General features: G+C 47.3%; 1 protein-coding gene across 1 annotated transcript; it reads left to right on the top strand.

Moving 5' to 3' along the window:
• The first annotated feature begins 31,531 nt into the window (after positions 1–31,531).
• Positions 31,532–54,726, top strand: LOC122419775 (translation initiation factor IF-2-like). The gene is made up of 7 exons (XM_043434587.1): positions 31,532–31,665; positions 31,795–32,345; positions 32,756–33,095; positions 42,975–43,052; positions 47,669–47,824; positions 48,156–48,381; positions 54,499–54,726. Exons 1-7 carry the CDS (start codon positions 31,532–31,534, stop codon positions 54,580–54,582), a joined length of 1,569 nt encoding a protein of 522 aa, XP_043290522.1. The 3' UTR covers positions 54,583–54,726.
• Positions 54,727–71,779: the final 17,053 nt, after the last annotated feature.

The following is a 71,779-nucleotide window of genomic DNA, read 5'->3' as shown; positions in this document are numbered from 1 at the left end:
ATCTTCAAGTGTATAGTCAAGTGGTGTTAAGTACATTCACATCATTGTACAACCATCACCACCATCCATTTCTAGAACTCTTTGATCTTTCCCAGCTGAAACTCTGTCCCCATTAAACAACCCCCCACCCCCCAACTTGCTTCCCCCTGGCTCCCACCCTAAATTCCTGTCTCTGTGAATTTGACTGCTCTGAGTACCTCATACATGAGGAATCAAATGCTCTTTGTCCTTTTTGTATAACTTATTTCACTTAATGTTCTCGGTGTTTGGCCAGGTGATAGTATAAGTCAGATTTTCCTTTTTTTTTTTTAAATTATTTCTTCAATTATTTGGCTGCCTTGGGTCTTAGTTGCAGCTTGTGAGCTTAGCAGTTCGGGTGTTCGGGTTTAGTTGCTCTGTGGCATGTGGGCTACTACTTCCCCAACCAGGGATTGAACCTGAGCAAACCTGCATCCCCTGTTTTGCAAGGTGGATCCTCAACCACTGGACCAGTGGGGACGTCCTTTCTTCCCTTCTTAATGCTGGAAAATGTTCCAAGAGGGCTTCCCAGGTGGCCCTAGTGGTAAAGAACCTCCTGCCAATGCAGGAAACATAAGAGATTTGGGTCTGATTCTGGGGTCAAGAAGATTCCCCTGGAGGCGGGCATGGCAACCCACTCCAGTATTTTTGTCTGGCGATATTCCAAGAGGCCTTTGGTTTTATTCTGTGGTGTGATGGTGGTGGGGGATACAAAGAGAGAAAGAGGGGTTGGCCCAGATCCAGTAGCCAGAAGGGAGGTGGGCGTGGGCTCTTCTGGGGGTGGGATGAAGTTGCTGAGGTTGACTCTCTGTGGGAGGATTAGGGGAGATTTCATCATTTCAGTAGCTTAAACGGAATATCTTAGGGCCAGATCGCAGGTGAGGCACTGGGACTGCATACAAAATTTCAGGAAGCATCCTCAGTGCCAGTGACCCAGATAAATCAAATTTTTACTGCAGTATTTAACAAAATCGAAGTAATCAAAAAAATCTGTGATGAACAAAATACCAAAATTTAAAGTGAAGACAGGATTACTCTGGTTCTGTCTCACTCAGGCTCTCATAAAGATTGGCCGAGCACAGATCCTGTCTTTATTTTAAATTTTGGTATTTTGTTCATCGTGGATTTTTTCCCATTATTTTTTGTCTAAATTACGGTTAGATTTACATAACACAAAACTCATCATTTGCAGCCATATTTAGGTGTACAATTCAATGGTCTTAAATATATTCAACTATGTACGTTCTCAGTTGCTAGGTCCTGTTCGAGTCTTTCTGACCCCATGGACTGTAGCCCACTAGGCTCCTCTGTCCGTGGAATTTTCCAGGCAAGAATACTGGAGTGGGTAGTCATTTCCTGCTCCAGGGAATCTTCCTGACTCAGGGATCGAACCTGCACCTCCTATGTCTCCTGCATTGGCAGGCAAATTCTTTATCCTTGAGCCACTTGGGAAGCCCGTTAAATACATTGACATTGTTGTGTAACCATCACCACCATCCATCCTCAGAAATTTCTTATCTTCCCTAACTGAAGCTCTGTCCCCATTAAACACAAACTCCCCTTTCTCCCTTGCCCAGCTTATTGGAAGCTACCCTTCTACTATCTGTCTCTACGGATTTGACTACTCTAGGGAACTCCTGGAAGTAAAATCAGAACTATTTGTTCTTTTGTTATTGACATTTCACTCAGCGTATTGTCCTCAGGGTTCATCTGTGTTGTAAGAGTACCAGAATTGTCTTCCTTTTTAAGACTGAATAACATGTCGTTGTATGGATAGACCACATCTTGTTTATCCATTCATAGGTTGATGAACTTCTGGGTTTATTTCCAACCCTTCGGCTATTGTGAATAGAGCTGCTATGAACATTGTTGTGCAAAGATTTTCTTGAATCCCTGGCTTCAATTCTTTCAGAAGCAGGATTCCTGGATTATATGGTAATTCTACGTTTAGCTCTTTGAGGACGTGCAAAACTGTTTTCCCTGGTAGATGCACTGTTTCTCATTCCCACCAGCAACGCATAAGGATTTCAGTTTCTCTGCACCCTTTCCAACACTTGTTCTTTTCATTAAAATTAAAAAAAAAATTTAGCCAGCCCAATGGGTGTGAGGTGGTGTCTCACGGTGGTTTTGATTTGCGTCTCCCCAGTGACTAATGATGCTAAACATCTCTTCATGTGCTTCTTGGCAATTTCTGTAACTTCTCTGGAGAAATGTCTATTCAAATCTTTTGTCCATTTTTGAAGTGGGCTGTTTACTTTGTTGTTGTGATTGAGCTGTATCTGCATTACTTTTGACTTAAAAATGATTGCCTTAAATGTGACTAATCTTCATTTGCTGAGCTTTTTGGCGTTTCCTTGAATTCTGCATGAAGGGAGTATCCCATTTGCCTCACCCTAGGTCCAGACCTGGTTCTCTGGGGAGGAAAATTCCTGAAGGGGCGGGTGACAGCCAGGGTGGGAGAAGAACAGACGACGGGGAGTGGGCTGTGGGCCAGGGCGCCTGGTGGGAAGGGCAAAGTGGAGGGCTGAGGAAGGCCTGACCCTTGGTGTTCTCAAGGCTGCCGTGTAACAGCCCTTGTCCTCCAAGAGGAGCCCTCCACGAGTGGTTAATCATCTAAAGGAAGGAGGAAGGGCTGAGTTCGATGTTTGGGCCAATGCCTGGGAGAGGTAACGGAATAGCTGCAAATGTGGTGTTGAGGATGGGGAAGGACAGGTGACCAGGAGAGGTCGGTGCTCAGCTATGCCAGCCTCCTGGGGATATGTGGATCCTACGGGGACGAAGACCCCAGAGACGGTGCAGACCCACCCTCCTCCCTTACCCTTTGACCTGCCAGGCAGTTGGGGCTGCATAGGAGGCCCACTCACCAAGCTCAGACAGACTGCTTCCCGCTTCTAAAGGACGGGTGCCCTTCCTGCATCCTGGGCAGCACGCGGTGTACCCATCACTAGTGCATGTGTGCGCAGTCGAGTCTGACTCTGTGGTACCCTGCAGAGAGAAGCCTGCCAGGCTCCTCTGTCCATGGGATTCTCCAGGCGAGAATACGAGAGTGGGTGGCCATTATCTCCTCCAGGGGATCTTCCTGACCTGGGGATGGAGCCCGCCTCTCCTGTGTCTCCTGCATTGGCAGGCAGGTTCTTTACCACTGAGCCTCCTGGGATGCCCTATCCATCACCACGGCCAAGCCCAAAGGCAGTGGTGGTGATGTGTCGAGTCTCCAAGGAACCGAGAGAACCTCAGATTCTCACCAGAATTCAACTCACATCACAGCATCGTTAGCACCAAACTGGGACCTGCTTGTTTGGACTCCTGGGCAGCATCCTAAGAAGAGTGGTTATTAGGGTCATTAATAATAATCAGTTGGCCTTTATTCTCAAAGACAGAAGTGTTCCTTCTGGGAAGCCTAGCTGAAATGCCACATCCCAATTTGATGAAAACTATAAATATACAAGTCTGAGTTCGATGAATATGAAGTAGAATAAATAAAAAGAAAAGCACTCTGAGCTCCATCATAATTAATTTTCTGAATTCAGAGCTAAACAGAAAATGCTAAATGCAGCCAGGTAAGAATGAGACCTGTAGAGGATCAGTATACAAACGACAGTAATGTTCTTTCTGGAAACAGAGCAAGCTGGAAGTCAGTGGGGCTAATATCTTTAATAGAGAAAGAAATTGTTCATCCAGAATTCTATTTTCTGCAAAAATATCTTTCCAAAATGAAAGGCAAAATAAAGAGTTTTTAAGACCCCAGCAGACTGACACTACAGGAAATATTAAAGGAAGTTAATATTAAAGGAAGCAGAAAGAAGATAATATTAGATAGAAATCGGGATCTACAGAAAAAGAGGCAAGAGTATTAGAAGTGGCAAATATGTAGAGAAATGTAAAAAAAAAATTAAAAACAAACAAAAGCTCATTTTAAGACTGATTATTCACAGTGATATTTGTGGCATTCTGGCAGTTCATAAGTGTTATTTAAAAACTTGAATTAATATATTTAAATTATAAATGTCATGTATACTCATTTCATTCAGATTCAAATAGAAACTCAATAATAATAAAATCTTCGATCTATTCCCTGAAAGAAGTAATGTTTGATGATCAACCTCCTATACATTTTTTATATTAAACATTAAAATATACAAACACATATGGAATATTAATTTTTACATTAAATATTTAACATTATTCTGCTAATTGCACTTAAAAACACTTACTAAAAGAAAAATTTTCTTCAACATTTAATTTCCTTAAAAAAAAACTGACCGTTTAAAACAAAATATCAACAATATACCTTAGGGCTTATTATATATTGAAAGGTAAAAATCTATGACCACAATAGTACATAGGATAGGGGAATTAAATGAAAGAATATTGTTGCAGGATACTTAGATTACATGTGAAGTGGTACACCATTTGACAGTAGACTGTGATATGTACATTTAAATTCTGGAGCTACTTCTGAAAATTAGAACAAAGAGATACAATCGATTAGAGAGAACCAATCTGTGGAGAAAAATGGAAATTAAAAAAACATAATTAATTGCAAAGAAGAAAGGAAAAAGAGAACAAAAGACAGATGGGACAAATAAAAAGCAAGTGGATAGGGCTTCTCTGGTGGCTCAGTCGTTAAAGAGTCCTCCTGCCAATGCAGAGAATACGAGTCTGATCCCTGGTCTGGGAAGACCCCGTGTGGTTTGGGGCAGCTAAGCCTGCGTACCACAGCTTCTGAAGCCCGTGTGCCCTGGAGGTCATGCTCTGCATCAGGAGAAGCCGCCACAACGAGAAGCTTATGTACTGCATCTGGAGAGTAGTCCCACTTGCCACAACTGGAGAAAATCTGCCTAGCAATGAAGACCAGCAACAAAAAAGGTGGAAAGATGGTAGACCTACACCCAGTGATTCTGATAATTATATTAAATGTTTACATTTATGAATACTTCAGTAAAGGGCAGAGACTGTGACACTGGATAAAACAGCAAAGTTCAACTATATATTGCTTGAAAGTGGACGTGCTAGCTGCTCAGTCATGTCTCTCTTTGCAACCCCATGGACTGTAGCCCGCCAAGCTCCTCTGTCCATGGAACTGTCCAGGCAAGAATACTGGAGTCGGTAGCCATTTCCTTCTCCAGGGGATCTTCTCGACCCAGGGATTGAACTCAGGTCTCCTGCATTGCAGGTGGATTCTTCACCATCTGAGTCACTAGAGAAGACCCCACATGCTGCTTATAGAAACCTATTTTAAGTATACAAAAATAAATATGTCCACATACTATAAAAAATTGGTAAGTGAAAATTTAGAATGCTGTATTATAAAGGAATTATATAAACAAAAAGCAAAAGAATGACGGAATATTGAAAAGGCATAGGAGCCAATCTGAAAGAGCTCCCAATGGCCAAAGCTGTAACAATATTAGAAACAGAATAAACCATGATAGTATTGGATTATAGAGGAAAACAATAGAATGGGAAAGACTAGCAATCTCTTCAAGAAAATTAGAGATACCAAGGCAATATTTCATGCAAAGATGGGCACAATAAAGGACCGAAATGGTATGGACCTAACAGAAGCAGAAGATATAAAGAATACACAGAATTATACAAAAAAGATCTTAATGACCTGGATAACTTCGATGGTGTGATCACTCACCTAGAACTGGGCATCCTGGAGTATGAAGTCAAGTGGGCCTTAGGAAGCATCACTACAAGCAAAGCTAGTGGAAGTAATCGAATTCCAGCTAAGCTATTTCAAATCTTAAAAGATGATGCTATGAAAGTGCTGCACTCAGTATGCCAGAAAATTTGGAAAACTCAGCAGTGACCACAGGACTGGAAACGGTCAGTTTTCATTCCAATCCCAAAGAAGGGCAATGTCAAAGAATGCTCAAACAACCACACAATTGCACTCATTTCACATGCTAGCAAGGTAATACTCAAAATCCTTCAAGCTAAGCTTCCACAGTATATGAACTGAGAACTTCTAGGTGTACAAATTGGATTTAGAAAAAGCAGAGGAACCAGAGATCAAATCGCCAACATCCATTGGATCATAGAAAAAGCAAGAGACTGCATGGATCGCAACAAACTGTGGAAAATTCTTAAAGAGATGGGAATATCAGACCACCCTACCTGTCTCCTGAGAAACCTGTATGCAGGTCAAGAATCAACAGTTAGAACCGGACATGAAACAATGAATTGGTTCCAAATCGGGAAAGGAGTACATCAAGGCTGTATATGTCACCCTGCTTATTTAACTTACATGCAGAGTACATCATGTGAAATGCCAGGCTGGATGAAGCACAAGCTGGAATCAAGATTGCCAGGAGAAATATCAATAATCTCAGATATGCAGATGACACCACCCTTATGGCAGAAAGTGAAGAGGAACTAAAGAGCCTCTTGATGAAAGTGAAAGAGCCAAGTGAAAAAGCTGGCTTGAAACTCAGGATTCAAAAACGAAGATCATGGCATCCGGTCCCATCACTTAATGGCAAATAGATGGGGAGACAATGGTAAAAGTGACAAACTTTATTTTCTTGGGTTCCAAAATCACTGCAGATGGTGACTGCAGCCATGAAATTAAAAGACGCTTACTCCTTGTAAGAAAAGTTATGACCAACCTAGACAGCATTTTAAAAAGCAGACATATTACTTTACTGATAAAGCTCCATAGTCAAAGCTGTGATTTTTCCAGTAGTCATGTATGGATGTGAGATTTGGAGCATAAAGAAGGCTGAATGCGAAAGAATTGATGCTTTCGAATTGTGGTGCTGGAGAAGACTCTTGAGAGTCCCTTGAACTGTGAGGAGATCAAACCAGTCAGCCATAAAGGAAATCAACCCTGAGTATTCACTGGAAGGATTGATACGGAAGCTGAAGCTCTAGTACTTTGGCCACCTGATGAAAAGAGCCAACTCATTGGAAAAGACCCTGATGCTTGGAAAGACTGAGGGCAGGAGAAGGGGATGACAGAGGATGAGATGGTTGGATGGCATCACCAACTCAACAGACATGAGTTAGAGCAAACTCTGGGAGATGGGGATGAACAGGGCAGCCTGGTGTGCTGCAGTCCATGGGTTCTCAAAGAGTTGGGTATGATTTAGTGACTGAACAACAAGTATTGGATTATAACCCAAATAATAAACTGAATATATTTTAGTCTGAATAAATATAAGTTAATAATGCAATAGATAAACAAATGAAATGATATGAAAAGGAATGATACCTATTTATAGAAGAAGCCCAATTAATTCCTGTAAAAAGGAATAAGGGGAAATAGAAAATCACCATTAGAATTTCATAGATATCATGGAGGCAAAATACACCAGTGGATGCTAAAATTAGTGGGAAAAAGTTTAAGAAGAAATAGAACCTTTGCATTGCCTCAAAGTATCTCCCTGCCCCATTACAAAAAGAAAAACAGTGGCCACACAGTGGAGGGACCTGACAGACAGCATCTTTACAAAATGATGAACGTTCCCATCACAAGAAATAAAACACAGTAACATCGAGGACTCCCAGATTGGCACAGGGTACTCCTGTGGTATTTGTCTTAATGATGCAGAACCCCAAGTCACTATTCAAGGGACAGTCCAGAAAACACCTGACCACTGCTCTTCAAGAGTGCCGAGTCCTGAATGATGGACGTGCTGGACAACGGCGCAGACTGTAGAGGACTAAGGAGGTGCCAACGGGGGGCAGTGTGGGGTCCCGAGCTAGACTCCGGGAGTGACGTCTGTGGGAAAAGTGGTAAAATCCAAATAAAATTTGTAGCTTAATAGTATTTTACCAGTGTTAACATCGTGGTTTTCTTGATTGGTCCATGACTTAGACGTTATCATTAGAAAAGGTGAGTAAAGGGTATACAAGTCTTCTGATATTCTAAGTGTCTAAAAAATAATATATATACATATATGTATATGAATATATACATATATATTCTTTTTATGTATATATAAATGTATATACATGTATAAATGTATATGTCCACGTAAAGAATGTACATATATGCATATATATATGAATGTATAGATACATAAACTGAATCACTTTGCTCTACACCCGACACTAACAATTGTAAGTCAGCTGTACGTCAATGGGCGAGAGTAGCGTGGAAACACATACACCACCATCCATGAAGTAGACAGCGAGTGGGAATTCACTGTATAATTCACAAAGCTCAAACTGGGACTCTGCAACAACTTAGAGGGGTGGGAGGTGGGAGGGATGTTCAAAGAGGGTGGGGACATACGCAGACCTATGGCTGATTCAGGTTGATGTATGGCAGAAACCAACACAATATTGTAAAGCAATTATCCTTAAATTTAAAAAACAAAAAATCACACCAAAAGTACGTGCCGTCTAAGGAAAGGCTTTAGAGATGTTACAGGTCTGGCCATTCACTTGACGGTAACCTTTTGAGAAGCCTTGAGCCTGAACCACTCAGTTCATGGATTCCTGATGCTCAGAAATTGTTAATAAATTTTGTTGTCTTAAGTCACTATTTTTAGGTTACTTTTAAAATGTAACAATAGATACCTACTACATATGCATAGTGAGTTTTAGGAAATCGTTAATATAAACACAATAAATATGTGGTAAAGACTGCCAAAAAGAATTCTAGGTCAATAAAAAGTTGTTTGTTTTGAAAAGAAAAAAAAAAGCCTTAACAAACAATACAGTTTATGATACCACAAAATGCATGAACGCCTAGGGATAAATGTCACACAATATGTACCAGACCTGTACCCTAAAAACTATAAAACACTGAAATTAAAAAGAAAAATAAGAGAGAAACTAAAGATGGTATGAAGAAATAAAGAGATATATCTCCTTCATGGATGCAAACATTCGATATGGTTAGACATCAGTTTTGCCCTCAATAATCTATGGATTCAGTGCGAATCTCAATTATAATCACACTGGTCTTTTTGTGGCACTTGATAAGGCAGTTCCAAAATTTACATGAAAATTCAAGGGCCACGAATAGCCCAGGCAATTTTGAAAAAGAACAAACTCGGAGGATTGATGCCGCTGAATTTTAGGACCTCCTGTGAAGCAGTATGCTACTGGTGTAAGAGCAAATATCTAGATCAGTGGAACAGAACAGAGAACCTAGAAAAAAGATCCAGGTGTGTATGGCCAGTTGGTTTTTTAAAAAATGGGCGCGGTGAATCTTAGGGAGAAGGAAAGTCTTTAAAATGAATATTGATAAACATACATAAAAATACAAACCTCCACCCCTACCTCGCATCACGCACAAAAGTAATTTTGAAATGGATCACAGACCTGAACATAAAAACCAAAAATGTAAAACTTCTAGGAAACGGAGAGAAATTATTTGTGCCCTTGAGGCAGGCAAAGGGTTTTTACAGTTAAATTGTATCTCTCTTTTTGGCTGCCCTGGCTCTTCGCGGCCGCGCTCGGCTTCCCGCGGTGGCGCCTCCCCAGCTTGGGCGGCACAGGTTCCGGGGTGCGGGCTCCGTGACTGCGGCTCGCAGGCTCAGTCGGCCCATAGCTCACGGAACCTTCCGGGTCCAGGGACCGAACCTGTGTCCTCTTCATCGGCAGCCGGATTCCGATCCACTGTACCACCCGGGAGTCCTCCGGCAAACGGTTCTTAATAAGACCCGCGCCGTCACAGAACGCAACACGATAAAAATGGGTGTTATCAAAATGAACATCCGCCTTTCAAATGACCCACTATGGCAAGGGACAGACAAGCGCGTCTGGGAGAACAGATTTGCAGTTCACAATCTGATAAGGGACTTTAGCAGAATTTAATCAGAGCACAGACAACGTAATTAAAATATTGGATGAAAAACTTTGAACAGATACTTCACACAAGAAGCTACGCAGACAAGGGAGCCCTTGGCTGTTGCCTCTGCCTGAAATGTCTCCTCCTCCATCCGTCTAACTCCCTCTTCTCTTCAAGTCTTTGCTCAAACTTCGTCTTCTCAAAGAGGCCTGCCCTGACGTTTTATTAAATATTACACTCTGCCCCGGCTCCTCCCCACCACACACATATTCCAAATCCCCCCTTTTTTGTTCTGTGTTTTTTTTCCTGTGGCATGTCCATCACTTTCTAACACACTGTAAAATTTACTTACTTATGCTTATTCATTATCTCCGTCCCCTGTGAGAATGAGCAAGAATTCTGTGTATTTTTCCACTGATGCATCCCAAGCGTCTACATGAGTGCCTGACATGTAGTAGGTGTTCAAAAAAAAAAAAAAAAAAAATCTCTCTTTTATACATGAGTGAATGAATAAAAGGCTGCTTTTATGCTTCTGTTTTGTTTTTGGTCTCCAGCAGGGTTGCTTTGATATGTCAGGCATGAATTCATTTTTATTTATCCTGCTACAGACTCACCATGCATCTTAAATGTAAGATTTCCATCCATCATCAGTTCTGGGAAATTCTTAGTCATTATATCTTCACGAAGTTCATCTTTCAGTCCTGTTCGGTGTAGTTTCTTCTGAACGTCAATTAGATAACATCATGCTCTTTATTTGATCCTCGTGTCTCTTAACCACTTTGTTTTTTCTGACCTCCTTTTTTCTGTCTGCATCAGTAGGTAATTTCTTTCACTCCACCTTTTGTTTGACAAATTCTGTTTTCAGGAAACAGGTCTAATCTGATGTTTTTTTACCAAATATGAAGGTTTTCATACCATCGGTAAGATTTTCACAGCCAATTCTGTTTGGTTCCTTTTCAAATTTATTTGGTCTTTTTTTTTTGCGGGGGGGAGTGCTTTATTAATTCCCCATAATTTTGGTTTCCGATTTCAGTTCTTTAAAACATTTAATGCTCTTCTCTCAAATCATCCTGCCCTCTCCTTCCCCCACTGGGTCCAAAAGTCTGTTTTTCATGGCTGTGTCTCCTTTGCGGCCCTGCATGTAGGACCGTCAATACTGTCTTTCTAGATTCCAATATATGTGTTAATATATGATGTTTCTCTTTCTGACTTACTTCACTCTGTACAATAGTCTAGGTTCTCCAGCTCATTGGAACTGACTCAGATGCGTTTCTGTTCAGATCGCCAGTGGGAGTCTGACCTATGATGCAGGGAACGAAAGCAGAGCCAGTGCTCTGTGACAACTGGCGCGAAGGATGGGAGCGGGGTTTGGGAGGGAGGGGACCCATGTATGCCTGTGACCGATTCACACCGCTGTATGGCAGAGGCCATCACAATATTGTAAAGTAATTATCCCCCAATTAAAATAAATGAATTTTACAGACATTTAAAAAAACATTTATTTATGTTCCCTAATCAGTACTTGCATGTATTTGATGAACTCGGGGTTCTGACTTGGGACTGTGAATGCCTCGTTGGCAGGTTTATATTTGTGGGGTCCTTTGAGGCCAGGTTGCTGGGAGGGACGGATTTGGGTTTGCTTCCAGCAGGAGAACCTTATTGGAAATATCTTTAATTTTATAGTTTGGGGTTTTCTGGACCAAAATGTAGTGTAAATGTGACCCGCAAACTTTTGTGAAATAACACAGGAGACTGGTTTTCTCCACCTAGATTCCAGATGGAGACAGCAAGCTTGCTTGTCATCTCCTTTGCCAACTTTTTAGTTAGGACTTCCTGCTTCACTAAGGAACAATCCCTCTCTCTGGCTAAGCCCAACAAAGGCTTCTTGCTCCTGCAAAGTTTTCAGGGAATCTGAGGAACTGTCCAGACAGCTGCCCCACATGGAACAACTCAGTGACCCAGGTTGCCACAATCCCAACACAGCTCTGCCATCTTGACGCATGGCCTGCAGACTCTGATTTTGGTCTAGAAGTGATTCACCTCTCTTCTTCTCAGCATCCATTGGCCAGAACCAGTCCCGAGGCCAGGCCAGCTGGAAGAAGGCCGGGAATGTGTCCATCTGTGCCTGGAGATGCTGGCTCGGGCGGGGGTGGGCACGGGTACTGGACATCTTCCCTGCTCCAGAAGAGGGAATCTTCCCTCTTTGCTCGTCCTGACAGAAGCAGCCTCTGAGGTCCTGGCTGTGGACAAAGATGCTGGTCCCAACATCCCATCTCGCAGGTGCCATAAGCCCCCTCTCCTGTCCCTGACAGCCACTGAGACCTACACTGCCAGGGCTCTGGGCCTGCCTGACAGCCGGGAGTCACTTCAGCTTCAGGACCGGCTAAGCCATTACTCACTTCCACCTCTCCCTTAAATTCTGGGTGACGTCTTCACCTTCTTGCAAGCTCGGTTGCACGTTGCAAATGATGTTTCTTATATTTTATGTAACATCCACAGGCATTTCGTTTTAGGGGGTAAGTATTATTATTGAAAAAACTAGACAGCTTATTAAAAAGCAAAGATGTCACTTGGCCGATAAAGGTCCATATAGTCAAAGCTATGGTTTTCCCAGTAGTCATGTACAGATGTGAGAGTTAGACAATAAAGAAGGCTGAGTGCCGAAGAATTGATGCCTTTGAATTGTGGTGTTGGAGAAGACTCTTGAGAGACCCTGGGACTGCAAGGAGATCAAATCAGTCCATCCTAAAGGAAATCAACCCTGAATATTCATTGGAAGGGCTGATGCTGAAGCTGAAGTTCTAACACGCTGGCCACCTAATGCGAAGAGCTGACTCATTGGAAAAGACCCTGATGCTGGGAAAGATTGAGGGCAGGAAGAGAAGGGGAATGACAGAGGATGAGATGATCAGATAACATCACTGACTCAGTGGACATGAACTTGAGCAGACTCCAGGGGAGAGTAGGGGACAGGGAAGCCTGGTGTGCTGCAGGCCATGGGGTCACAAAGAGTCGGACAGGACTTAGTGACTGAGCAACAACAACAGCAGATGAGTATTATCCACACTTTGCAGATGAGGGGAACTGGCTAGAAAGCTTTGCTAACCAGCCCCAGGACTCACATGAGGTAGCCTTGCTCTTAGTCAGGCCTGTGTGACCCAGGCATTCTAGCTGGCCTTCCTCGGGATAGGGCGGGAGGGTGTCTGGCACAGATCAGGTGCAGGCTTCCCAGAGGAGGCAACCTTCGACCAGGCCTGGAAGGGTATGAGGTTGGGGCGCGGGGGTGTGGCTGTGACCCAGACCAGGCAGAAGCCTGAGGGTGTGACAAGGTCAGGACACAGGTGAGCCGCTCCATAAATATTTGCTGAATAAATGAATAAATAAATAGCCCACGAGAGGGCCGAGGGGGTGAATAAGGCTGTCAGTAAAGCCTGAGTCAGTCTCTCTCGTGACGGCTTGTGTTTGACCCCGAGTGTTTCTACCTGTTCTTGCCTCATTTCCCAAGCTAAACAAGCCGGGAAGGACTTGTGGGAATGCCAGGGAATGAGTCCCTCTTCCAGTCTTAGCAACTGCAGTTACCTCAAATTGCAAGCCTGTCTGATCTCATTAGCGAAATAAGACTCAGAGGAGGGCCTAAGGTGGAAGTTCAGCCCTGATGTGGAGACGCGGCCTCTTTGTCCGTCTCCAGCCCCGGTAGAACCCCCGATGCCGCCAGGCTGGCCGAGTGAGTGCCCCGTGCCCGTGCCCCCAGCCCGCCCTGGGGAGGAGGAGAAGGCAAACAGAGGGCACAGCCAAGTTCGCCCCGGACCACACTCAGCGGCTGGCTCTGTCATAAACACCCTCCCTCGTCTTTATTACGAGGAGGGAGCTTGAGCCCTGGGGCCTGCAGGAAGGGCCCCGTCCAGAAAAGCCCGCTGAGGCAGACACCGATGGGAGACCTAGCAGCGTGGGCCTTAGGTGAGCAGTGAGGGCGTCAGACGGAACTCGGGGCCAGGAGTCGGGGCTCCGGATCCTGTTCAAGCACCTTGACGTTCAGGCAGTGAGACAGCTGAATAGGTGGACGCTCGCAGGATCCAACGCAGAGGTCTCATTTGTAGCAGCAAGTTGCGGTTCTCTGGGGAGCGTTTCAGAAGACACAAATATTGTGGTCTGCTCGGGTGGCGAGGATGCATCACAGAAACTGCTGTTTATCGATCTCCTCCTGGGGGCCACGCTCAAATTAGTGCTTTCACACCCATTAGCTTAGGCACTCCTCGTAAAAGCCTGCAGACAGGTATCATTATCCCCGGGTTTTAGACGAGGAATCGAAGAAGCGCTGGTTAAGTAACTCGCCCCAGGTCACTTAGCCGGTAAATGTGACCTGGGGAGCCTCTTCCCCATTAGACTCGGAGAAGGTGGTCTGCCTTAACACCATTTTTTTAAGGAGCCACTGAACACCTGTGCAGTTTTGCCTAAAGCAGAAAAAATAATGTTCAAGGACTTGAAGGCTTATAAAACTTAAAAATTTTTTTAAATTATCTTTTCATTTTTACAATGTTGTGTTGGTTTCTACCTGACTACAAAGCACATGATTCATAACCATATATAGCTCCCCTCCCTCTAACGGAAATCAACCCTGAGTACTCACTGGAAGGACTGATGCTGAAGCTCCAATACTTTGGTCCTGATGCAAAGAGCCAACTCATTGGAAAAGATCCTGGTGCTTGGAAAGACTGAAGGCAAAAGGTGAAGGGGACGACAGAGGATGAGATGGTTGGATGGCATCACCGACTCAATGGACATGGGTTTGAGCAAACTCTGGGGGATGGTGAAGGACAGGGGAGCCTGGCGTGCTGCCGTCCAGGGGGCTGCAAGGAGTCAGACAGGACTGAGCGACTGGACAACAACCCCTCCGTCTTAAGCCTCACTCCCTCCTGCTCATCCCGCCGCTCTAGGTCATCACAGGGCACCGGACTGGGCTGCCTGTGCTATGCAGCAACGTGGGAGGGGCTCATGGAAGTCACAGCGCATCTCAGAGGGATTCAGAGTGGAATCCCAGGCTCTCTGGAGGTCAAGGACACCGTGCGGATGAAGCTGCTCCTGCCCAGCGATGGGTGGTTCCGCTACCCCCACGTCAAATGCATTCTTTTTGTTTGTTTCTTCTTTAAGTTTTTAATAAGTGAAACCTCCTGAGACAGCAAACCAAATGTTCTCACCAAAAAATAAAAAAAGGATAAATATGTGAGGTGACCAGTTCAGTCGCTCAGTCGTGTCCGACTCTTTGCAACCCCGTGGACGGCAGCACGCCAGGCCTCCCTGTCCATCACCAACTCCCGGAGTCCACCCAAACCCATGTCCATTGAGTCGGTGATGCCATCCAACCATCTCATCCTCTGTCGTCCCCTTCTCCTCCCGCCTTCAATCTTTCTTTATGTGAGGTGACAGGCATGTTAATTATCTAGATGGGGGAATCCTTTCATGATGTACAGACATGCTAAGTTGCTTCAGTCATGTCTGACTCTGCAACCCCAGGCTCCTCTGTCCTTGGCATTTCTCTGGCAAGAATACTGGAGTGGGTTGCCATACCCTCCTCCAGGGGATCTTCCCGACCCAGAGGTGGAACCCACATCTCTCAGGTCTCTGGCATTGGCAAGTAGGTTCTTTACCTCTAGCGCCACCCGGGAAACCTGTATAAGTGTATCACAACACCATGATGTACTCTTCAAATATCTCACACTCTTAAATGTGAATAATATGTCAATAAGTTAAAAAATAATTTTTAAAAAATGGAGTACTGTAGAGTCACAGGAAGTTGCAAAAGTACTAGAGAGGTCCCAAGAACCCACCGCCTAGTTCCCCTCATAGTTAATCTTACATATTTGTAGTGAAATATCACACAGAGGAATTTGACGTTGGTGTGGTGTTCGAGTATAGTTCTATGTCATTAGAATTTTTTTTATTGGGGTGTTGTTGCTTTATGATGTTGTATGAATTTCTACTGTACACCAAAGTGAACCAGCTATATGTCTCCATACATCCCCTCCTGTTTGGATTTCCTTCCTGCTGAGGTCACCAGAGAACTGTAGGTAGAGTTGCCTGAGCTATACCGTAGGTTGTCATTAGCTATCTACTTCATACGTGTCAATCTCAATGTCCCGATCTATCCTACCCCTTCTTCCCCCTCGGTGTCCAGATACTTGTTCTTATGTCTGTGTCTCTATTTCTGCTTTGTAAATAAGATCGCCTACATTGCTTTTTTTCAGGTTCTACATTTATGCATTAGTATGCAATATTTATTTTTCTCTTTCTGATTTACAGTTCTGTGTCATAGTTATCACTGGCTTCCCAGGTAGCTCTAGTGGTAAAGAATCCACCTGCTGGTGCAGAAGACGTAAGAGAGACGGGTTCGATCCCTGGGTTGGGAAGACCCCCTGGAGGAGGGCATGGCAACCCATCCCAGGATTCTTGCCTGGAGGGTCCCATGGACAGAGAAGCCTGGCGGGCGACAGTCCATGGGGTTGCAAAGAGCCGGACACGACTTGGTGACTGAACAGTGAGGCTACAACGGACCGAGACGTGAGTGAGGAGAGCTCTGGCTGCGGGCAGCTCGGGGTCTGAGGAGGGTGGCTGCGTGCAAACACCTGCAGCTCAGTGAGACTCTCGCAGGATGGAGTGGTCTGGGCCCCACAAGCTGGTCCCCAGCAGGTCTGCCCGGGGAGATTAGCATGCAGTGCTTTGGAACTGTTTTGAAAAAGGGGGTTTCTGATTGAGAAGCTAGCTTGAATAATGACATCTAATACTGTGTTCTGAAGGGATAATTGTTTTATATTTATAAAGATTTTTAATTATCTGCAGCAAATGCATTTAGTTCACTTGGTAATTGAATTAAGGAAAATGTCTTTTCCGGCATTGTAAATCGTTGCAATCATCAAAAAAAAAAAAAAAAAAGACAGAATAACTTTAAAGTACTTCTGTACATGACCTAGACAAACTCGTTATTACTGAAAGCTGAGTAATTCCATTAAGGGCCCTGTCGGCTCTAATATAATGGGAATTCTGGGGATACGAACCAAATTAAAATCGCAAGAGATGACGGAAATTTCCTTTCGTTGGGGAGACTATGTTGACCCCCATCTAGAAATGGTCCTTCCCCTGTGGGCTCTGGACATACCTTTTTTTTTTTTTTTTTTAACACTTATCACACTATATTGTGATTATCTCTGGGTTCTCTGTACCCTGTTTATGCCCCAAATGTGTTTGTCTCTTGAGAGCTAGACCACGTCTTGCCTGCTTAGGGATCACAAAAAAGAACCCCAATGTTCATAGCAGCACTACTTATAACAGCTAGCAAGCAACCTAGATGCCCATCGGCAGAAGAAAGGATAAAGAAGTTTTGGTACGTATATACAATGGAATATTACTCAGTCATAAAAAGGAACACATTCCAGTCGGTTCTGGTGAGGTGGATGAACCTACAGCCTGTTTTACAAAGTGAAGTAAGCCAGAAAGAGAAAAACAAATTTCACATATTAATGCATATATACAGAGTCTAGAAAACTGGTGCCGATGAACCTGTTTGCAGGGCAGGAAGAGATATGCAGACACAGAGAACAGACTTTGGACAGAGCAGGGGAAGGAGAGGGTGGGATGGATTGAGAGAGTAGCAATGACATATACACTGTCACGTGTAAAATCGACAGCCAGTGGGAATTTGCTGTATCATGCAGGGAGCTCAACTCAGGGCTCCGTGACAACCTAGCCAGGGAGGATGGTGTTGGTCCCCTCCCCTCCCCTCCCCTCCCCTCCCCTCCCTTCAGGAGGGAGGGGACTTATGTGTACTTGTGACTGATTCACGTTGTTGGATGGCAGAAGCCAAAGCAATATTGTAAAGCAACCATCTCCCGATTAAAAATAATAATAAAAAGAAGTCTAAACCTAATTGTAAACCCAGACTGAGTTTACACCTCTCCCTCCATGCCTGTGAATTTCTTCAGAAAGCAGCCTCTCAACATTTTATCTTTGGATGCACACATCTTTTAGTGGACTCCAACGGCCATGGGGCTGCAAGAATCCAAGTCATGGAATGTTGGCCAGGACGCCTTGGCCAGGGGACCCTCAGGCCCTAGGGGACTTGTGCCTTGATGCCGGAGCTTGGGCTTGTCAGGCAGCTTGGGTGGCGGTGGTGGGCAGGGAGCCAAGAGGAGCCCAGACTGACAGGCCCTGGACTTCGAAGAAAAATCAATACCTGTCCGGCTTTTATCGTACCATAAAGGCCTCCCTGGTTGCACCGTCACCTCCCAGCCCCCAGCATGCCCAGTGAGCTCTGCCGATTAGGGAGCTGCCTGCCGCACCCCGACACGGTCCCCTGAGGCCATCAGAGGGGCCCGTGTCCCCTCCGGCTCTTTGTGGTGGTAAAACCCACTGGGATTTCCCACAGCAGCGGGCTGGGGCGGGGTGGCTCCCTGGATCTTCCAGAGGAGCATGAATTCAGCCAACAGTCACCCAAGCGCCATGCCCAGATGCTGGATCAGGCTCCACTGATGCCACGGGGAACCCGCCAGACGGGCCACTTAATGCCCGGAGCCTACAGTGCAGTGCGGAGATCAATGCTGAACGGGTAAATGACTCAAAAGCAGGGTGAGTGCAGACTGATGTGTTATCCATCAAGCAATAAACTGGGGGGCGGTGATGGAGGCGTGGAGGGCGGGGCAAGTGGGCGGCTGCTGACGGGCTGGCGGCTGCCCACGCGCTGGGTGCTTGGCGCTGACCTGGCATCGCCGGTGGTCTCGCCTCTCTCAAAGGGGACCGTCTCTCCTCCCCGACTCTGAGCTCGTCTCCTACCCCCCCTTCCTCTCCCCATCACCTTCCCATGCCGACTCCAACACGTGTCCATGGCTCTGACGTGCCCATGCCGTCAGGGCGCCAAGCTGCCGCCTCTCTTTCATTTCTTATTTCAAGTGCTCGGACGGAGATTGAGATCCCCGTGGTCCAGTCTGTGCATCGGCTGTCCCAGGCAGGTCCAGCCTGGGGCAATCAGCCGAGGCCTGTGCAGAATGGGCGACTCACCCACCCGGGAAACGGGCATGCCATGCTGCAGAGACGCACGAGGCCTGGGATCGAGTCCTGACCCACCCCTTATCAGGGGTATAGACTTGAGCAAGCCTTGTATCTCTGTGCCTCAGCTCTGTCACTGGAACCTGGGATGGATTGACGGAGGTTGTGTCCAACCCCCAGCAGGGTGGGCAGGGGACATGAAGGGATTTTCTATATGGATGGGCAAGATGTAAGGGCTGCTGCCGATAGCTAGGGACTCACAGGGCAATTCTGGATACGTGCTTGATACTCATTTTTATAGAATTCCACATCCTTTCTGAATCCTGGGATTACAAAACAGCCACTGGGAAATCACGCACCCCATTAACACTGAGACTTTTATGTATTTACAATTCAGCTTAAATTTTTACCAAGAGAGGTTTTCAAAATGTAACATGTGTTAGTCACTGCGTGAATTGCGAAACCGAGGAAATATCTCCAAAGTGCTGGCCTTGACAATGTAATCTGGCAGGGCTTGGGGAGGAATAAAAATAACGCTTCTCAGCATTGCCGCCTTTGACGGGTGGGTGGGGGGGCACGTGGAGCACCCCCTGGGCTCACAGGTAGCTTGTTGCCTGCGTGCTGGTCCCCTCTCCTCCGCCCTGGCCACGCCCGGCCGTGGAGGGGTGGGGAGGGGAGGAACCTGGGGAGTCAGGGGGCCTGGTTTGAATTCTAGCGGAGCCACCCACTGGCCAGGCGAGCTCGGGCATTTTCCAGACGCTGTTGTGCAGAGTGGTTAGGTGACTATCCAAGGGGGCGCTGCCATGATGAGAGGTCCTCACCGCTGTCCCCCTGTCTCCCAGGTGGGTCCAAACCCAGAGGCACCGTGCCCCCCGAAACCCTGAGGCAGCCTCTAGGGCTGGAGCCGTGTTTGGGAGGATGAAGGGGGGCGGCGCCCGGACGTCCCCCGCAGCTGTATGGCCAGCTTGGTTTTCTAAACACAACAAGCCAGCACTTCCCCACGGAGCTACAAGCCCGCAGGTGGCTGGATGAACATGTGGTTTCTGGATGGGACATGAAAGTTAGCATTTGCAAGCCCTCCGTCTGGGTTCCCTGGGTTTGTTTTTCTTGCTTTTACGGCCCTGAAATATTCCCGATCCTGTTTATGTTGAGGCAGGACGTGTGGAGGCCAAGCGCTGCCGTACCACGATTGGCTCCATCATCCCTCCGAAAAGCACCAGCGGGGTCCTGAGCCAGCCGAGCACAGAGCCCACCGCGGAGGCGCCAGGCTTCTGGGCACCTGTCCACCACTTCACCCCTGCCCGCACCAACTGTATCCTGGCCCCCACCTGGGAGCCCCTGTCCATTGGTGATGTCAGCTTCCCCGGGCTCCACGTGAATGATTTCTGACCATCGCTGCAGCCGGGGAGTGGCGATGTGTTCAGTCGCTCAGCTGTGTCTGACTCTTTGCGACCCCACGGGTTGCAGCCCACCAGGCTCCTCTGTCCATGGGATTCTCCAGGCAAGAATACTGGAGTGGGGAGCCATTTCCTCCTCCCAGGGATCTTCCTCATCCAGGGGTCGAACCTGCACCTCCTGCAATGGCAGGCGGATTCTCTACCACTGAGCCATCATCAGGAAAGGTCCTCCCTCGTGGCTCAGCCAGTAAAGAATCCGCCTGCAGTGCAGGAGACCCGGGTTCCATCCCGGGTCGGGAAGATCCCCTGGAGAAGGAAATGGCTACCACTCCAGTATTCTTGCTTGAGAAATCTCATGGACAGAGGAGCCTGGTGGGCTACAGTCCAAAGGGTTGCAAAGAGTTGGATGCGACTGGGCAACTAACACTTTCATGGAGAGTGGGGACGTGGATTAATTATTCCTATATTGCAGAAGACAAAACTGAGGCTTGAAAGTGACTTTCTGTCCATTGTGAGGCTCAAGGTCACACGGCAGTACAAGACAAAGCGAGGGTTGAAACTGGTCACTGTTTCCACCCTCTCATTTCTGTTCTGCGTCCCCCACCCCTCAGTTTCTCACCACAGTTCTGAAGCTCCCGGAGCCTCCCTCGAAGACACCCGCTGTGGCTCACGGCCCCCGCCCTTGGCTCCGTCTGGGTCTCCCCTCTGGCTTGGATTATACGCCACCTAACACTCCCTCCTGATCGCTGGCTGTGTTTTAATTGTCTATGTCTTGCCTGCCCCCCGAGACTGTGAACCCCAGAAGGACAGGAGCCACGGGCCGGCCGCCCCGTGCCTGGCCTGGGGTGGCCACATAGCTGACTCTTAACCATGCTTGTTGAATGATGACTTGTTATTATTCCCTGAGGCTGGGTTCCACGTGTCTGGCCACAGGAGGCTAGAACCCCCGCCCACCCCCACCAGTCCTGCCCCCAAGTCCTTGGCTGGCCAGCATTTCAAATGATATTGTTTCATATTAAATTATTTTAAATTCCATGGACCCGGGTTTCACAATCAAATAATTCGATCTTGTTTACAAATGGAATTTTTACTTTTTGACAGTTTCTAGCTTTGCTGGGCTGGATGGTCAGGAGAGCGTGTCCTCTCATGCCCTCCTGTCCACCTTAGCTGCCTGCCCTGGGACGCCGGGGACCCAGGGAATGGTCTTGGGGGTGGGTGGCGGGCACCCAGCATGGCTGTGGGGGAGGCTGCCCCTCCAGTGGGCGCCGGGCACAGAGGCCTCCCCTGGCTTTGAGCTCCTGTCGTGAGTACATCCATAAATTACAGAATAGGAAGGGACCGCTGATACCTGTCATTCCAACCCCTCTTCACAGACTAGGACACTAGGGTCCAAGGCCACAGTCCCTGTGGGTGGCCGGGACTCTCTGCCTGGTCTTTGGACGCCCTCCTCCAAGGGCTATTCCACATCCTGTCTTCCTCCGCCTACACTGATGAAATCTTTCCATGTTGCTTTGAGCTATGGAGACACAGATGTGGGAAGACGTGATCTTTGGTCCCTAGATGCTCATAACCTGGGTGCTGGGGTCGGGGGGTGGACAAGGAGACAAAAAGTGCATGCTGAGGCTGGTGGGCCCCCGGACAGCACAGAGGCAGGTTTGTGAAGGCGCAGACGTGGGCTGAGCTGGGTGGTTGCCGCCCAACCCTTCTTAGGAGATGGTTGAACTCAGCAGCTGAGTACATTGACCAACGTGCGAAACTTCGGTCTCTCCCAGAGTGTCCCCGTCACCCTGAAGGCTGCCTCCTCGCCCTGCAGCTCCATCACCACTGGACACAGGTTGGCAGCCTCTCCTCCAGAACTTGGTCTAAGCAAGTGATGGTCCCGGGGGAGGGGGGGACGGGCGTGCTTCCTTGCTTTGTGGCCACTCGCGAGGGTGACCTGGGTTGGCCCCAGCAGCAGCCCTGCTGGGCTTGGCTCAGAACGGTATCTGGCTGTTTCCAGAAGTCGCCTGTGTGGGCCGCCCCCACGAGGCCGTGGTTCTCGCGTCTCCGCCAGCCCTGGGGGTTGCAGAGGGCTCCTCAGGAAGGGCCTAGAGGAGGTTGGTTGACAACATCCCAGCTAACTTCTCAGCGCAAAGGCAGGCACTTCATGCTGTGAAGGTCCTGGGAGATGAGTGCCGGGAGGGCCCGACAGGCACTGTGGCTTCAGCCCATGCTGCTAGGGCCCCCGACGTGCCCTGGAATCCTGGAGCCCACTCCCCATCTCTCTGTCTCATCACTGTGACTTTCGTGGTCCTCACACATCTCACAGGGCTGACCTCATCTGGGCACCTGGGGTCAGACTGCAAACTATGTGGACAGTGGGGACATTCTGGGCTGGCAGGGAGACACCCCGGGCTGGCAGAAGTGTACATCCAGCCAAGCTGAAACGTGCGTCCACACTTTGGGCCAGAATCTAGAAGTGCCTAGGTCTCTAACTCTGGATGTCCTGGTGTCAGTAACTATTCAGGAGTCACATGGCACCTAAAGCCTCCTGAGAGAGAGGGAGATGCATCTACCTGTGTGCGTTGGGACAGACAGGTCTCCAAAATAAACAAGGTGAAGAAAAGCAAGATGCCAAACAAAGTGGGACCCATTTTTGAGTTAAAAAAAAAAAAGATAGAGGGACTTCCCTGGTGGTCCAGTGGTTAACAATCAGGCTGCCAATGCCAGAGACGTGAGTTTGAGCCCTGATCTGGGAGGATCCCGCATGCCTGTGCACCTCAACTATTTCGCCTGTGCTCTGGAGCCCAAGAACCACAACTACTGAGCCCACAGGTCGCAACTACTGAAGCCCAAGTGCCCTAGAGCTCGGGCTCTGCAGCAAGAGAGGCCCCAGCTCATCTCAACTGGAGAGAGCCTGCAGGCAGCAACGAAGACCCAGCAGAGCCAAAAAATAAGAAAATAAGTTATTTAAAGAGTCATTCTTTAAAAAGATAGATAAAATAGATGGAGATGTATGCACTGGACACACACCGGCAAGCAAGCACATGGACACTGGCCACTGGGCACCCAGCTCCCAGGCCCCTACACGCAGTTAACTCACTGAGTCCTTGCAAGACCCCAGGAGGTGGGTATTGCCATCCCACCCACTCTGCATATAAAGAAACTGAAGCCTGGGAGGTGAGGAGATGCGGGGACAGGAGCCTCAGCCCCTGACCAGGGTGCTGCTGGGGAGGGTGGCTGCAGAGGGGCAGTCAGGGCTTCCAGCTTTCCATGTTCACCTTTGTGTCCTCTGAGGTTTCATCCCAGCCGAGTGTGTGACTCTATTTGAGAAAACATCAACGGGTTTCCTGGATGGAGGTAGGAAACCTTTAATTCCTTTACTGTGTTTTTCTCTATTAAAGAGGAAAACACAGTCATGTCATTTTAAGAATTCACCCTTCGCCCAAAAGAGAGAATAACCTCTCTAGGAGCAGGCGTAGAGGACAGACAGATGGACCCCAAGGGGGAAGGGGCGGGGGGGGGAGGAGTTGGGAGATTGGGATTGACACATACATGCTATTGATACTATGCATAAAAACGGGCTTCTATTTTATAGGCTCGGCGCTTTTATACTACGCATAAAATAGGCATACTCTCAGGGCTTCGCTGATAGCTCAGTTGGTAAAGCATCCGCCTGCAGAGTGGTTCGATTCCTGAGTCAGGACGATCCGCTAGAGAAGGGATAGGCTACCCACTCCAGTATTCTTGGGCTTCCCTGGTGGCTCAGCTGGTAAAGAATCCTCCCGCAATGCAGGAGACCTGGGTTTGATCCCTAGATTGTGAAGATCCTCTGGAGATGGGAAAGGCTACCCACTCCAGTATTCTTGCCTGGAGAATCCCAAGGATAGAGGAGCCTGGCGGGCTACAGCCCATGGGGTCATGAAAGAGTCAGACAGGACTTAGCAACTGAACAACAATAGCGGATTCACTTTACCGCACAGCAGAAACTAACACAGGATTGTAAAGCAACTGTACTCCAATAAAAATTAGTTTAAGAAAAAGAGAGAGTACTGTCTCTAGGAAGAGAACTGAAGAAAAAAACAGAACTTGAGAGATTGGGCTTGACGAACACACACTACTCTATATAAACAGATAACTAATAAGAACCTATTGTATATATACATGTATATAGCACGGGGAATTCTTCTCAGTACTCTGTAATGATCTATACAGGAAAAGAATCTAAAAAGCGTTGATTACATGTGCATGATTCACTGATTCACTTTGTGGTACACCTGACACCATGACAACACTGTAAATCAGCTATACGCCAATAAAAATTTTTCATAGAGAAGAAAATTAAAAAGAAAAAGGCTAGGACGGCAGCAAGTGATCCCCAGTCTTGCGGGGTGGGGGGCTTGTCCCTGGGTGCTTGCTTATGGAAGTCAGCTGTTTCCCATGATACCCAGAATGTGGGATGTGAGAGATTCCTGCCTGATTTCCAGTCCAAAGCGGGCAAGGGGAGGGGGGCGGTGGCCAGGGAAGGGGCTGCCTTGCTCTAGGGGTCACAGGGGGTCCACCTGGCGCCCACGCCGGGCCCCCGGGGGGCTGCCCCACCACCCTGAGCTGGAGCTGGGAAAGATGAAACTGGGTATTTCTTGCCATCATTGCTTGATAACCAAGGTCAAACCTGCCCGGGAACTAGTCCAGGACAGGATTCCGAGGCCACCTGGCCCCCAAGCAGCCGCCTCGCTCGTCTTGCCTCGTCCAGCCTCTGAATCCAGCACACGCTTGAGCTCGAGGCCACTGCTCTGTGACTTGCGCAGCCGTGGAGAGGGTGACGTTGCCATTGGTGACCACAGGTGTCCTGGCAGCCTGAACAGAAAGGCTACTTCAGGCTCCAACAAGGGCCAGGTTTCCAGGGGCGACAGCAGCGGAGCCTCAGCCTGGCAGGCGTCCAGCTCTGCCCGGACCAGCTCGGCGGCGAGCTCCCTGGAAGCTCCCCTCCCCCAGGCCTCAGTTTCCCCACCTGGAACACCATGGGAGTGGCTTAGATGGCCTCGGGCCTTTAAGCTGGTGGCAGACGCCAGCCCCTGGCCTTGCTCCTGCTTCAGGTGAGAGGAAGGATGAACCGGGAGGCCTCTGGGATGCTGGTCCAGTCTCCATGGAGACCAGCTCACTCTCTCTCCTGGGCCAGTCTCCGCATGGCTACATCGGAAAACGGAGGGCCCTAGCCATATGCCTCCTGCTGGTGGCTGACCTTGATTTTGAGAGCTCTGGACCGCCAGAGATGGAGGTACCCCAAAAGATGAAGGGCCTCCTCTCCTAGAGGGTAAAACTAGGCTGTAGAGGAGCTATGAAGGCAGCCCCCATCACCCCCTGAGGCTGAGCAGCAAGACCGCCCCACCCCCACCAGCAGCTTCCTTCCATCTCCACGTCTGTCCACATGCACAGTGAGTCTTCTGCCTCTACAGCCCCCCACCCAAACCCAGTCTTCACGTCCTGAGCCTGGCCTCTTACGCCCAGTGACCGGGGGCGCCAAGATTCCCTCCGAAGTGTCTGTGAGGCTGTTTCAGTTTTGTATGTAGATTCATTTGCATTACTTTTTTTTTGTTCCACATACACCCATTCCAGCATTCCCGCCTGGAGAATTCCATGGACAGAGGAGCCTGGTGGGCCACAGTCCATGTGGTTGCAAAGAGTTGGACATGACTGATGAACATTTCACTTTCATAAGCAATATCAGATAATATTTCTCTGACTTCACTTAGTATGATAAACTCTAAGTCTATTCATGTTGCTGCAGATGGCAACCTTCTATTCTCTTTTTAATGACTGAATCACAGTCTATCATGTGTAGGTACCACATCTTTATCTATTCATCTGTTGATGGGCAGGGTAGAGGCTGGACCATACAAGAGCCACTTCAAAGCTATAAAAGGCTGACAGATCAATAAAACCAAGTGAAAGGGACTATCAACCCAGAGATCGATGGGTTGACTATCAACCCAACAGTCATAAAAGCCACCAAAGATGGGTTTGGCTGCACAGGGCAGGTCCACACATCAGTAGGTACCCCTGGGAGGGCCCCTCAGCATCCTTGGGCTCTGGGGTGGGGGAGGTGGAACATTCTGGGTTGGAGGGGAGGCCCCACTACTCCTCTCATTTCTTCTCCCATCTCTTGCCCCTTCCTGCATCTCTGGTGCTGGCCAGGTCCTCCATCTGGCCTTTGCACATACTGATGCCAGAACCTTCATGCACAGCCTCAAGGGCAGCTTCATCTTCAGCAACACCTTCCCTGGCCATTTAATCGATGCAGACGCGGTCCCTCGCCGCCGCATCCCCTGCTCTGCCTGGCCATCTCCCACTCAGGAGTCAGTGCCACCAGAAGGGACTTGGTGGTGAGAGCAGGTGTCTGGCCACATCCGGTGGGCACAGAGCTCCCCTGCCCAGCGTCCCCCATCCAGGGGCCACCCGAGACTCGTGGAGCCCGAAGCAGACCTGAGGGGAAAGAGCCAGGCACAGACCAGTCTCACCAGATCCACGTTCCCCTCCCCCACAGTTCTATTACTCACCCCGAGAGTAAGTTGACGATCCCTTTCCTAATTTTCACTTGCTGCCTACCGAAAGGCTAGAAAGGTTAAAGTGTGTGTGAAAGCAATCTGCCAACTAAAATGCACGGTGCAAGTGTCTGTACGTGTGCACGCGTGTGTGTGTACGGGCACGCGTGCAGAGGTGTGTGTGCACACAAATGCACGTATACCTGCTTGTGTGTACGGAGGATGCAGGGGCAGCCCGTCCTGGCCACGCGTTGGTGACGTGTTGGTGACCATCACTGATGCAGCAGGAGAGCCTCAGGGAGGCTGTGGTTCTGCCCTCAGGCAGCCATCAGAAGCAATCAGAGGAAAAGGGACTCAGCTCACCCAGGGGCCGGGAGGGGAACGCAGGAAGCCAGGAGCTCAGGGTCCCTTCCTCGGTGGAAGGATGCTGGCCGTGGACCCCAGGGGCTGCTCGTCAGGCAGAGTGTCATGGTCTTCCAAGCCTAGGAGAGCCGGCCTAACCCCAGCTCTGCCCTTGCTGTGTGGCCCGTAGTCACGTGGGCACCCTCTCTGGGCCCTGCATACTCCACTTGCAACACAGGGGCAGGGTGGGAGAAGAGCACCCCGTACCGCCGTCAGGGCTGGCGCCAGGGCAGCGAGCAAAGAGTGGATTGTCTGCAGAGGCCAGCATGGGTGGTACAGACCTCCTGTCTGTCCCCCCGTGCCTTGGGGTCCCACGGGGGCAGCATGACTCCGTCCAGGCTCTAAGGCTCCTGTGCTGGACCGCGTGGGCCCACATCTGCCATGGGGACCTAGGGAGTGGCTGGAAGAGAAGCCTGGAGCTGGGCTGGCAGCAGGAGAAGGATCTTGCTGGGAGGCTCATCTGGGGGCAGGCATCCTGGGCAGGACCAGAGGTGTGGCAGCAAGGCCCAGGGATGAAAGTGGCTGGTGCATGGGTATCTGGAGCCCCGGCCTTACCTCTGGCATGACTTCCCTGGATTTGCACTGTGACCCTAGGAGGTGGGGGCTGTCAACCCCACTATGAGAGGAAGCCCAGTGAAGGGCGGTGACACCCCAAGTGCCTGGGTGCTAGGAAGTGGTGGCCTGAGTGTCAGCGGGATGCTCTGACCCTGGGGCTGGAATTCAGGAAACAAAGCAGGTGGGGACCGTGGGCACCCTGGGCTGTCTCCAGCTCCTCCATCCCACCCCCGCAGCTCTGAAAACAGGGATCTGCGAACTCCGAGATGCAGCCCCCTGGGATGAGGGCATCGCTCTGGCAGGTGGCAGCCATCGTTGGGAAGGAAACAGGGTAACAAACGTCAGAATTCACGATGCGGTTAGAGAAATCCTCTTCTGGGGAAGCGTTTCGGTTCTGTGTGTACAAAGAGCTCACTCCTTATTTCACATGAAGCTGCTATGAGTGCCCCGGGATGAGACTGACCGTGTCCTTTCTCACCCCAGCCACCGTCAGCAAGCCCTGGAAGCCACTGCGTTCAGCCTTTCTCGGCTCCTCAGGGGCCTCCGGGCTTTTGTTCTCTGAACAAGAATGCCGGTGCCGGGCACAGGACGGGAGCCAGGCTGAGCTGGAGGGTGTCCGTGCCGCGGCCCTACCCGCATGCTGGCGCGCTGGCTGGGCAAGGGGGCGGTGCCCCTGTGTGAGGTCTGAGTGCTCAGGGTGTTGAGGTTTGGCTGCGGCTGAATGAGGGGGACCCCACGGCTCTGGCACGGGCCATGTTGTCCTCTCTTCATGAGTCCCACGGAGTCTCTCACCTGCGGGCCAAAGATGCCCCCGAGGTCCCCAAACCCCAGGCTCCAGAGCTGCTCCACCAGGGTGCCCTCTGCTCTGAGAGGCACTGAACCCCGTGTGATCACAGGGGGTGGGCAGAGAGACCTCCCGCTCTGGGGCCCGTGTGGGTGATGAGCAGAGTGTCTTGGGGAGGAGGCAGATGTCCAGATGATGGGGAGATGGGAGGTCAGGGGCCAGGAAATGCCAGGCCGGGTTGGGAGGCCTGTGGGGAAGAAGCCAGCAGTGGGCACCTGAAGGGCGGCCATGGGGTGATCAGATTTGTTTTCCAATCAGGTCACTGACTCTGGCTGGAGTGGGGGGCCCGTGTACCTGACTCTTTGCTAATGATCCTCCTCCAACCAGAGGAAGGCCAGGCTTGTGTTGGAAGCCCGAGATGTGAATGAAAACCCCAGTGCATCCAGTTGCAAGTAAAGCTGTCTCCCTTCCTCTGGGCATTGCCAGACTCTGCCACTCCTTTTGTTTATTATCTCCATCTAGTTTTAAGGTCTCCCAGACTGGAGGCCAGTTTTCTAAGTTATCTTTGAACATTCCGATGTTCAGAACATGTGGGCTGGCTGTTTTGATCTTAGAGGGTGCTGGGGGCCAACCTCCCCAAGGAAGGCTGGGGAGAACCTTCAGATGCCAACCCTGCAGGGGCTTCCTTCCCTTCCTGGTCTCAGGCCTCCCGTTTGGGCAATTCTAAGTCCCTGGAAGGTGGCTCAGTGGTATAGAACCTGCCTGCAATGCAGGAGACGCGGGCTCAATCCCTGGGTCGGGAAGATCCCCTGGAGGTGGGCATGGCAACCCACTCCAGTGTTCTTGCCTGGAGAATCCCATGGACAGAGGAGCCTGGCGGGCTACAGTCCATAGGGTCACAAAGAGTCGGACACAACTGATCAACTGAACACACACACACACAGGCCCCTGGAAACCTTCAGTTGTAATAAACAAGCACAAAGCAGGCTGGCTTTCCCACACGAGGCCACATGCTCTTTCTGCCCTCCTGGTTTTCCCGTTTGCTACCCTGCCTGGCCCAGGTGCCACAGAAGCGGCCTTTGTTTTCCTTCTGTGAACTAAACAAATAGAACAGAACAAAAACAGAAACAAACAAAAAAAATCCCCAACACTCTCACACACACACAATGCCGCCGTGTCCATAGTCAGGATGGAGGCTGGAAGCACTATCGCCTGGCTTCACTCGATGTGGACAAAGGCGGTTGTGCCCATCAGGCTGGGCCTCTCCGGGTGCCGGGGAGCCCAGGGGTTTCTCGGATCCTGGGGCTGGGTCCATACTTTGGTCACTTGTTTTTGTGAAAATGACCAAGTGACCCCCAACAAGGCTGCTGAGGGGGCCACCGGAGAGCGTTTAAAGGAAAGAAAACATCATAAAATGGAGGAGGGTCCTCCAGATGGGACCAAAATGTGGACACAGGGGCGGCAGGATACCGGATGCCCCGGCTTGCCATGTGGGTCTGTTCTGCACGCCCGGGGCACCTCCTGCACCCCCACTGCACACCCGACCCTCTGACCGCCTTCCATCACACCCTCACATAAGGGGTCCGAGTCCCGTCGGCACAGATATGAACAAACGTGTGCCTGGTATTCCAGCAAGCCCCCAGCTGTGGAAGAGGAGGGCCCCTCACACTGCAGCGTGACTGACTTCATCTCAAATCTTCTCCCGGGTTTCCAAGAGACAACAAAAACACATTTCCCCCTTTCCTGTCCAGTTTAAAGGTTGTTCCTAAAAAGCAATAGTCAACTTACTTTTGGTTTTTTGAAACAGAAAATTATTTACCAAGAACACACGGATTATTTGTTTTACTCTAAGCTACTCCTTTATTGAAACAACATCACTGGAAAAGCCATTTCAGTACAAATGGAAGATGAATTATTGAAAAATGGATTTTTTTCTTTTTTTTTTTTAACCATCACTGGGGTTACGGATTTAAGGGCAGTTGTAGTTCAAACAAACCCAAGGTCACTCAGCTTGTTACATAATAGTGAAATAGTGCTGTTTTGTACAAAACAAAGCCAGATATTCTTTCAGTTTAAAAAAAAAATTGGTGATTTTGCCTGTGCAACTTTTATCTCAAGTAGAAGATGATTCTAATTTTATCTGTGTTCAATAAGCATATTTAAAAAAAAAAAATCAGGAGGCTGGAGCTGTTTATTTTTCCTTACAGTTCTCGAGCAGCTGAAGAAAGTAAAATCACCTTGAATCTAGTGTTTTCTCAGCACACTACAATAACCAGGTCCTTCAGACCCATCTGGAACGAAATTAATTACATCTACGTGTTAGTTTAATAGGAAACAATTTTATTTTCACTTGTATTTTCATCAGGGATCTTAGGGGAAAAAAGAAACAAAACAAAACAAAACAACACAGGATATCAGGAAAAGGCTTTGGTTCCTCATGGCCCATTTTCTCTTTAGGCTTATCTTGGTTTCCAGCTTCTGTTTTTACAATTTTTTACTGTTTTTTTTTTTCTTTTTGGTTGAAAAATACACAAAACGTGTATTTTAAATATAAAATAATTATAGCATTTGAACATGAAAAAATTTGAGAGCCACTATACATTTTGACAAAAAATATTATTATAAAATACCGTCTGCTTTCACTCCACTTACATTCAAACGCCATCCTTTTCATTTCATATCTTCTGATCTGTTCAACCTGCCATTTGTTACATATGAAAAAGTTCGGCAGACTATTTCAGAGAATATTTGGGGGAAAAGTAAACAACCGATCTGTAAAATTTCTACGGAAGCACGCTTGCTTAGTTCACATTAGTTTTAAACACCGTGTCGTGCTTGAAATGGCAAGTGTCACTCGTGGGCACCGCGAGGCAGCTGCCCGGACGTGGGATCGCGGCTCTCGGCGGCGGCGCGGCAGGGTCATGGACGCCCTTGCCCTCGTCCCGAGGCCCGGCTCCGCCCGCAGCCCCCGGGCGTACTCCCGCTGTCCGCCGGCCCGGGTACCGCGCGGCCTTCGGGTCTTTCCCGAGGCGCACGGAGGCGCGGGAGAGAGCCCCGCGGGGACGGGATGAAGGTGCGCGGCCTGCGTTTCGGCTCCAGCCGCGGGTCCCACCTGCCTTGCCCGGCCCCGCCGTGCGCCCCAGAGCCGCCGCCACAACCGAAGCGCACGGCCAAGGCCACCTGTCGGGACACCCCGAACTCGTTTGGCTTTCACTGAGCTTTTTATCTGCCTCCCCCATCCCGACTGGTCCCGGATTTGCAACCTCACAGGTGTAGGAACTGAGCTGGGTCGGGCTCTTGGCCTTTCGGGGACACGGCCCCCCCCCCCAGCAATGACCCCTGTGAGCGCAAGGCCGGGTCCAGGGCCACGGGCAGGGAGCGATCTAGGAGGCCGGGGCTCCGAGATCGCACTCCGCCGCCGCAGGCACTGGCTCGACCTTCCCCTAGCGCGGCGCCCCGGAGCTGTCCCGGGCGCACGGCCTCCGTCAAGTCGGGCAGGCTAGATGAGGAGAGCCCAGAACCTGTGGGCGCAGGGCAGGAGCTCGCGGGCGCCATCGGAAGCAGGCGCGGGAGGGCAGCGCGGCGCAGACACTTGCTCTCAGCCCCGCGACCCTTGGAGGCTGGGAAGCCCAGCCCTCCGGGGAGGGCGCGGCCACCCACGCCGCCGCGGCCGTGTGAACCTGGCCGTGACCTAGGCCTGGGGGCGCTGCGGGTCGGGGGGAGGGGCTCTGCTTGGCCACCATTTGCCAGCCCCGCGTCACCATCCCGAGAGACCTGTCCACAGTCGGGAGACTCCCAGGTCGACCTGCTTCGAGCCCAGCCGACCCCCAATGCCCCGAAACCCCAGGCCGGCCTGGGCGACTGGGCCCCGCAGGCGCCAGGCACCGGAGGGGGAGGGCCCCGAGGGCCTGGGGCGCCGTTCCAAAGGCCAGAAAATGGAAACTGTGCGAAAAGAATCTCCAAATCCGGCCGGGCCCAAAGCCCACCGGCTTACATAAAGCCCCAGGAGCCCGCCCGCCCGCCCGCGGCCTCCCCTCCCGGGGGTGAACAATCGGCCGGCCCCTGGCCAGGCCGTCCTGGGGTTGGCACCACCACCGACCCCCTGACCAAGGGCCTGGCGTGACCCCGGGGAGGAGAAGGGGGTCTCCGTCTCTTCCCACCGTCTGCCCCGAGAAACATTTAACTGGCCTTTAATCACATTAGCAGCCGGCCCCAATTAAGGCCGCGGGCGGGGGAGGCAGGGGAAACCGCCGGCCGTGTCACTCGAGGATAAAGGTCCTTTATGCCCCAGGCCTGGCCTGGGGCGACGCGGCGGGCCGCCGTCCCCAGCCTTTGATTGCCGGCGCCTGGGCCTCGCCGCCGCCGCCATCTCTTTGCCCCTTCAAACTACCCCCGCCCCCGGCCCCCCCTCCCCTGCCCCCACTATGCCATCGCCCTCGGGTGACCCGGTGGCCGGGTAGGGCAGCGACCCAGGCCCAGACTCGAGCCGCGCCCCCACGCCGGCCGGGACAGCACCCCTGCAGCCTGCGCCTGCGCGCTGGGAGCGCTCGAAGGGGCGGCTGCGGGGCTCACCGAGGGTCCGCGGGACGCGCCGCCTGCCCGCCGACGCCCAGCGCCCGGCCGGGACCCGGGTAAGGCCGCTGCCCACCAAGTGGTTCGGAGGGAGGGTGACCCTCGCCGTGGGCGGCCCGGGCAGGTCACCCGCGCTCTTCCTGGGCTCCGTCTGGCCTCCCGGGCTCGGGGTGAGCCCCGCTGGGCCCTCCGGCCGGGGCCCAGGACCAGGCGGGAGCCAGGCTGACGGGTCTCCGGGGTCCCAGCCTCCGGCGGCGGCGTCGGGCCTCTGGCGCACGGGGAGCACCAGGCCGGGGCGGTGGGGCCGGCCCGCGGCCTCCTGTTTTGGCTCGCCGGCCCAGCACGGCGGAAAGCGCGCGCTCGAGGGCCGAGGGTCCCCGCGCAGTGCTTACCTTACTCGGACGCCGGGACCGCGCTCCCCTCGCTCCTCCTCGAGGGTCGCCCGGGGCGCGCTCTGGACGGGCCGGGGTCGTGCGAGGACAGCGGCCGCCCGCGCCGCCGGAATGCCTGCCGAGGCCGCCGCCGCCGCCGCCGGCCGCGACGCCCGGGGGGCCGCCGGGGACCCCCGCCCGCCCCACGGCGGCAGCTGCAGCCCGGAGCCGCGTGACCCCGGCCCCGACCTCCCCGCGCTCGGCTGTTTGTCTCGCACAAAAGAGAACACTCATATTTTTCTTTCCCCAGCACCGATTTAACACCCGCCCCATCTCCCCTCCCCCAAATTACCCCCCACCTCCCACACGCTTCGCTGAGAACCGCTTTCTCTCCGCACACCCACTTTGTCTCGCCTTTCTCCACTCTTGAATTCCGTCGTTGTAGTCGAGGATGTCAGCATAGCTTAGAAAGTTTCATAGAAAGTCAGAAAGCAATTAGAGAGGCCCTATTATTGGAGTTTCGCTGGTGCCATGGAATCTTTTAAAGGACAGCCTGAAGCACCGAACACAATCCCATTAAGCCGCCCAGACTCCCACAGTCCTCAATAGGGGTGCTCAATACTTCCACAGACTTTCGCGGCTCATGGGGGAACCGCGGGGTTTCAGTCCCCAGTTCCGCAGTCCACTCAACAACAGCGCGGCCTTGAACCTCGCATTCCTTCCTTTCTCATCGGAATTTCCATTGGGAAAATGGCTTGCAGGGCCGGAGTGGACATTAATTAAAGTCTGCCGAGCGGGCCGAGGTCTCCGTTTGACAAGGGCTATGAAAACCTCAAGCAGTTTCATAAGTAACTCCCCATCCTGTTTATTTGAAGTTTTTCTTTTTTTTAAGTTTTAAAAGTTTTTTTTTTTTTCCTTTTCTCCAGCCACTTTCTACAAATGTGAGCGCGATTGAAATCAACTTTTACCTCTGTCCGCTTTCAAATCGATCAGCTGATGTTTGGGAAATGGGTCAAAGAAATTATGCTTTGCTGAGATAAAGACCACGTATGACCAAAGTTTCAGCTTAATTGAATTTTAGTGCCAAATTATAACTCACTGAATAACTGGACTTGGGCGCAGGAGGGGTGGAGGAGAAGGCAGTGAAGGACAGGCAATTCTAATGGAAATCCAGCCACCCTGGACTGGGGTCCTGTAGCCGCATGGGTACAATAAGAACTGCAGCTCGATTCCAAGGGAGTGAGGTTTATCACACTGTGGCTTTCATGTGGGAAAACGGGGTTGGCCTCACTTGGATCTGTGGGTTTGGGTTGATATTCGTGGGTATTATTTCATGTAGCAGGCAGCTCTTCTATAGAGCGTAGCTTCTCCTTTCTTGTTGTTGAGACTAACTTCTGTTCTTGCCAATAAAAATTAATCTCTTCCTTTAGAAGTCAATGTGTAAAGAAAGCAGGTGTTTTGAAGAGAGAAAGTATTTAAAAAATAAAACAGGTACTTGATTGTCAAAGCAAAATGCCGGGTTTAGAACAATTAGGATTTTGCTCCTGGTGTATCATCACAGATGTTCATTTTATTAAATAGATGTTTGTATCTGGCAGTTTCTGGATTAATTTCAGGAAGGGAGAAGAGGTGATGGGCTCATAATGAAAGAATTATAATTTAGGTGGTAGTGCGCTGAGCCTCAGTTGCAGGCAGATGGGTTGTTTGCTAAATCTATAAGGGGAATAATTAAAAATGAGCATGCAAAGGATGTTTAATTTTTGGATAGCTTGTATTTGTCATCAATTATTTGGAGCTTTTTCCCAAAGTTGCCTCCTTTTCTCTTGTTTCATGGCTGTCTTGGCCATGCTGCCTCCGGCTCAGCCCCCTGGCCCCTGACCTCTTGCTTTGCATGCATGCTGCACCCTCAGCCAGCCTACTGGGTTTTTACATCCGTTCTGCTTGCATACATAGGGACCTCTCGCCACCTAGGTGGTTCGAAAGGGCAGCAGGCTACCCTGCCTCCACCCTACCCACCCCCCCCCGCCCCCGCCCCAAACACACACACACACACACAGAGATCCAACCTCAGGCACTTTCTAGCCAGGCCGTCAACACTTCCTGCCTTGGCCGGCCGTATCAATTTCTTCCTTGATTCTTAACCAGCTTTTCTTGGTTCTGCCTGTAGGCGTCCCTCACTCCCTCTCCCCACCTGAGACACCTTCCGTCTTCCTGTCTGTCTGTCCAGACTGCAGTTCTCAGACCAGGATCACAGCCACATTGACCTGGCCCCCATTGGACTGCAGGGAACGACCTCCTCTGCTTGGCCTTTAGGGAGGGCCCTGTGCTCCAGTCTGCGTTTCATTGCCTTGTGCTTCCTCTCTCGCTATAGCTGGACTTCGGGGATGTTTCCGGTAGGAGAGAAATCGACAGAGGCGCCTTGAGGGTAGGTATCATTTTACACTGGTCCCGGGGTTCTCTCAGCACCCCGCACCCACAGAGTGGGCCGTCCATCAGTCAGCCGCACGTGGATGTGTAAATCAGAACCAGGTTTGGGCGGGCAGCCACAGATGCGCCTGGTCCCTGGAGGTGTGAACAAAGTCCACATGCTTCTGCGCTGAACTCAGAGGACCCGTCCCTGGACTTTTTCAAACAACTTAAAACTCTTTAAATTCAATGGAATCTTAAACTGTTTAAAAAAGTGAATATGACTCAGTTGGACTGCAAGAGAAAGTGGAAGAAAAACAAACAAAAGCAAATCCAGAAATCCAAACAGTTGAGTCTGCTTTGGGTAGTCTTGATTTGCCCAAGAAAAGGAGCAGATCCCTGCGAAACAAGCAAAAGATTCCAAAAGTGCTGTGATGTCTCATTTTCTGGCAGGTTACCTGCACGCGGTGCCGCTGGGGCTGGCTTCTAGAATGAGACTGTTCATCCCTGCAGTCCTGAGTTGTTCAGGAAAAGTGCCATTCAGGACTGTCCCCACGTGCCCGGAGAGGCTGAAGACAGGCACCTTCTTCAAAGAGCATGCCTTACTCTGGATTCTGCTGAAAACCTCGCGACAGGCCTGGCTCTGAAGAGGATGATGAATTCCAGTCTGGTCAATAGCGTGCGTGATTAAAGTAACAAGATAAAGAATGATGCGAACAAAGGCACCTTCAAAACTCTTCAGGGAACAAAGAGATGAGCAATTGCTGCGGTACAGGAAGAAATGAAAATGATGAAAATAACTCAGGAACTTGAAGGAGGAACATTTAACATTTAGAATTCAGTGCAAATGTGTTAACAATCCATCTGTGAGCAAGGTGTCTTTTCTCACCACTTAATCAAATTAACTAAACCAGGAGTGTTAGCATTTAGAGATGCAGCGTGGTTCAGAAGGAGGCTATCCCAAGAGTCTTCCCGTTCAACCAAGACACTGAACTTCTTTCTGGAGTATCAGATTCTCAGCTCAACGTTTGCAAGGAACAGTAAGATACATCAAGAGAAAAAGCAGGTATACAAGACACAGAGTTGGACTGGAGGACTGCCAGGTTAAAATGCACATGTGGCACTCTCTGTGAGCTGTTTTAAAAACTTTGAAAAACTTCTTCTCTTTCTCCCCAAGGAGCAGTTTCAACGAATGGCTGGATGGTTTAAGTCTTTGCCATCTGTGAGATCCCTGACCTTCTCCTGTGTCTCTTCGACCGGGGCTTTAGACCAGATGAAACACGGATTCTGCTTGCATTATTTTTTTTGAGAACAGTTGCAGTGTTATGATTTTGTTCCAGTCAGCCGTTTAAGAAAATATGTAGGTTCAGGTTCCTTTTAAATGGGTTTACTCGGTGTCCTTCTAGGGGATGGAGAAAGAGAGAAACAAAACAAGGCAAAAGTTCCTCCTTGAGACTTGATGGTTCAACACAGGGTTGATATTGGGATTTTGGGCTGGTGATGGGTGAATGGGTGCCGTGTGTTGGGGGTTTGTTAAGGACAGCTGTGGGTCAAGGCCAGGTCATCCGTTTTAGTCCTAAATATCACCCTTGTTATTCACAGTAATTTCGGGGCATCTTTGTCCTGATCAACCACATTTGCACCCGATTTTGACCTTACTGGTCTACACAACCTTTGGGACTTGTTGTTTTCCAGAGTTTAGATTTCTTTTTTTCTCACATTTCAAAAGGAGGGTACAGTGTAGAGACTGTGTCTTATGGAATCCTGTAGCCTGGGAGTGTTTCCTTATCAAACCTGTGGGCATTTTCACAGTAAACATATGCATCTTCACTTTCAGAGGCATAAAAACTTGAGACTATAAATAACCTCAAGTCAGGATTGTGTGCTAAATTTAGGAAACAAAGTTTGATTTTCAGTTTGGTTTTTTTTTTTTTTTTTGGAGTTTGGGGCTCGCATGTGAGGGACTGTGGTCCTGGATTATAGAACCCTGCCTCTTTTCCTTAAATAAGAAAGGTGCCGATTTCGAGGATCCTTCAAGATCCTTTCACGTGGGTCAGTTTTAACTAGCATTAGTCTTTGTTTAGAGAATGCTTATATATTTTCAGAGAATTCACAGTAACATATGGACTAAAGACCACGCTTAGCGTATCAGGAGAGCTCGTTCTGACATTCCCGAGGCCCACTTCCACGTGTCCTGCTGTAGGTAGGGGAGTAGGAGCCGGAGGCATCCTCCTGGCTGGGAGGGACAGCAGGTGACCTCCGATGGCCATGTCTCATTCCTCCCCCTGCCGGGAAAGTCTCCGAGGCTGAAAAAAGCAGCAAGTGACTTCATTTGCCTCTGACCTTTCTAACGAAAATAAACTGTACATGACTAATAGAACCTAAGGTACTAAGAGGTCCTTAAATGATGGAAATTGGCCACCAGCATGTGGGCAGACCTCCTGCAGCGGGGAGAGGCTTGGTTACATAACCCCTACTATCCCATCCAGTTTTGACTCAGTAAGCCGGCGTGACCTATATTAAGTTCTAATAAACATCAGCTGTTTCAAGAGATACACATACTTTGCACAGAAACAGCCACCATTCCGATTCAAGTGGGACTGGGATGTATATTTTAATGGTGACATTTTTGTTTTGTAGGAAAAGTCACCAGTTGTTTGTGAATTTGATTGCATTCTTTTAGGCCCTTAAGGGCCAATTATTAATAAATGCACACAGACTGTGTGCCCTCTTGGAAATGTCAGAAGTCTGCATTCTATTTTACGTTGTGCTGGACACAAGTGTTTGACCTACAGGAACATGTGCAGGTAAAGTGGAAGCCCTGGAGAGAGGACCGATCTACAAGGCCGGGGTTCAGTTTTGCAGGCAACACTTCGGGACCCCATTCGGTAGCTCAAAGCAAAAATGGTCCTGTCTTAGTGATGTGGCTTTTGGGGGGGTTATTGGGGTTCTGTGTGCATTTCAGAGGTCCTGGCTTTAGGACCTGGAGGTCCTGGAGATGTCTGCTTACACTCATGAAAGAGGAAGAGAGTTAGGGGGCCCGCATTCCCTGGGCTTGAAAGGGTTGGGAGGGAGGTGGACAGGAAGCATCAGCTGACAGGCACTCTCCTGGTGTGTCCTGGAACTTTCCAGAGAAGCAAGATGGACTTGAGAAAGGTGGCTGAAGTGGTGGCATTCTGCCTGGTCTCTCACCCACAGGTCTGGCATGCTGCAGTTCATGGGGTCGCAAGGAGTCGGACATGACGAAGTGACTGAGCAACCATACATATTTAAGCACATGCTGCTTGGAGGCACCAACCATAGAAAGCTTTAAAACCTGGCCAATAAACACCTCCAAAGGAGCAGAGGCCACGTCTGCCCCACGGCAATATTCTCATCTAAACTTCTTTGTATTTCTCACGTCAGTGCCATTTCAACTGAAGATCTCAAGGTGTTGTGTCCAGCTCTTTATACCAGTGAAGCATCTCTCATTTTGCATGATTAAGATTTGGGTGGGGAAGCAGCTGAAGGTGTAGACAGGAGAAGAGAGAGCCGGGTTACACAGAAGGTCAGCGGGTCAGAGGACTGGGAGCAGCAAATCCCGAAACTGCCTGAGGCAGGGGGGTGAAGTCACTGCTGTCAAGGTCAAGAAGAAATCATCTGTGCCTCTTCCTGGCCCAAGGCCTGGTGAGAGCCTCAGAGCACTGGTTACAGGGCAGAGGCACTGTGTTAGATGCAGCAACATGGGACAATTTTGGGGGACCCATCATCCAGGCTGGGCAAGGAGGGGACACTTCCTTGGAGAGGTGTGGCATTAGTTGGCATTGATCAAGACAAGGGATGCTGTGGGGTGAGGCATGAACAGGACGGTCCAGGGAGAGGGAACAGATGGTCCGAGAAGGGATGGTAGGGTCTCCGGGGACCCCACTCCATCACCAGGCCTTCATCCTCAGCTGCAAGTTGATGGGGTGATCTCTTTCCCTACAGCTTGATCTGCATGGCTTCCCAAGTGGTGCTAGGGGTAAAGAACCTAGCTGCCAGTGCAGGAGACGTAAGAGACACTGGTTCCATCCCTGGGCTGGGAAGATCCCCTGGAGAAGGAAATGGCAACATGCTCCAGTATTCTTGCCTGGAAAATTCCATAGACTGAGGAGCCTGGTGGGCTACATTCCACAGGGCCGCAGTCAGACATGACTGAGTGACTACCTTGCCCTGCATAAGTCTATCCTGGATTGCAGCACATTCAAGGTCTGTAGACTTTAATAGGTACTCACAGAAGAGAAGGGACTCATTGGAAGGACAGATGCTGAAGCTCCAATACTTTGGCCACTTGATGTGAAGAACCGACTCACTGGAAAAGACCCTGATGCTGGGAAAGATTAAGGACAGGAGGAGAAGGACAAAGGATGAGATGATTGGATGGTATCATTGGGCACGAGTTTGAGCAAAGTCTGAGAGATAGTGATGGACAGGGAACCCTGGCGTGCTGCTGTCCATGAGGTCGCAAAGAGCCCCATGACTGAGCGACTGAACACCACCACAGAAGAGAAGCACCTGATGGACAACTTCCCAACATTTGATACGGGGGATGTTTCCAGATTCTTATTCGTGGGCCTTGTTGGCTTAAGCTCAGCATCTCCGTGTATTGTCTTTAACTCACCCGTTTAGTGAACCTTTGTTGAGCATCTAATGGCCCAGGCACAGGGGTACATGTGGGTGGATGGGCACAGTTTCTGCCCTCCTGGGGCTTGCAGTCTTCAGAGGGAGGCTCTTCAGGGCAGATTCTTCAGCAGCATCGTGTGACCCAGGGGGCCTTTTAACACCTGCTGTTTCAGTGGCTCAAATGGAAAAGAACCTTCAGCAGACATCTCCAGGATCCCTGCCGTGTGCCAAGGCACCCTGTGAGGTGCTGGTCCCGGCTCCCAGCGAGTTCGGGGCTGGGTGGGGAAAGTCAGGGAAGGTCATTTGAGTGTTAGTGGTGGAAGAGGTCTTGGGGCCACACGGAGGGAATATTCAGTGCTATGCATGGGGCATTCCAGGAGGAGGGGAGACCACTACAACGCTGACTGGAGCACAGTACGCCCTTTGGGGGCTGGGGGAGAGGGTGGGATGGTAGTGGTGAGGGCCAGAGTTGGGTGGCAGGGGCTGGCTTCTCCTGGGCTTGTCTGCAGTCCTTGAGTTACATGCTCCAGATGACAAGAGTTGTGAAGGCTGAGGTCGTCTCACTGAAGATGTTCTACTGAATTAAGTTCATGTTTTCTATAAAATGTTCTGCAACGTTAGGTAGACTTGGACATCTCTTAAAAGAAAAATCTCATTTCCCAGATGTTACCTGGATAGCTTATTTCCATGTCCAGCTAACCTTCCTGCTGAATAAAGATTTCCAGCGTGGAATGCCAAGAGCTGGTAGGGACATGGTCCTTTGCTGGGACAACAGTGGGATCAGTCATGCTGATGAATGTACCCGGCTATTGCTACCGCAGGTGGCACCAGCTGGCTTACTTGTGCTACACCTTTGGGTACCACTTCTGGGATGAGGAAGGACGTGGCAATGTGAGGACGGCAGTGGGAACCAAGGTGTTCCCACTTGTTCTGGAGCCAGCTGGTCTGAGCTTGCTGTGATATGAGCTTGCTATCACTTGGGAATCAAGTGATCGCAGTTTTTGAAGGTGTTTTCCTGCAAGTTTCCTATATTTTTTTTTTCCTCCTGGAGTGTGACAGAGCCTTCTACTCTGAAGCTGTGGATGGCAGTAGTGGCCGAAGCAGCTGGTCAGCTTGCCTGTGCCTCCCTTTCAGCCCCAGAGAGCTCCCAGTCTATACAGTGAAGTTGATTTGTGGGCTCAGCTGAATGTTTTTCCTTTCCTTTTTCTCTTTTTTAAAAGAGCAACTGGTTAGTAATTAGTTGTTCAATTCGACTGTTTTTCTCTTAAAAAATTTTTTTTTATGTGGTAGAAGTTTTATTTTTTTTCTGGGCAAATTCTCAGGGTTTAATTGCACTTAAAAATTGTGGAGCCTGTCAGAGTAAATTGCAGATAGAATAGTTTTACCCAATAAAACTAGTCCTGTGATTGTCACCATTGTCAGGCTTCTCAGATAAAGTTGTGGGAAGGAGAATTTAAGTCTGCACGGTGAACCACACTTCAAATCAGTATTCAGCACGAGGCTCATCACGCTCAAAGACACATACCCAGGGTAGCAGCTTTGATGTTGGAGAAATCAGACATTGATTTTAAAATGATTTTTCAAATGCTGCCCACCTAAAGAAAAGGAGAAATGTCTACCCCAATGGGTTTAAGGTTAAAGCAGTGCAATTAAAAAAAAATTATTGAAATATAATTGATTTGCAATGCTGTAAAGTAGTGTAATTTGTGAAGAATTTTTTAAAAGGCAAAAGCCATTTTATAGCATGTTAAAAACAGTAAAGCATAAGCAATATTAGCTACTAGCTTCATGCAAAGTTGCATCTGCTCTGTGGCTCAGTTAAGTTTCTGTTTATTCCTGGGAGCAAATGAGATGGCTGTATGTCCTAAGTGGCTCTAGCCTTTTCTTGGGCCGTGAGAAAAGGTCCCCTCTCACCCACCCCACACTTCCCAAGTAGTTTGTGTGTGTGTGTGTGTTCAGTTACTTCAGTCATGTCCAACTCTTTGCAACTCTACGAACTATAGCCTGCCAGGCTCCTCAGTCCATAGGGTTCTCCGGGCAAGAATACTGGAATGGGTTGCCATGTCCTCCTCCAGGAGGTCTTCCCCACCCAGGGATCGAACCTGAGTCTTCTGTGGCTTCAGCATTGCAGCATGATTCTTTACTGCTGAGCCACTGGGGAAACCCATCAAGTAGTTTTTATCCCCTAAGAAATAGTTTCATCTTCTCTTCCTCCCTTTTTAATAAGGGAGCTTCTGGTGCTAGATTTGTCTTCAAAAAAGACAGAACTCTCTAGAATATGCAGCTTATCTTTCAACCCAACTTGGATTTCTGGGGACAATAGTGGACTCTATACTTTTTATTCTTCCTCCCAGAGTCCAACGCTTGTATTGACCAATAATAAACTTCAACCAATTATTGGATCTACTGAGGATGGGAACTCGTTCCTCTATTGTTTGAAATAGTTTTTAAGTTAATTATATTATGTGGATCTATTGCTAATCTGTAATACACATTTATATTTCATGTGGTTCCCTATAGGTCAGGATGGACAGGGAAAAGCACCTTCCTTACGCGAAAAGTATCGACTCGTTTCTGCTCTTCAGCATTGTGGAGAAGGTGAGTTAAATAATAAGTGGCGAAGCTGTTGGAACTTAAGGAGAAAGATGTTGAATGAGAGAGAATACAGGGACTTCCCTGGTGGTTCAGGGATTGGGTGGAGCTTCACCTTCAGTGTGGGTTCCATCCCTGGTCAGGAAGCTCAGATCCCACATGCCTGGAGGCCAAGAAACCTCCCCAAGAAACCAAAACATAAAACAGAAGCACTATTATAGAAAATTCAAGAAAGACTTTAAAAATGGTCCACATCAAAAAAATCTTAAAAAAAAAAAATCAGTGCAATTTAAAAAAGGAGAGAGAGAATATGGGTATCGCCTGGGAACTGGAAGCCTGGCTCCCGGAAGCTGACTGCCTCAGGCCTGGCCAGGCTCTGCAGCCTCAAGCTGTGCTGGGTAAGATCTGTGACCCAGATGGACTCAGCGTGGTGCCCGACATAGCACAACAGGTAATCGAGTGTGTGATCATGTTTATAATCCATCGTTAAGGAGAAAACTTTATTTCACAAAAACAAAACTAGGAGAATGAAGGTGACTGTGTATTTGTCTGATGTGTGTTAGTCGCTCAGTCGTATCCGACTCTCTGCGACCCCATGGACTGTAGCCCACCAGGCTCCTCTGTCCATGGAATTCTCCAGGCAAGAATCCTGGAGTGGGTTGCCATTCCTTTCTCCACGGGATCTTCCCGACCCAGGGATCCTCCACTGCAGGCAGATTCTTTATGGTCTGAGCCCCGGGGAAGCCCTATTTGTCTTATGAGTGATATATATTTTTTCCCAAATGGCACATCAAGAGTACTACCTATAATCAGTTAATATAATTATGTACATTTTGCATATCCGAGTCCTAGAGATTTAAAAATTGGTTGCCCGTGGAAGTTATTGGGTTATGTGTCTGTGTGTTTGTCTACACATTTAGTGTATCCAGCCACTTTATGCATTTCCTATACATTTTGTGGGCTGCCAGATAATAACAGCAGGGCTGGCATCAGCTCTATATCTGCTTGGGAATGACCATAAACACCACCATGGAAACTGAGAGCTCTTGCGTGTGGGCACATGCCTCTCTGTCAGCTGCAGAAGAGCAGGGGGCTGTTTAGGAGAGGCTTGGGAGATGGGGGCTCAGAACTGTGCCCCCTGCGCCCCTGCAGGAGGCGAGGGGAGGGCTTCCTTCCTCTTCCTCTGGGTGGAAGGGGGCAGCCAGGGCCCCAGAGCCAGCACCCCAGGTGCACCTGGCAAGTGGTTCTGGTGCCAGCTAGGCCCTGGCAGAGGGAGTCACGAGCCGGGTGGAAGGGAGGAATGTGGGCCACAGAGGAGATCTGCCCCCCAGTCCTGGGCCTTGGACAGCCTTGGGACCTTGCAGAACTGCCTCTCCCTTCTGTTGTGTGAAGACTAGCTCATGTCACCCAGGTTCATTGCAATGACCTGCCATTCCCCTTTAGAAGCCGGGTGGGAGACCGAGACCGCTGAGTATAATAATACCACATCCTAGCTGAAAAAGAGGCAATTGCTTTCTGAAATAGTTACTTCTTTATAAGTGCCGGAGGGAGATAAAACAATTGGATGTCTGATAGAAGTAGTAACATGTTTCGTCCAGTCCTGCCTTCTGGACATCTATTTCGCTGAGTGTGCCGTTTTTCACCAGAGCGTTTCCTACCTTGGGGTCATCTTTGTGCTGGAGATTACAGAAAGCCAGCTCACATCATAAATTGCTTCGCCACAAAAAGGCCCTTCCAACTTCTCACATTATGGGCCAGAATTTTTTTTTTTTTTTTTTACATTCAGATGCCGCCCTCCCCAGTTCATCCCTGATAACCGGGCAAGATAATATTGTAAATGTCGAGGGTCTTTGTCTATAGACAATAGAATAGGCCCAGTGTTAAAATATCTTACATGCCTCATATTTTAGGAAACACACACAATATATACGATTGATTTACTCTCAAGCTATAATCTTAGGTTCAAATCTGTCCACTAAAAACCCTTCTGATGACATATTTGAGATAAATATGGTAAAAAAAAAATAGGTTGAGGATTGGATCCACAAATATAAACCCGTTTGTATAAACCACTGTTAATGAGCAGTTGTTTGATTTCATCTGGGTAATACTGAATGCCAGTTTGTGTGTGTAGACAGACGCTAAACATGAATCTTGTGTATGAAGAGACACTTTTTAAAAAAATTATACTTACTTTGTATTGGAGTATAGTTGATTTACAGTGTTGTGTTAGCATCAAGTGCATAGCTAAGTGACTCAGTTATACTTACATCCACTCTTTTTCAGATGCTTTCCCCAGATAGGTTACTACAGAATACTGAGTAGCATTCTCTATGCTCTATGGTAGGTCCTGAAAAGATGACATTTTTGATGGAAGCTCTGAAGCAGGATTATGTGCTACATTTTTATAAGGTGTCACGTTAAATTCTTCTGCAGCTCCTGCTGTCTGTCCCGGAGGTGTCTTCAGTTACTCTGTCCCAAGGCTAAAGGGATTTAATGAGAGCTGACTTCATGGTTGGGCCTGACACTCTTCTGAGGGCTCTGCCTGTGTGTTGACTCATCAATTTCTGGTCTCCATCTGGTGAGACGGGGCCTCTTATTATCTCCATCTTACAGCCGAGGAAACTGCAGCTCCATGAGGCTAAATGCCTTATCCACCACTGAGGGGGGATTCACACCAGATGCTAGACTTCAAGAGCGTGCGTGCTTCTCAATATTAAAGAGGAATCTGAGGATTCTTTGTTTTCAACGGCAGCTGATTATGTTACCAAGTCTGTAATAATAACTATGAATGGGTGTAAATTAGGACTACTGGGCAGATGTCACAATGGTAAGTGTTTTGAACTTCTGCTTGAAATACAATTCTGTTGACAGGGAGCCAGCTATAGCCATGGAAGTCAGAAACACTCATCCATGATGATCAGAGGATGTCTCCAGACTGGATTTGTCCTGTGAACATGTAAGGGAGAACTAATGTTATAAATACAGACCCTACAGACATAAGAACTGTGAGTTAACACTTGATAGGGGAGAGTTAAAAATACCACTTTAACTAAAAAAGCACTCTAGGTTTATCATGCCCTCTTACCTGCCAAGTGTTGAGAGAGTCTTTCTCAGGAGCTTGAGAAAACCAAGTCAAGAGATAATAAAAACACTTCTGGATGGATAGGAAGAGACTTATCAATGTGCAAGTGTTATAAGAGAGATAGAAAAAGTGAACATTTGCAAAGAACAATCCTCCATTTCTCAAGAATACCAGTAGTTTCAAAGGGAGCAAGTTAAACACCAATTTGGGGAATACTAGTAAAGGGCAGTGACATTTGAAAGTGAAAGTTGCTCAGTGGTGTCTGACTCTTTGAGACTCCATGAACTGTAGTCTGCCAGGCTCCTCTCTCCCCAGAATTCTCCAGGCAAGCATACTGGAGTGGGTAGCCATTCCGTTCTGCAGGGGATCTTCCCGACCCAGGGATGGAACCCACACTGCAAGCAGATTGTTTGTGACACTTAATGAAGTACTGATTGCCGGTTCCATGCCGCTGAGACCAGAATGGCTCCCTGGGACGTCCTCACACAATCGCTGGGACAGACCAACAGGCTATTTGCGGGAGTAGCCAGGTACTGCATTTGTGACTTTTGTGTATTTCAACACATTGTATTTAGTGGTCAAGTGAAGTCAGACATGCATCCATGCTAAGTCTCTTCAGTCATGTCTGACTGCGACCTTGTGGACTGCAGCCCACCAGGTTCCTCTGTCCATGGGACTCTCCAGGCAAGAATACTGCAGTGGGTTGCCATGCCCACCTCCAGGGGCTGTTCCCTGCCCAGGGATCAAACCTTGGTCTTTGACCTCTCCTTCACTGGCAGGCGGGCTCTTTACTGCTAGTGCCACCTGGGAAGCTCCTCAGTGAAGTCACTGATGATCAAATATCCTCAAAGGACCCCCCCCCCCAAACAATCCCTCCACATTGGAAGGGTCCCAAGAACCTGGGTGGGTGAGGGGTGGGAGGTGATGCCTCTGTGACTTTTAGGCTCTGGGTTGGTCTCATTAGGGAATCAGACATGTTTGTGCTCATTTCAAAGCAGAAGAAATACACTTTTAAAGGAAGAAGGGAAACTCAGCTCTCATCCTGCCCACTGGAGTCCATGGCATAACTTCCAGATGGTGATATTCAGATTCTTTTGATATTCCTCCAGCTAGGAATATGAAATACATACGAGAGGAAAAAAAAAAAAAACTTAAGCCCTGGGGGAAAAAAGATAAGCGCATCCTAATGACTAACAATCCCTTGTCTGTATTTAATGAAGTGTTCACCTTCTGGTGTGAATGTCTGGAAGTCAGCTATGGGTAATACTGCAGTATAAACTTCACATGGCCCTTCGGGGTGCCTGACTTCATCTGCCTGCTTGCTCTGCCTTTCCAGTGCTCAGAGCAGGGTGTGGGGTGGTGTAGATGCTCAAACTACTGATGGCCAAGTGACCGAGTGATTGACAGGGACGAGTCTAGAAGAGGAGGCATTTGACAGAGAAATGCCATTTAGGTACTGATTAAAAAATACATCAGTAGACCACGGAGACCATCACAATGGCATCTGCTAATGCAACCTTCTTTCACTTTTCCCTAGGTTCTTTAACAGCTGCAGAAAAATCAAGAAGACCCACAGGCAAATTTCGAAGAACACACAGCTAATTTACAAACAAGGGGGAAACAGAACGTTGAGAAACTCAGCGGCTCCAAAGACTGCAGTAGATGGGAAACAATTCGGAAAGAGGCCTCCGCGGTGAGTGCAAGCCGTGTTTGCTTTTCAGTGGTGATTTCTGAGGATTAATTTTGAGAGGGAAGAGGGACTTTACTCCTGTGTGTAGGATGGCTCTCCATCGTGAACCGTTGCTTTAACGGACTAAAGAATTTGTTTGGCACACACTTGCTCAGAACCCAAGGGAAAAAAGCCAAGTTCCCTTGAGGCTGTCAGCCCCCGAGGACAGGAGTCAGTCTGAAACGTCTTAGCTTTAAGAAGGTGGCAGAATTACATAATTATTCACAACTCAGAAGAAATTAAAATACCTCTTCCAAATATGAAGTTGTGAGATAACACAAACCACAAATTCTAGACTTTCAGAGAGCGCGTGCCTCGTTCGGCCTCCCACGCAGAAACCCACGGCAGACAGTGTGCGCGGCGAACACGTGTCCTTCCGCGCACGGGAGGGTCCCATCGAGCCCAGGAGGGCCCCTCGGCCCGGCTCCTTCGCGATGCCCAGGGATCTCAAGATGGAGCATGTCGGAGAAGCAAGTGGTCATCACAAGGCCCCTGGGATCACGGAGGAACCAGTGCAGGAGGTAAGGAACAGCCTAGAAAGTCCTAGAATAAAGGCACAGCGCGATGGGTCGGAGGTGGGGGGCGGGGGGTGGGTTGAGAGTATGGAGAAATGGTCACATGGGCCCGAGGAGTCTGTCTTTTTTTTTTGGGGGGGGGGCGCCTAGGGGCGCTGCGTGCTCATTATATTTGTGAATAACTTTGAAAATCATCGGTAAAAAAAGAAAGAAAATCATCAGTAAAGTTGCTCAGGCATATCCATCGAGTCAGTGATGCTATCCAACCATCTCATCCTATGTCGTCCCCTTCTCTTCTCGCTGCCAATCTTTCCCAGCATCAGGGTCTTTTCTTGTGAGTCAGTTCTTCTCATCACGTGGCCGGAGTATTGGAGTTTCAGCTTCAGCATCCGTCCTTCCAATGAATATTCAGGACTGATTTCCTTTGGGATAGGCTAGTTTGATCTCCTTGCAGTCCAAGGGGCTCTCAAGAGTCTTCTCCATCACCACAGTTCAAAAGCATCAGTAGCACCACGTTAATCCAGGTTCACTTTGAAAGCTAACATGCCTGCATGCTCCAGTTGCTCAGTCGTGTCTGACTCTTTGAGACCCCATGGACTCTAGCCCACCAGGCTCCTCTGTCCACGGAATTCTCCAGGCAAGAATTCTGGAGTGGGTTGCCATGCCCTCATCCAGGAGATCGTCCCAACCCAGGGATCGAATCCGCTCTTTCACTGCAGGCACATTTTTACCTCGGAGCCACCAGGAAAGCCCCTTGAAAGCTGACATCACCTGGTAAATGCCTTTGATGGATAGATGGAGCATCACTCCCTCAGCCCCATTTTGAGGATCTGCCCTGCCTCACGCCCAGTACGAGGCCCTGGGGCTTCCAAGGCAAAGTAGCTGGGTCCCTGCCTGCAAGGTGTTCATGTCACTAGCAGGGTGGTCAGATGCGGACACCGCCAGGGGCTGGACTGGCATGGGGGCACCGTGGTCAGGAGAGGGGTGAGCCCTGGACTGTGGGGTGGGCGTGAGCTGCAAGAGTGGGAAACCAGGATGGTGTTTGGTGAAGGGGAGGCCTCAGGGCGCAGGGCTGCAGAGGTGGGGGGACCTGGTGGCTTTGGGGGGTTTTGTGCTGCGCTGAGGGGCTCCGTCTGGCCGTGGTGGGAGCTGGGTCTGTGGAAGTCTCTCAGTTGGGGGGTCCTGGAAACCAGTGCCAAAGGAATTTACTGGAGACAGAAACTTTACCATGTTGGGCAGGGGAGTGAGTGAGATGTGGAGGAAGGTAGATTTTTAAATGTGAATATCTTAATTTTATTTTACATTGTTTTAAATATAACTTTACGTAGATATATTTTTTTCTTTTTCAAGTGGGGTAGATTTTTTGAGGATGGCAGCTGTGACTTACTCCTCCCCAGGTCCACGGTAGTGCACAAAGCGAGTCCCCAGTGAATTGGAAATACTCTTATGTCCGTAGAGTTTCAACAGCAGTATTCTTCCAACTTTATTTTTCTCAATTTTAATGAAAGCCTATAATCTTGACTGAGGATATAAGCTTATGAACATGGCCAAAAAGAAGCAAGGGATGAACCCCAAATCTATCCAGTCTGTGTTTTCTCCACATTTCCTTCTGGGTGGGGGGACTTAATAGAGTCCCATACAGAAAGCATCTTACATTTGAGTTGCACGTTTAGAATACAAAATTCAAGAAATAATTGCCACCACATTCTACCAGATACCTACCGGCTACCAGAAGCATACAGCATGTGTGGCTGCTGCCCTTTGAGACCTCATGGTCTGGATTCTTTGCTTAATGTGGTGGAAATTGGAGGAGATTGAATTCTCTGAAGAAATGATACCCACAGAGGGGCAAGAGTGTCATCCTGTTTCTGTTTGGAAACCCTTTGCGATTTCAGAGAACTAAGAGAAACATGCCACAATACAATGATTTTTTTTTTTTTTTTATAAGCACAAGAGAGCTGTCTTCAGTCAGTCCCACCTGTGGAGAATTAACTAGCCTGCCAGTAACTCTGACGGTGAAGGGGTTAAAATAACAAATAAATGACTTTATTTAGACTTGAGCATTTCTGGCATTTTTTCTAGATTTTTTTCCCCCCACAGTATTTGATGTGACAGCTTTTGTTTGCTCACACTTGTCTCTCTTTTAAATTTCTCATATCAGCGGTAAAAGCTATTTCTTTTTTCTGTAACATCTTGAGCTTGATATCCAATGAAGGGAGAAATTGCTCTTCATTGCTTGAAATTATATTATACCTAATTTTTAGGGGAGAAAGATGAGAGTAATTTAGATCTCCAGGCACTGAAGATTTTGCAGACAGGTCATCTGCAGCTTTATTGCTGATTAGTCATCCATAAAAGTGTTTTTACTGCGGGGGAGGTGTCGCCATTTCTAGTATTCTTTAGAAACACTGGTTTTGAGGCCCATCCAGGGAAGGGAAAGACCGTTGTCCACTTTGAGGGCACAGTCTGGCCTTGATGGGGCTCTGGTTGGGAGTGGAGAGCCTCTTTGCACAGAGGGACGGAGCAAGTGGAGGGGCCGCTGGGTCTCATCTCACCTAAGCCCATCAGAAGCATCACTCTTGGCGCCACTGGCGGTTCGACCGCGCATGCGCGGTTGCAGAGCCGGCCTCTTAAGTGGGCGGCGGGCTTCAGGTACCAATTATTTGTGCGTGGGGAAAGGTTCACCGAAGAAGCCTGTCATTTCTGGAGTTGGCGGGCTCACTTATAAACCATGAACAAGCCGGAATTTGTTGGCTAACCATTTATAAGCAATTTTGGAAAGAAATGTGCTTCTTTCCTGACGTTTTCCTTATGGGAGTGAGAATCTGCCTGGTCTTTTCCAGTTTCTTTGACACCCCAGGGCCCCTTCCGGAGGCCCCCACTTTCCAGAGGAATTCACTTACAAGCACTGACCTTTTGGCCCCTGATACCGGAGAGGGGACGCACACAATTGGTTTGAGTGCCAGGAAATCTCCCCTCCTGCCACCCTTCCCGGGTGGGCGGCGGGTAAAATGCTTTGTGTAAATTTTAGGGCGGAGGGGCTCATTCTCTGATCCATGCCGTCTGGAGCAGCTGGTATTTCCTAAACTTCTCTGTGTATATCGTTGGAAGCACAGCGTTACCACTCTAAAGAGGGACAGCGAGGAGCCAAATGCCAGTGGAGTTCTGTAATGTGGGCTGCAGTGTAAACTGTGGTAGGGTTGAACTGAGGACTCTTCTAGAAAAACCTGTAAGTAATTAAGTTCTCCCTCCAGCAAGGTAAAAGCTGAGTCTGAAGTCTGTTAACACAAAGGAGAGTGAAACCTTTGTTGGTGGTTTTATATACATGTATTTTTTTTTCTTTTTTAATGTAAATAAATAAAGAATTCTGGCAAGACAAAAAAAAAAAAAATCCCCCAAACCCTCGTATCTTGTTACTGACTTAAGGAGAAAAGGAAAGATGCTGCCTTTGTTGGTTGCATGTTTCACATTGCTGAGGTCAGAACAAAACTTAGATTACCCTGTTTCAGCAACTCCCAAACCATGTTCCGGGGAATATAAGATATTTCCTGGGGAGGAGGGAGGAAAGATTTCATGGCCAGCTCAGTTTCAGAAACCTTCCATATAATTTCCCCTTCTCTGGAGATTCACGATGCTCTGTAGCTTGTTAAGAGAATGCTGTTTGCCTTGGCTTAACCCAGTACTTTAATCTGGTGTGACCAGAGTCCTTTTTCAACAAGGCACCTGCTCCCATCCAAGGGCAAGTACCGCTTACCTCACCTCCAGCGGAAACACTGCCCACTAGCAACTGATCTTCCCTGCCTGTCCTCGTCTACGCTAGCTCTGTGGCTCTTTATCGACCCCGGTGGTGTCGTACAGTCTCTTGTGGTGCGTGTATCCAGCTTTCAGGAAAGACTGCATGCTCCTTAAGGACAAACACTTTTCCTGTATCATCTTTGTATCCCCAGCGTGCCTGCTGCAAGCGTGGGAGCATTTGATTACTATACAGTAAGTCCCCTACTTACCAACCTTCAAGTCGCAAACTTTGAAAGATGCGCACGTGTGCTCGCACGTCCAGTCGCATGAGTGAGTTCACGTGTCTGGCTGTGCGTCGTCACTTGGGTGATCCTCCACGAGTGGCTGTGCGTTTGTGCGTTTCACCGTACAGTGCTGTGTGGACTGCCATAGTGCAGCATCTTTATTTCAGACCCAGGGTGTCCGGAAGCACGCGTGAACGCTGCGATGATACAGCTGGGACTGGTGTGCTTCCCAAGGTACTGTGTTATAAGATTAAAAATGCTTACTTTTTTGTGCCTTCTTGTTTTTTTGTGTGTTACTTGTGTGGCAAGCGGCCTGATTCATGAGAAGTGAAGCTGCTCAGCTGTGTGCAGATCTTTGCCATCCCATGGACTGTAGCTTACCAGCCTCCTCCATCCATGGAATTTTCCAGAGAAGAGTAGTGGAGTGGGTTGCCATGGAAAGTATTATAAACCTATTACAGTACAGTACTCTATAGCCCATTCTGTTAGTTGGGTACCTAGGCTAACTTTGTTGGACTTATGAACAAACTGGACTTAACGAACGTGCTCTTGGAACAGAACTCTTTCACCTGTTGAGGATTTGCTGTCTGTTGAAAGCTAGTCCCAGGGTGGCTCATGGAAGGACCCAGGCACACTTCGGGCCTGCTAACACAGTGGAGGGTTAGAAGCAGGGGAGATGATGAGAAGGATCTGCAGAGTTAGTCCTGTTCAATTGCTTTCTCTTCTTGCATTTCATTTTCTCAGTGGAAAACACATACCTTTAGAGGACTCTTTACCTCTCTCTGCACTTGAGAATAAAAACATAAATTTTTTTATTGTAAAATTAGAAAAAGAACTATTGGGATGGATTGAGGTTCAAAGCAGATAGAGATTCAGTTACCTGGCAAGGCTGATTCGGGAGCATCCAGTGTTTGGGGCTTTGAGCAGAGAGCACAGGGCTTGGAAGAAAAGGCTTGAATTTTCACTGCCGCAAGAAATAGGAGAGTGACCGTCCTCTCTGAGGAGACTTAGGGCTGTCACCAAGAGGAGGCTGGCGAGACGGTGTGATGTCCGTTGCTTAGCATCGTGGGAAGAGCGTGGGCTTTGGAGTCTGGTGGTCTTGGCTCTGAATTCCAGCAGCTCTGCCTTTTTTTTTTTAAATTGAAGTATAGTTGCTTTATAATGTTGTGTTAATTTCTGCTGTACAGTAAAGTGACTCAGGTATACACATATATGCCTTCTTTTTTATGTGTTTTTCCATTATGGTTTATCTCAGGGGATTGGGTATAGTTCCCGGTGCTGCATAGCAGGACCTCCGTCCTGCATCTGCACCTACGAACACCAAGCTCCCAGTCCGTCCCTGCCCTCCCCGACCCCTCACCTTGGCAACCACAGGTCTGTTCTCCATGTCTGTGATTCTGTTTCTGTTTCATAGTTGGTTCATTTGTGCCACACTTTGGATCCCACATGAGTGATACAGTATTTGTCTTTCTCTTTCTGATTTACTTCACTTGGTATGATCACCTCTGGTTGCATCTGTGTTCTTGCAGATGGCATTGTTTTGTTCTTTTTTTATGGCTAACATTCCATTGTATATATATGTACCCAACTTCTTTATCCATTCCTCTGTCGATGGACATTTACACGGCTTCCACATCTCGGTTATTGCGAACAGTGCTTCCAACAGCTCCACAGGAGCTTGGACTAGAGTTTCAGTTTATTTATTTTTCAGTGTTGAAAATATTTATTTTTAAATTTGTTAAATTTTTAAACATTAGAGAGTTATATTAATTATTTTAAAGTATTTGAAATTTTAATTTTGGTAATACCTAACTCATAAGACAATTGTGGTCTATGTAGATTCTTGTATAGTTTGACTTGCTTGTGTTCATATAAGCATGGAACACACCAGGCTGTTGACATGGGTTATCTGGGAGAGGCTGTCCCTGGCGGGATGGTCACTGAGGGCTGTGGTACCCAGCCTCCAGGAAACCTTGCCTCCTGGTGTTTGTATGTTTGTGTAGTTGCTGCCCACCATGAGTAGGGCTGGCCTGGGTAACCAGTAGGATATGACAGAATGAAGAAGGGTGACCTTTTTGAGGCTCGCTCATAAATGACATTGTAGGTCCCACCACGCTCTCTTGGTTTTTGCTCTGGGAGAAGCCAGCTGCCTTGCTGTGAGGACACTCAAGGAACCCTCGTGTGGTGAGGAATCCAGGCTTCCTGCCAGCAGCCCACACCAACCTGCCAGCCATGTGAGGCGCCGTCTTGGAATCAGAGCTTCCAGCCCCAGGCAAGCCTTCAGATGATGGTAGCCCCACCTGACCTCTTGACTGCCCTTCTAGGAGATACTCTTTGCCCAGAACCACACAGCTAAGCACTCTCAAATTCCTGATCAGCAGTATCTCTAAGATAATAAACGTTCATTATTGTTCTAAGCTAAGTTCTGAGTTGCTTTGTTATGTTGTGAGAACTAATACAAGTTAGGGAGGTGAGAAGGCAGACAAAAAGTAAAAGTCTGCACTGAAAAACCAGAGTGTGCATGATATGATTTCATTCACATGGATTTTATATAAATGTGCATAAAGAAACTAGAAAAATATACAGCCACAGACTTGTAGGAATATCTGTGTTACAGTGTCAGTTGCCAAGTGGCAGATATACATTACAGAATAACGTGTGTAGAATGAATCCATTTTGGTAAAAGCAAGCAATAAATCAGCCTGTTTACAGAAGGGTGAGGTAGGTCTCTTCAGGAGGTGAGTATAATCACCTTTGTATAGTCTTTTCTTGCATTGTCTCACTTGTTATAATAAAGCTTAAATTATTTTCATACTTTGAGACTATAGGCCTGTAGTTTAAAAATGAAAAAATAAAATGATTGAAAATGAGAACAAGTGTGTTGCAGACTGCGTGGCATGCAGAGGCCTTCATTAAAGATTCTTTTCTGTGTCACGGACTAGTTTGGTGTCCACCTCTGGTGGTCTGGTGAACCCTGTGGTCCATTTCTCAGACTAATGTTGTTAAGTCAATAAATTAAAATACATAGGCTCACAGAGGAAACCTGTTCTATTGAAATAAAGCTGCAGTATGTTAAAAGCCAAGCTTGGGATGAAACAATAACTCTATTAAAGCAATAACTTTATCAATATTTTAAATAAGATCCACTAAGTTGAACAGCTGCTAGAATTTTGGAATAGTAATGAGGGTAAGTATTATTTGAAATACTTGGAACAACTTTGATGTCATAAGAAAATATCTGTGATTTCTACTAATGGCAAAGTCACAAAAACTGCTGATGTGTTATACCAATATTTGCTGCCTGAGTTCATAACTGAAAATGAAATGTTAGTTGCTCAGTCATGTGAGACTCTGTGATCCTATGGTCTGGCTGCCCTGTCCATGGGATTCTTCAGACAAGAATCCTGGAGTGGCTAACCTTTCCCTTCTCCAGGGGATCTTCCCAACCTAGGGATTGAACTCAGGTCTCCTGCATTGCAGGCGGATTCTTTACCAATTGAGCTATCAGGGAATGCAAAGCAACAAAGACCCTGGGCAGCCAAAAATAAAACAGTAAATAAATAATTTTTAAAAATGAAGTAGAAAACAATGCAAACATTAATAGTAAAGGTAAATACTGTGTTGTGAATGTATGTCTCAGATGAATACACACATATACCCTCCACACATGCATGTATGTAGTAGATTACAATGTGTGTGTGTGTGCATATGTGTATGTGTGTTAGTTGCTCAGTTGTGTCCCACTCTTTTCAATGAATACTCAGGGTTGATTTCCTTTAGGATTGACTGGTTTGATCTCCTTGCAGTCCAAGGGACACTCAAGAGTCTTCTCCAGCACCACAGGTTGAAGCATCAGTTCTTTGGCGCTCAGCCTTTTTTATGGTCCAGCTGTCACGTCCATATATGACCACTGGAAAAACCATAGCTTTGACTATAGGGAACTTTGTAGGCAAAGTAATGTCTCTGCTTTTTGACACGCTGTCTATGTTTGTCATAGCTTTTCTAAGGGTGGTCTCTACTTCTTTTTATGTAATTATATGCTGCCGTCATTTCTGCTTTTTATAGATCACAAGTGCTGAGTGCTAAGCTGCTTCAGTTGTGTCTGACTCTTTATGACCCCATGGACTGTAGGCTCCTCTTTCCGTGGGATTCTCCAGGCAGGAATACTGGTGTGAGTTGCCATGCCATCCTCCAGGAATCTTCCTGCCTCAGGGATTGAACCTGGGTCTCCTGCATGGGTAGGTGGATTCTTTACCACTAGTGACGCCTGGGAAGCCCAGTGTCACTCGAATGTCAACTTTTATGTGGAATCTGGAGAGAATGCATATCTGTTGTCTGTTGTGTGGTGGGCTTTCACACTTATTTCTTGGAATAGGTTGCGCCCTAGTTAAGCCTAATGGGACAGCGTCGTCTCTGGGGACACCCCAGTGGTGTCGAGGAAGACTGTCCCCCGACGTCTCCATTTGGTTGGCACACTTGCTTGGCCAGCAGGTGTTGTCAGGAACACCGAGGTTACTATGGATCCTGAACTTGCCTCTGTTCAGTGTTTTGCAGACTGCGTGTGGGTGTGAAGTCCTTTTGCCTCTCTTGGACCAGTCTGGAGGTAGTGGCATTTGGGCAGAGGTTCCCTGAGAGTGCCTGGGGACAGATAGGACTGTTGGCATCACAGTAGCAGGAGAGGAGCTTTTCTGAATGAAGAGAGAATACCCTGATGCACCAGCCCTCCCAACCTGGGTGTAAGTCATCAAAACCCCTGAGACTTCATGCCCTCCAAGCATGGTGTCTGTTGGTTTTCACTGCAGTCTGTACTCACACTGGCTGTGTGTGCTTAACCCAAGGTTGGGAGGAAAGTACATCAGGAAAGGCCAGGCTGGGAGAACCTGGGTCCGGACAGTTTGTCCTTTTGTAAGAGTTCAAAGTTCGGCCGCTGTTTCTAGCACGGCACACAATGTCCTGAACTTCTCCAGGCCACACTGGTTGATCCCATCCCTGGGTCATGCATGGTGCCCATTGACCAGGCTCTTTGATGCCCTGGGTGCCACTCTCTGGCTGTCCCTAATGCAAGAGGAAGGATGTGTGGGATACCACTCACTGGTTGAATGTCAGGGTCAAGTCTGCATGAGACCCAGTGCAACCCAGTCATGGTCATTTATTTAATGAATATGTCATGCGCACTCAGTCGCGTCTGACTCTTCGTGACCCTGTGGACAGCAGCCTACCAGGCTCCTCTGTCCATGGGATTCTCTAGGCAAGAATATTGGAGTGGGTTGCCGTGCCCTCCTCCAGGGTTTCTTTCTGACCCAGGGTTTGAACCCACGTCTCTTATGCCTCCTGCATTGGCAGGCAGGTTCTTTACCACTGGTGCCACCTGGGAAGGCCATAATTAATGTGTCAGTTCATCAAATTAATTTTCCAGCCATCCAATAATGAAGACACCTTATGTGAAAATTTGCTAAGGCTAACAGTGTCCTGGTTCATCTATTTCTAGAAAAACAAAGCAAGGAAAAGGTAATGACCTAATCCCCGTTGAACTTTGTGTCTTTCTGATGGTTTAAGAAAGGCTCGGTGCAGAACGCTAACTGTTGCAGACAAATGTTGCCCTGTTCCTTAGCAGATCATTGCCATCATCTGTGGAGGTGAGGCTCTTCTAAGGCCAGAGAATTCTTATTTGTTTGTGTGAGGAATTGAGAAAGGGTGTGCGTCCTTTGGGGGGGACAGGTGAGGGGTGAATTGGAGAAAGTGTTGTTTGTAGCAGTGGTTGTCAATGGTAGCGGCTCTGAGGTCCCTTTTATACACATATTTTGTAATTCTCTGTGGTAAGTTACAAAATACAGCTCAAATTCCCTCCATCCGTGAATGCTCTGCGTGAGCGATGTGGTGTTGCTGCTCCTCTCATCAAGAAGCTGTGTCTGGGGAGCGTCCCTGGTGGTCCAGTGGTTAAGACTCTGAGCTCCCTATGCAGGGGGTGTGGGTTTGGTCGCTGGTCGGGGAAGATCCCACGTGCTGTGTGGTGTGGCCAGAAAAAAGAAAACAAAAAGAGGCTGTGTCTGTAACTGTACCCCTGGCATCCTGGCTGGAATTGTGATTGACCACGACCATTAGAATGCCGGGGCAGTGATGCTGGGTGGATTCAGAGCCAAGGCTTTAAAAGCCTTTGTAGCATCTGCCTTCACTGTCTTGGAACCAAGTCACCATGTCAGGAAGCCTGAGCTAGCCACCTGGAGAGGCTGGAAGGAGAGCGAGGTGCTCGGGCTGCGGTCCCAGCCAACTGCCAGACCCGTGGCTATCACGCCCAGCCGGTCCCGGGCGAATGGGCCAGCTAGTCTCAAAGGCAACGTGCGCTCTGCCAGCATGGTGCTGTTCAGTCGCTACGTCATGTCGGACTCTGCGACCCCACGGACGGCAGCACGCCAGGCTTCCCAGTGCCACAGGGTGTTCAAGCTGCAGTAACAATTGTGCTCATTTCACGTGCTAGCAAGGTGCTGCTCAAAATCCTTCAAGCTAGATTTCAGCAGTATGTGAACCGAGAACTTCCAGATGTACAAGCTGGATTTAGAAAAGGCAGAGGAACCAGAGATCTGCCAGCGTGCTGTGGAGCAAAGGGAAGCCGTTCCAGCTGGGTCCTGCCCAAGTGCCAGCCCACAGAATCGCGAGCAAGATATGATTGTCTAAAGTCACTAAGTTTGGGGTAGTTTTTATGCCCCAGTCGAAAACTAATCTTCATTCTTTATTTTCTTTGAAAGTCATAGGTTCTATAAACTACTACACATAAAAAGAAAGATGTAACACCTTGAGTGTAATGCAAAAGGAAAAATAGGAAGGTAAATCAGTGATGTGCAAATCCTCAGGGTCAGCTACACTTGAAGTTGTAGAGAAGCGGTAGAAGGTAGCTAAACTCACCACAGACTCATCTGTCTTCAAGCACAGGCTGCTACTGTGGGGGTGAGTCGCGTAACCCGACGGCCTGCCATTGTGATGCCATTTTCTGAAATGGTGATCAATTCTTGGCTGAGTTCAGAAAACAATAATATTTTACCTCTGTTGACATGACAGTCAGATTCTTAGCGCATTAATTTTACATTAAAACTGTACCCCTCAAGCCCCTTGTGTATGCATATAATTATAAAGTGTTAGTTCTAGTTGCATTCTTTTTTATTTAAAAAATTTTTTGCTTAGAATAGTTTGGTATTTAAAACATTTCATTAACGTATAGTTGATCAACGATGTTGTGTTAATTTCTGCTGTATAGCAAAGTGATTCAGTTTTACATAAGGGAATGGCAACCCACTCTAGTATTCTTGCCTGGAGAATTCCATGGACAGAGGAACCTGGTGGGCTGCAGTTCATGGGGTCACAAAAAGTTGGACACAACTGAGCAACTAACACAGGAATGTATATATATTCTTTTTCATGGGCTTCCCAGGTATATATATTCTTCCCATGGGCTTCAGTTCAGTTCTTTGTGACCCCATGGATAGCACGCCAGCATTCCCTGTTCATCACCAACTCCTGGAGCTTGCTCAAACTCAAGTCTATTGAGTAAGTGATGCCATCCAACCATCTCATCCTCTGTAGCTCCCATCTCCTCCTGCCTTCAATCTTTCCCAGCGTCAGGGTCTTTTCTAAGGAGTCAGTTCTTCACATCAGGTGGCCAAAATATTGAAACATCAGCTTCAGCATCAGTCCTTCCAATGAATATTTAGGACTGATTTCCTTTAGGAAATAGGATTGACTGGTTTGATCTCCTTGCAGTCCAAGGGACTCTCAAGAATCTTCTCAAACACCACAGTCCAAAAGCATCAAATTTTCAGTGCTCAGCTTTCTTTATGGTCCAACTCTCACATCCATACATGACTACTGAAAAAAGCATAGCTTTGACTTTGTTGGACCTTTGTCGGCAAAGTAATGTCTCTGCTTTTTAACATGCTGTCTAAGTTTGTCATAACTTTTCTTTCAGGGAGCAAGGGTCTTTTAATTTCATGGCTGCAGTCACCATCTGCAGTGATTTTGGAGCCCAAGAAAATAAAGTCTGTCACTGTTTCCATTGTTTCCCCATCTATTTGCCATGAAGTGATGGGGCCGGATTCCATGATCTTGGTTTTTTGAATATTGAGTGGTAAAGAATCTGCCTGCCAATGCAGGAGACACAGGAGATGTGGCTTCAATTCTAGGGTTGAGAAGATCTCATATGGAGGGCATGCAATCCACTCCAGGATTCTTGCCTGGAGAATTCCATGGACAGAGGAACCTGATGGGCTATAGTCCATGGGGTCGCAAAGAGTTGGACATGACAGAGCATGGATGCAAAAATTATTTCTTATATTCTTTTCCATTATGGTTTGTTACAGGATATTGTATATAGTTCACTGTGGTGTACAGGAAGACCTGTTGTTTATCCATTCTGTATATACTAGCTCACACCCACTAATCCTAAACTCTCCATCCATCCCTCCCCTACTTCCCCTCCCGCTTGGCAGCCCCAAGTCTGTTCTTTGTGTCTGTGAATCTTTCTGTTTCGTATCTATGTTCCTTTGCGCTTTACTTTAGATTCCATATATATGTGATATCATGGTATTTGTCTTTGTCTGACTTACTTCACTTAGTATGATAATCTCTAGATCCATGCATGGTTGCTACAAATGGCATTATTTCGTTCTTTTTTCATGGCTGAGTAACATTCCATTGTATATATACACACCATATGTGTACCACATTGTCTTTATCTGTTCATCTGTTGATGGACATTTGGGTTGTTCCCGTGTCTTGGTTATTGTAAATAGTTCTGCTGTGAACATAGGGGTACGTAGGTATCAAATTATAGTTTTGCCTGGGTACATGTCTAGTTATAGTCTAGAGTCAGATAAACACATTAAGAAGCTGAAAGAATTCATCACCAATAGACCTGCATCATAAAAAAGGTTACAAAAAGTCCTTTAGGCAAAAGAATATTGATACCATGCAGAAATATGGATTACATATGGAAATGTATAGCTCTGGAAATGCTAACCACATGGGCAAATATTTAAGATAATTTTCATATTATTTAGATCTTTCTGAAAAATAGCTGACTTAAAAAAATAATAATGTAGTGTGAGTTTTATGACACATGTAAAAATAACGTAAATGACAATAACAGCAAAAGGCCCAGTGGGGAAGGAGAAGGACATGGCTACCCACTCCAGTATCCTTGCCTGGAGAATCCCATGGACAGAGGAGTCTTGCGGGCTACAGTCCATGGGGTCACAAAGAGTCGGACACGACTGAGTGACTGACACAAGAGGGGAAAATGGAAGTTTATTATTTTAAAGTTCATTTTCTCTCAACAGAGTCATATAATGGGTGCTGAAGGTAGAAAATGATTAAGTAAAAAATGTGTGCTGAGTCCCAAAGTGAAGTCGCTCAAGTTGTGCCCAACTCTTTGCGACCCCGTGGACTGTAGCCTGCCAGGCTCCTCTGTCCATGGGATTCTCCAGGCAAGAATACTGGAGTGGGCTGCCATTTCCTTCTCCAGGGGATCTTCCCAACCCAGGGATCGAATCCGGATCTCCCGCATTGCAGGCAGAAGCTTTATCCTCTGCGCTACCTGGGAAGCCCCACTGAGTCCCAAAGCCATTGCTAAATAGCAAAATAAAGACATAAGCTAACAAAAGAGATAAAATAGAATTACAAAAATACAATTAATTCAAAATGAGAGAAAAAAGAACAAAGAATAAATGAAATGAATAGAACATAAGTTTATAGATGTAAACTAGCTATATCAATAATCACATAAAATGTAAAGATAATGTCCCAATTAAAAGGTAGAGATTGTTAAATTGGATTTAAAAAGCAATACTGTGTGTTACCTACAAAAAAACAAAACAAAACAAAACAAGATTGGACCATAAAGAAGGCTGAACATTGAAGAATGGAGACTTCCGAATTGTGGTGCTGGAGAAGACTTGAGAGTCCCTTGGACAGTGAGGAGATGAAACCAATCAATCCTAAAGGAAATCAGCCCTGAATATTCATTGGAAGGACTGATGCTGAAGCCTTAACTCCAGTACTCTGGCCACCTGATGTGAAGAGCTGACTCATTGGAAAAGACTCTGATGCTGGGAAAGATTGAGGGCAAAAGAAGTGGGCAGCAGAGGATGAGATGGTTGGATGGCATCACCAACTCAATGGACATAAATTTGACCAAACTCCAGGAGATAGTGAAGGACAGGGATGTCTGGTGTGCTGCAGTCCATGGGGTCCCAAAGAGTCAGACACGACTTAGCGATTGAGCACTAACACCTTAAATATGAAGACACAGAGAGGTAGGAGAAGATTTACCATGATAATAATGATAAAAAATTAGAGTGGCTATATTAATATCAGATAAAGTACATTTCAGAGTAAAGAATACTACCAGGTATAAAGAAGGTCATTTCATAGTGATATTTAAGTCAGTTCAGCAAAAGGACATCTTAACGATTTATGTACCTAATAACAGAACTTCAAAACAAATGAAGCAACATCTGATAGACCCACATGGAGAAACAGAAAACCCATAGTTATGGTCAAGGATTTCAGTATACCTCTCTCAATAATCGATAAGATCTGACAACTTGACCTCACTGACATTTATAAAACATTCCGTCTAAGAAGGCAAGAATGCACATTGTTTGAATTGGAATTATTTACCAAGGTAGATTGTGTTCTGGGCCACAAACAAGTCTCAATAAATTAAAGAAGTTTCCAGTTAATGAAGAGTGTTAGAAATCAACGACAGAAAGACACCTGGGTAATGCCCACATATTTGGAAACTAAATATCACACTTGTGAATAACCCATGAGCCAAAGGAAAAATAAAAATGGAACTCAGAAAATATTTTGCACTGAAGTAAAATGAAAACAGTGCACGTCAGAATTTGCAGGAACGTTGTTAATCAACTAGTAGAGGGGAAACGTTGCATGAAACCCCCTGTATTGGGGAAGAAGGAAATTAAAAATAATGGAAATCAGTTAAAAAAATAAAGACCCCCGAAAGGCAATAGAGAAAATCAGTGAAACCAAAAGCTAATTCTTTGTTGTGGTTCAATTGCTGAGTCACATCTAACTCTTTGTGACCCCATGGACTGCAGCACATCAGGCTTGCCTGACCGTCATTGTCTCCAGAATTTGCTCGAACTCATGTTCATCGAGCGGTGAGGCTATCTAACAGTCTCATCTCCTGCCGTGCCCTTCTCCTTTTGCTTTCAGTCTCTTCCCAGCATTCTTTGAATAGATCAGCAAAACTGGTAAGTTGCTATGCAGACTGATGAGGCAAGAAAGAGAGAAGACGCAAATAACCTACATCCGAAATAAGTGAGGTGAGGGACTTCCCTGTTGGTCCACTGGCTAAGACTCTGTGCTCCCAATGCAGGGGGCCTGGGTTCAATCCCTGGTCAGGGAACTAGGTCTGGATTGCCGGAACTAGAAGATCCCACATGCCACAAGGTAAGTCGCGGATACTGAGTGCCACAACTGAGACTCGGTGCAGCCAATTCATTAAAAGTATTAAAAAAAAAAGCAAGATGACATCACCACAGATTGTACAGTCATTTGAAATATAAGGGACTAATATGAACAACTTTATGCCATTAGATTTGCAACTGGATAAAATAAGCAAATACTCTGAAAGACACTGAATACCAGTACTCACAAATTAATTAAATAACCCTATAATCTATTATTGGGCTTCCCCAGTGGCCCAGCGGGAAAGCCCACCTGCCAATGCAGGAGACATAAGAGATGCGGGTTCGATCCCTGGGTGGGGAAGATTCCCTGGAGGAGAGCATGGCAACTCACTCTGGTATGCTTGCTTGGAGAATTCCATGGACCCTGGCGGGCTATAGTCCATGGAGTTGGAAAGAGTCGGACATACTGAAGCTACTTAGCATGCATGATTTGTTATTATAGAAATTGAATTTGTAGTTAAATAACTTTGAATAAAATGTTGAGCTGAAATGGCTTTACTAGTAAATTTTGCCAAACATTTAAAGAAGAAATAATACCAGTTTTATACATTTAATTTTTTTTTTTTCAACCACATGAACTCTAGCCCACCAGCCTCCTCTGTCCATGGAGTTCTCCAGGCAAGAATACTGGAGTGGGTTGCCATGCCCTCCTCACACATCGTGACCACCGTGTGTTTTATCCCAGGAATATATTGTTTAATTTAATATTAGAAAACCAATCAATGTAATACATTATTTTAACAAAGTAAGAAAGAAAACACACATGGTCATTTCAATAGAGGCCCTCTTCCTCTCTTTTCAGAAAGCATTTAACAAAGTTCAGTATCCACCCTTAATAAAAACTCTCAGTAATCTAGGAATTGAAGGGATTTCCTCAATGTCATACAGCTGGTGGTGGTTTAGTCGCTCAGTCGTGTCCAACTCTTGTGACCCCAGGGACTGTAGCCCACGGGGCTCCTCTGTCCATGGGATTCTCCAGGCAAGAATACTGGAGTGGGTTGCCATTTCCTTCTCCAGGAGATCTTTCTGACCCAGGGATCAAACCGGGTCTCCCGTATTGCATGCAACCTCCTGCCTTGCAGGCACATGCTTTATCGACAGCTACCAGGGAAGCCCCTCAGTGTTATATGGGGCATCTGCAAACACCCTTCAGCTTCAAAGACTGAATGCTTTTACTCTAAGATCAGAAACAAGACAAGGATGCATTTTTCACCACTTCTATACATTCTTGTCCTGGGGCTCTAGCTAGGGCAGTCAGAGAAGAAATTTAAATAACAGGCAACTAGTTTGGAAAAGAAGAAGTAAAACTGAACTTACTGACAAATGATGTGATTATCTCTGTTAACAATCTGATGAGATCTACAAAAAAGCTTAGAACTAATAAGTTAATTTTGTAAGGTTGTAAGGACACAAAATAAGTACATAATAGGAACTTCCCTGATGGGCCGTGCTTCTAATGCAAGGGGCATGGGTTTGATCCCTGGTTGGGGAACTAAGATCCCACATGCTGTGCAGCTCACCCAAAAGCAAACCAAAGCCATGATAATCAACTGTATTTCTGTATATTAACAATGAAAACTTACAAGTCAAAATTTAGGAATATTTTTATAATAGCATCAAAAATATGAAATATGTTAATCGGTGTGTTGGATGAGATGGTTGGATGACATCACCGATTTGATGGACCTGAGTTTGAGCAAGCTCCGGGAGTTGGTGATAGACAGGGACGCCCGGTGTGCTACAGTCCATGGGGTTGCAAACAGTCGGACATGACTGAGCAACTGAACTGAACTGAAGTTTGGCAAAAGATGTGTGTATTCTGTACACCAAAACTGCAACACTGCTCAGAGTCTCCAGGGAAACCTGAAGGAATAGAGACATGCACTGTGTGTGGGTCGGAAGAGCCTTTATTGTTCACCTGTGGAAGTGAAAGTGTTAGTCACTCAGTCAAGTCTGATTCTTTTTGACCCTGTGGACTGTAGCCTGCCAGGCTCCTCTGTCCTTGGGATTCTGCAGGTAAGAATACTGGAGTGGTTATCCATCCCCTTCTCCAGTTGATTTTCCTGACCCAAGGATCAAACCCAGGTCTCCTGCATTGCAGGCAGATTCTTTACCGTCTAAGCCACCAGGATAGCCCCTGTTCACCTGTGAATTCTCCTAAAATTGCCTTACGGATTAAAGAGCAAGTTCTTTTGTAGCACTTGACCATTGATTCGAACATTCTTATGAAATTTAAAGGACCTAGAATAGCCAGAACAACTTGGGTAATGAAGATAAACATTATTTGATTTCAAGACATAATAAAATGACAGCAATGAAGGCAGTGCAGTGTTGGCTTAAAAACAGACAAATACATCAGTGGAACTGAATAAAGTTTAGACATAAACCCACGCATACATGGAAAACTCCCTGGAGGTTCAAAGACTCGTCAGTGGAGAAAGGATAATCTTTTCAACATTTGGTGCAGGACTTTGGTACAGATATGTATGAAAAGTTAACTCAAAGTGCACCCTAGTCATAAACCAGGGCTGTAGAGTTTGTAGACGAAAAGTAGGAGAAGACTTTCGTCACCTCAAATTAGACAAAGATTTCTTAGCTCCAACAACAAAAGCATGATCTGTCAAAGACAAATGGAAAAGTAGGGTTTTGTCAAAATTAAACTCTTCTGCTTTTCCAAAGATGCTTTTAGGAGAATGAGAAAGCTGGAGAAAGTATTTGTAAATTATCTTTCTGATAAAAGAAGTGTTCAGAGTATATAGAGAACTTTAAAATTCACTGATTAGAAAACAGTCTGTCAGAATGGCCATTGTTAAATCGTCTATAAATAACAAATGCTGGACAGGATGTAAAGAAAAGGGAACCCTCCTACCGTGTTGGTGGGAATGTAAATTGTTGTGGCCACTGTGGAAAACAGTATGGAGGTTCCTCAGAAAATTGAAAATAGTGCTGACAGGTGATCCAGCAATCCCACTCCTGGGGATATATCTAGACAAAACTATGATTCAAAAAGATACATGCACTTTTCTGTTCATAGGAGTGTGGTCAACGTATACAATGGAATATTACTCAGTCATAAAAAAGAATGAAATAATAACATTTGCAGCAATATGAGTGGACCTAGAGATGATTATGCTAAGTGAAGTCAGAAAGCGAAAGATAAATATCATATGATATCACTTATATGTAGAATCTAAAGTATGATACAAATGAACTTATCTACAAAAACAGAAACAGACGTACAGACCTGGAGGGAAGAAGGTGGATTGGGAGGTTGGGATTAGCAGATGCAAGCTATTATATGTAGAATGGGTAAACTATAGGTCCTACTATATAGCACAGGGAGATATATTCAATATCCTGAGATAAACCATAATGGAAAGAATATTAAAAAGAATATAGATACTTATAAACTGAACCAGCTATGCCTCCATAAAGTAAAAAAAAAAATCAAATAACCTAATTAAAAGTTAGGCAAACACAGGAACAGATACTTCGCTAAAGAAGATATGTGGATCGCACATGAGGGCATGAAAAGGTGCTCAACATCAGTAATCCTTAGGGAACTATGAATCGAAAGAACAATGAGGGCTTCCCGGTGGCTCAGGGGTAAAGAGTCTGCCTGCCAGTGCCGGAGACAGAGATGCAATCCCTGATCCAGGAAGATCGCGCATCCTGCGGAGCAACCAAGCCCGTGGGCCACAACTGCTGAGCCTGTGCTCTGGAACCTGGGAGCCGGAACTCCTCAGCCCACGTGCTGCAACTGCAGAAGCCCACGCGCCTCAAACCTGTGCTCTCCAACAGGAGAAGCTATCGCAGCTGAGGAGTGGCCCCTGATCGCCATGGCTAGAGAAGAGTCAGCACAGCAACAAGACCTAGTACAGCCCAAAAGGAAAGTAAAACCCCAGTGAGCTATCACTACACATCTGTTAAGATGGGAAAATTAAAGACTGACCATAGGAAGTGTTGGTCAAGATGTAGACCATCTAGAACTCTTCATACACTGCAAGTGGGAAATGCAAAATGAGGAAGACACTTGGGAAAGCCAACAGTTTGACAGCCATTCCACTCCACCCAAAAGAAATGGCGTATGTATGGACTTATGTCCATACAGAGCCCTGTAGGCAAATGTTCATCCAGCTTTATTCGTGATTTGCCTGTATACAGAAGCAGCCCAAATGCCTCTTCTTGGAGCAATTGATGGACTCGGCTTTATCCATACAATGCAGTACTACTTATCAGTAAACAGAAATGGACTATAAAGACGTGCTACAGCACAGATGAATTTCAGATTAATTGCTGAGTGAAAGAAGCCAGACAGAGTACCTATAGCATGAGTTCATTTACATGAAGTTCTAGAAAATACAAACTAATCTACAGCAGAAGAAAGCAAATTAGCGGTTGCCTAAAGATGGTGTTGGCAAAGACTTGAGAGTCCCTCGGACTGCAAAGAGATCCAACCAGTCCATCCTAAAGGAGATCAGTCCCGGGTGTTCATTGGAAAGACTGATGCTGAAGCTGAAACTCCAATACTTTGGCCACCTCATGCAAAGGGTTGACTCATTGGAAAAGACCCTGACGTTGGGAGGGATTGGGGGCAGGAGGAGAAGGGGACGACAGAGGATGAGATGGCTGGATGGCATCACCGACTCGATGGACATGAGTTTGAGTAAACTCCGGGAGTTGGTGATGGGCAGGGAGGCCTGGCGTGCTGCGGTTCATGGGGTTGCAAAGAGTCGGACACAACTGAGCGACTGAACTGAATTGAAAGATTGTGGGAGAGAGAGGGTGACACAGGCATTGCAGAGGGACAAAAGGAAACTTTTGAGGGGTGATGAATATTTTTATTATCTTTTTTGTGGTGATGGTTTCACAGGGGGGTATGTGTGTGTGTGAAATTGTGCAGTTTATTGTGTGTCCATTTTATATCAATAGGATTGTTAAAAATTCAAATGGCTCCTCCCAAGCAACATTGTTTGCAAAATTGTCCCCCCTTTCCACAACATCCCCCCAGACTTTCACTGGGAACATTGACTGAGAATGTAGAAATTGTTGCTCGTTTACTTATCCTGTGTACTCAACATAGGCTGCCACATCCTAAGAGACATTATCCCACCAAAGTCTCATGCTATAGTGTGAATTTATCCTCCATCCTAGGGGCAGCCAGATTACTGTTAAAACCTCAAACAATATCATTATTGTTGCTGTTGTTTTACTCCCAAATTAAAGATGATATCTAGTGCTGTTCTTTTTGTTTTATTTATGCCAGTCCAAACCCAACCTATCATTTAAGGATCTTCGCTTTCCTGCCCACTAGTTTTTACCATCTCCATAAACTCAGTGACTTTTCTAGGTCTGATTCGGTTTAGTAAACGGTTACTAAGCACCACGAGACAAGAGTCTCATTAAGAGGAGTATCTTTGTGCTTCCAGGGTCTCACTTAATAAATGCTGAGTTATTTTAGCGTGTTGCGTACTGTATGATATTATTTGCTAATGATTTTGTGTCTTTACTCTCTCTCCTTTGCTATGTTCTTGCCTCTAGCACAGACTTAACACAGAGGAAGTGACTAATTCTTGGAGATCAAATACTTTGGGGGAAGGCATAGAGAACCCATGAACAGCCAATCAGTAGCCTTGCAACTTTCTTCCATTTGTCAGAACCCACTTATTAAGTATGAAAGCCTTAATCATGTGCTTGGCTGGACAGAACCATTTCCTCTTGTAAAAAAGAAAATGAAAAAGGTAATGTCTAGGCCTGTATACTGCAGTCACTTCATTCCTCAAACATCTGTTGTTTCTTTTGGCGGTGCTGTGACATGGTTTAAATAATACTGACTAATTAATTTACCTACAAAGCATGACATAGGTCCTACTGGGGGAATTTGTTTATGTAGCCCTCAGCACTCCAGTCTGACAGACTATTTGTTTTTATGGCAGAATCAGAATTACTAAGATTAGATTGACTTAGATTTATTTACCAAACTCACAAATATTAGCTAGAACCAGAGAGAACTGAGATAATTTCAGGACACAGGAAAAGAAGAACAATGGTATCTAACTTGTGATGGTGTTATGCGACTGTTAGACGCAGAGGGTGATGCATTCTGAAAACATGAGGTTTCAGAGGGTTTGGATGAATTCATTAATGATCCATCCATAGCTGGCTCTTAGGGAAGTTGAAGGTGGTTTGGTGGGGAGACTCATGTCTGGGATGGCAGTAATGCTGTTAAGAGACCAGTTGCTGGGATGGAGAAAGCATGGCTTAATACACTAGTTATTTATAAATTAAATGGATTTCCCAACTTCTGATTATACACAAAATTCATCCTCTCATAGTAAAGTGAAAAAATGCTGAAAGCTATAAAGAAATAGGTAACATTTATTCCCATTACTCAGTGACAATCACCGTGTCTGTGCTCTTGTTAAGTGTACATTTTTTTTAGTATGTTACTATGAAAATTTCAAAGGTATAGCCAACTTTTTCAGGCACACTCATATACCCACACCTAGATTATGTTATTAACATTTTCCTATACTTACTTCATCATGTATTTATCCATTTATTGATTCCTCTCTCCCATCAATCCATCTTGTTTCACTGATGCATTTCAGCAATTTAGTGTGCATAATATCTTGAGTTCAGTCTGTGTTTCCTTTAGATGTAAAAGCCCCAAATCTTAAGTGTTCATTCCCTGAGTGTGGTGGATATACACTGAGGTGACCCCTGATGATACTCATCTGGTGTTCACACCCTGCATAAGCCCCTGTAACTTGCTTATTTGTTGTTGTTCAGTCGCTTAGTCATGTCCGACTGTTTTTGACCTCGTGGGCTGTAGCACGCCAGGCTTCTCCGTCCTTCACCATCTTGCGGAGTTTGTTCAAACTCATGTCCGTTGGATTGCTGATGCCATCCAACCATCTCATCCTCTGTCGTCCCCTTCTCCTCCTGCCCTCAATCCTTCCCAGATCAGGGTCTTTTCCAATGAGTTGGCTCTTCGCATCAGGTGACCAAAGTATCGGAGCTTCAGCTTCAGCATCAGTCCTTCCAATAAATATTCAGGACTGATTTCATTTAGGATTGACTGGTTTGATCTCCTTGCAGTCCAAGGGACTCTCAAGAGCCTTCTCCAACACCACAATTCAAAAGCATCAATTCTTTGATGCTCAGTTTTCTTTATAGTCCAACTCTCATGACTATTGAAAAGACCATAGCTTTGACTAGAAGGACCTTTGTCGGCAAAGTGATGTCTGCTTTTTAATATGCTGTCTAGGTTTGTCATAATTTTTCTTCCAAGGAGCAAGCGTCTTTTAATTTCATTTCTGCAGTCACTGTCTACAGTGACTTTGGAGCGCAAGAAAATAGTCTGTTACTGTTTCCCCATCTATTTGCCATGAAATGATGGGGCTGGATGCCATGATCTTAGTTTTCTAATGCTGAGTTTTTAAGGAAATGGCAACCCACTCCAGTATTCTTGCCTGGAGAATCCCAATGGAGAGAGGATCCTGGTGGGCTATAATCCACAGGGTCGCAAAGAGTCAGACACGACTGAGCGACTTCACTTTCACTTTCAAGCTGCTTATATCCAGTGGTAAGTGACAAAGTTGTTAAGATGTCACTCCTCTGGTTATGTTATATGATCTTAGACTCCTTATTTCTAGTTGGCTGGACCTAGAGACTTATTGTGGGATCAATGAAGTCAGTGATCATATTGGAGAAGCTCAAGTGACACTTTGCGTGGCATCTAGGATCTGAGAGCCAGCAAAAAGCTTGGGTCCTCAGCCACACAGCAATGAAATAATTCTGCAGCAACTCTGAGTGTGAACTTGGAAGCAGATTCTTCCCTGTTGAACCTCCAGATGAAAACAACAGTCCCATAGGACCCTGAACAGAGGACTCGGCTAA

Source organism: Cervus canadensis, chromosome 17 (assembly GCF_019320065.1).
Source record: "Cervus canadensis isolate Bull #8, Minnesota chromosome 17, ASM1932006v1, whole genome shotgun sequence".
NCBI lineage: Eukaryota > Metazoa > Chordata > Mammalia > Artiodactyla > Cervidae > Cervus > Cervus canadensis.
The sequence above is the reverse complement of the archived record's forward strand: the minus strand, read 5'-3'. Positions and strand labels throughout refer to the sequence as shown.

Excerpts from the sequence above, each read along its gene's own strand:
- LOC122419775 (XM_043434587.1), top strand. The coding sequence starts at position 31,532 with ATGAAGGTGCGCGGCCTGCGTTTCGGCTCCAGCCGCGGGTCCCACCTG. Across the intron at positions 31,666-31,794 it reads TGTCGGGACACCCCGAACTC|CAATGACCCCTGTGAGCGCA; the intron begins GTTTGGCTTTCA and ends CCCCCCCCCCAG. Across the intron at positions 33,096-42,974 it reads AGCGCCCGGCCGGGACCCGG|GTCAGGATGGACAGGGAAAA; the intron begins GTAAGGCCGCTG and ends GGTTCCCTATAG.